We start from the raw sequence: 71,185 nt of genomic DNA, 5'->3' as shown, positions 1-71,185 counted from the left end.
AGAGGACGAGGCCGAAAGATTAATGAACACCAAAGATTTTTTCTGTTATTTTTTACATACCCCGGTCAACCTCTTGGATTTTAAAGGAATTCACCTTTAAAGATGAGAAAATAGGCTGTACAACGTGTACACAGACCCGGACTAAAGGAGAATAGGATTGCAACCCCTTTCATGGCCGAATTTGACAATTTTCATCTACAAATTCAGTTCAGCTTGAGTATTGTTTTCCTGAATTGTGTAAATGGCGGCGTCAGGGCAAGAAATGAATAAATTTTCACTGAACTATCCTCCTGCCCTTGGAAAGGTTTAATGAAAATGATAGAAAAAATGGCGGCACCCTCTTAATTAACAGTTTACTTTATGAAATTCATTATAAACACAGCTTTCTAACAATACCAAATTTGATCATATGGCTTTTTCTAGATTCGGGTTTATAACAGACACTCTCTGTACATAAATAACCAGCACATGGCAGTTGTTTAAACATGTACAATTATTAAAAAAAGTATTACCTGTATGCGCCAAAAAAAACCGTAGATAGCCCAGATGTACTTGATAGCGATAATATTTGGAATTCCGTCATAAAGCTTTAGAAATAAAAGGATCTCACTCGAAATTAGCTCATCTCCATCGTTATAAATGAAAAGGTCATCTAAAATAGAATTAATTAAACGTAATCTTAACTTTTCAATAAGATAAGAAGAATTGCGGATACCGAGGGGATAGTTGCTTTAGACTGCAAAGTTAATTGGTACCAAACATATTTTATTACGAATTATTTTGATATTGACTGTTGCAGAGCAAAAAATCTTAGTCTGTCTGTCTGTTCGTCAAACTTATTAGCAACCTAGATATGTTGGCTTACACAGATTACGGCGTTATTAGTAAACTTGATTGTTAAGAAAAGTGATTGATTTTTTACATCATTATAATTACTATTATTTTATCAATTTACTTTATTCTTTATTTCAACTTATTTTTCTGGACGCTAGTGTGAAATTTAAAAAAATTTCTAGACCCGATTTTGAATTCTTTTACTAAAAACTTTAGGAAAACCCAAACATTTTAGAGTCTAAATCATTAGAGAAAATCATTTTAATAAATAAGCCATTAAGTAGGAAGAAGAATTCTAAGTTTCAAATATTTTGATTCACATATTTCCAACGTTGCTACATAGATAGTTTAAAATGAGTTAAATATCGTTTTAGTAAAAAGAAGGGAGGAAATTTGACGAGAAAATGTTTTATTAAACCTTAATTTGACTTAACAACTGCCTAGTTTTATTTCATGAACTAAACATAAAATCTTTTTGTTAGAGGAATAGAAACAAACCTTTTTCAATGCCTGGAACGAGATTAAGACCTTCTCTGCTAATGAAGCGTCTCATATCAGCATCTGCTAAAACCCCGTTTCTTCACACATATTAATTATTATTGTTCTTGCTACTCTGTAAATTGCCAATCAGCCAAGCATGATTTTTATTCTACATAATCCTTAAGATATTGATTCTTTTTAACTTTAATAATAATTTATTTTTGGATAAGGATTGTGGGCACAAGCTCACGCATACAAATAAAAACGAAATATCAATAAATCTATTTCCAGTTTGTTATCAAAGTCTTTCTATTATTTTGTTCTGCTCAAGATTAGTTAAAAGTCATACACCCCAACGTTTTGTGTTGCGCCATTGTCTTAAAAACTTGACTATGGGTAACCCTGTAAACCATAGTGAACACTTATTTTGCGCGGGCTGATCTTGCTTCCTTAGATATTGATTCTTAATTTAACAAAAGAATTTGACTTTTATTTTCAAAACTTAGGATATGGATTATGAAACTAGAAATTCCTTGCTTTATTTTTTATTTTTTATTCTATAAACTTACTCAAATCCCTCTGTTGGTGTATCGTTTCTGAAGATGTAGATGAGCTTGTCCTGTATTTGCAACCATATATCGAATAATTAAGTGAAATTAAAACCAACAAAAAAGGACATTCAAAACTTACTGGTTCACTTTTTTCATAATAGTCATTTGTTTACACTACATAATACATAAATATAAATTTATATTTTAATTTTAATTCCAACTCAAATGATTTCTGTTGTCCATGCTGTGGTGCGAAATAATTAGCAAAAATATTAGAAATAAAGTTTTCCTGAAACTGGTTCAGCCAGCCGCACTGTAGTTTCTCCAACAATAGAAGAGGCTTGTTACCTAGGATTTCAAATTAATATTATTCTTTCATGTGCTAACTTTAAATTTTGAATCTGAATCTAATAGAAAAACATATATGCTAATCAAAACTTCTGAAACAATATTCATTCTTAATGAATTATTCTATTTTTGAATAAAAAATTCAATAATTTTGATTTGCATGCATTCCTAGCTATTAAAAAATGTTTTCGACAAAGCAGTTTAAAAACCCCTGGCATTGTGAATACAATGTTGGATTCCAAATTTTTGATTAAAATGTAATTTAAATCGAAATATTTCTAGTTGCTTAGTTAGGAACAAAATAATTCAAATTTTTATGTAATTAATCAAATAAAAGTGGTGAAATTGCCGTTTTGCGCGATTTGGAATATTATCTTTAAAGGAGTTGAGTCTTTGCAACAAACTCGAATTTTCTAATCCCTATATCTGTCCAACCTGATGACGAAAACCTTAGACATTTCAAACTTAGATTATTTGATCTAACAGAATTTATAGTTTGAAATATATAAGGTCTACGACACTGGATGGCAAAGATATTAGGATTAGAACATCAGAGTTTGTGGCAAAAAAATCAATTCCTTTCCAGTATTTCCTAATAAATTTTTAAATACAAATTTGCTAATACTTACGAAAAATTAAGATAGAAAACTCACCTCCAGAGTTTGAAAAACTTGATTCTTGAACAAAAAATATGTCGACGATGTGATAATGCATATTCAATCGGGTCTCAAAAAGATCAAATTCATGATTGATTGGAAAGGCAGAGATAAGGCGTCGAGGACTATATTTACAGGAAGAAATGGCCAGGGTTAGGTTTTCTTAATTTAAACAACATTTAAGAAGAAAAACGTAATTTAACCTTTTCTAACTAACTAAATATAACAAACTATACCTCAGTAAGTCTAAATAGATATTAAGAAGAAGTTTTAAAAAATGTTTAAATTTCTGTCCCATGCAAAAAAAACGATAAACAGAGCTGAAGTGGAAAGATGGAAAGAGTTTTTTTTAGTTCAACAAAAACCAGTATGAAGAAGAAAATGATAATAGCTGCTCAGATGAATAAAGATCTGGTTCAGCCACAAAGTATATTTCAGGATGAGACTATGAAAACTAAATTTCGTTCAATTTAACTAAAGTATCATGGCTGCTGTTGGGTCATTACTAAACATAAAAACATCATTATACTTGATCTAAAGTAGGAAAGGGTATAAGTTTGTCCTTATAAATCTTAATACTTACAGGAGAAACAGAAAATGAGGCTAAAAAGAGGAAAAGGGGCCACAAAGGAACCATTATTCAGCTGAGACAAGAAAGTATTCAAGGTGTTCACGTTCACAACCAGTGACAGCATGGTTAGGAGCCAGACTACATCCAGAAATTCAATACGGTCAGATCCGGACTCAACAAGACAACCATTTTGCAAATTGAAATTTTTTTTGTTTTGAATTGTATGTTTAAGTTTTTTTTATGGCGGCCCTCCAAAAAACTGCTGTTTTTCTTCTTATCAGTTCTACATAAAACTAAGCAAAATCTGAATTATTTTAAATTTAGAACCAATAAACAATGTTTAATCATTAATAGATTGTTAACCATGGAGGTCGGAACGTTTGTATAATTAATCCTTCCATGAAGTACTAATCAATATATCATGCAGTCCTACGGATAAAAATAGGTTTACCAAAGGAATTGAGTCTTTGCCACATACTCTGATTTTCTAATCACTGTAAAGGAATTGAGTCTTTGCCACAAACTCTGATTTTCTAATCCCTGTAAAGGAATTGAGTCGTTGCCACATACTCTGATTTTCTAATCACTGTAAAGGAATTGAGTCGTTGCCACATACTCTGATTTTCTTTTCACTGTAAAGGAATTGAGTCGTTGCCACATACTCTGATTTTCTAATCACTGTAAAGGAATTGAGTCTTTGCCACAAACTCTGATTTTCTAATCACTGTAAAGGAGTTGAGTCTTTGCCACATACTCTGATTTTCTAATCACTGTAAAGGATTTGAGTCTTTGCCACAAACTCTGATTTTCTAATCACTGTAAACTTTGCCACAAACTCTGATTTTCTAATCACTGTAAAGGAGTTGAGTCTTTGCCACATACTCTGATTTTCTAATCACTGTAAAGGATTTGAGTCTTTGCCACAAACTCTGATTTTCTAATCACTGTAAAGGAATTGAGTCTTTGCCACATACTCTGATTTTCTAATCACTGTAAAGGAGTTGAGTCTTTGCCACAAACTCTGATTTTCTAATCACTGTAAAGAAGTTGAGTCGTTGCCACATACTCTGATTTTCTAATCACTGTAAAAAAGTTGAGTCGTTGCCACATACTCTGATTTTCTAATCACTGTAAAGGATTTGAGTCTTTGCCAAAAACTCTGATTTGCTAATCCCTATATCTTTTAAATACAATGTCATAGACCTTAGATATTTCAAACTATGAATTATGTTGATTCAAATAATAAAAGTTTGAAATGTCTGGTCGCAGAGATAAAGGGATTAGAAAATTTGTGTTTGTGGCAAAAACTCAATTCCTTTGCAACCCAATGTCACATACCTTAGATATTTCAAACTATAAATCATTTTATGTAAAATAATTCAAGTTTGAAATATCAAAGGTTTACAAGCTCCGGTTGCTAAGATATATAGGGATTAGAAAACTTGAGTTTATGGCAGAGACTCAATTCCTTTGCTCTTGGCCAATGAGAGATCGCGAAGCTACGATAATTTTTGATGATTTTTACACAAATTATCAAACACTGAATCAATAAAAAAATATTTCAAAAGTTTTATAAACTAGAAAACAATTCATTCTTTCACAAGCCTCATGTAAATCAGTCCTCAAAAAGGGTTTTGAGAGAATCCAACCAATTGTCGTATTTCAAACAGAGGATAAAACTTGAATTTGTTAAAAGTTTGGTTTTTGCAAAAAAAAATCAAAACGACCATATCTTAGCCATTGAACAACTTATTTTTTTCTAAAACAGTATGCTTAGGATTATCTATATTAAAATAATTTTTTTATTGAAGGTGTTTTTTTTTCACCCAGGTGAGTAAAAGTAAAAAACGACGATTTTTGCAGGAAACCTCTCAATACATTTTTTAGATTTTATTTTTTTGGGTTTAATGCACTTTTACACGTAGACATTGTTCTCTAGTTTCCAAAATATAATTACAAAAATTAAAAATCGAAGAATATTTGACAAAACAAAAACATTTTCCGAGAATCGTCCAAAATCACCGAACAATCCCGTTTTCAATTGTGTTAGTTGTGAATAAGTATAACTTCTCAAAAGAAAAGTAGCATCTGTGAGCAATTACTGGAGGCCTGGCCTAATGTTTATGTATTATACACACAGGGGCGTACGAGAGCATTTGTGTAGAGGGGAGGGGGCACTTTAGTCCCCCCCTTAAAAAATCTTTTTTGAAAAAATATTGATACCTTTTTAACTATGTAAACTCTTCGGTCATATAAACACTTCCATATAACAAGTGTTAATAAATTGTTAACCTTATTTTTTTAAGTGGACTCAGCAGACACTTCTTAATATTGTGATGTATGCTTCAATGGTTGAAAAATAGAGATGGAAACGTTTCCTTAAAAATGTCTATATTATTTTCATAGAAACAATACATATTGTATAATTATAAATAATGATATCAAAGATATATTTACACTGAAGGCAGTATTGATTAAAGCTTTTTAATGAAACTTTTTTAGTTAAGGGCAAAAGTAAGATTTTTAAGTTTTTTATATGGATTCCCCGCCTCAGGGGAGGCACGCGAGGAGGGGAGGGGGGCGGAGGCCCTCCTCGTGCCCCCCTGCATACATATATAGGAGACAACGCAACACCCTGCACGGCATCCAAACAACGTAAAATTAAATCTCTCTATATTCTACAGTAATACTATAAATACTATGATTATAAATAGTTCTTTTTACTCCAGTTGTAAACAAACCACCCTGCGAGTGAATATTTATCTTTGCAGTACCAATTGTTTTCAGATGTACACAAAAGCATGCATGACATTAAGCAAATTCAAGAAATTTAATGATTTTCATCATTTCTTAAATAGTTTTTTTGTTCATTAAAAACACTAAATAGCAGTCCAATGCGCTGTAAGATGAAGGACTAGGCTGTTTTCTTCATGATAATAACTTTTTATTAAAAAAGTTTGTTTTTAGAAAGAGGTTAGGAAATAAAATGGCATTTACTGAAAGGCTGTTTCTTATTTTTCTCATAAACAAGTTTGAAGCAGGAAACATAGCTATTGGTTTTGATTTGCTTGAGGGATTGTGAAATCAAATTTTCAATGATTTTTTCAATTTTTACTGCACCTTAATTTTAAATAAAATACAGGGTAAAAAATTCTGAACCATAATAAGCATCATGAAGTGACCCAAAACTAGATTATAATGTTTTAAAGTACATTTAAACAAAATCTAAATATACAATGTAGTAATATAATTTCTGGCCATTTTCCTTTTTCGTTGGGAGTATTTGATTCGATCAATTGCCGTAGTAGAGTTGTAAATCAATTCTGGAATCCCGCAATCTCTAAATAATGTGTCACTTAAATATTGACTAGTTGAATTTAGTAAAGGAAATGGATCTGTTTACACACTGCACAATTTTTGTGTCTCATGTTCATTGGGGTCATTATAACTTGAGTCTACAAGTCGTCTTCAGGTTCTTACTGTAGCTATCATTAGTAGGGTTCAGGGAACATTTTAAAACCAAGGGGAGAAAACCTGACCCCTAATGTTACCGTGTTAAAGTATATACAGCTGTATACAGCAGTTCTAGAGAGTCTAACCGAATCTCGGTGTTTGTGTCTTACAGTCTAGGAAGATACCGACAAAAACGACTTTTATTTCCCCCCAACTTTTTATGACTGTACTGTACACAAGGTTGTGATATATCTAAATATGTGCATCTTCAACGTAAGTCCACACTTTTAATATATTCTTATAAGTGCGTTCTTTTAAAAGAAAGTAGCGTTAATTATTTAGTTTTGTAGTAAAACTTACTTGCCAAAAAAATTAGGTTTGCAACAACAGCGCTGCTGCTTTTTTGACATCTGCACAGACGTTCCTTGTCTAAAGCAACTGTAATTACCAACTCTTGTAAAGTAGCTGCTCATAGACGCCTTTACCTATAAAAAAGTATTGGGAAACTTTTGGTCAAAGACTGTTGAATATAACGTTCAGTGCGGACTTTTCGTTTTTTTATTTTCCGTTTCTATCACATAAAAAATAAATTTCAAAATAAATTGCTTCTAGAAATTAAAGCCAAATAAAATTTTAGGTAATAACATGATTGGAATTTTAAATTGGCGTAGATTCCTCTAAATTAACATTGAAGCCAAGAAGGCAAAATTCGAACGTTTTGCTCATCCCTGGAAATGTTATTATTTCTAAAAAACGTCCAAAATATGTAATTTAAAAATATGTTGTACCTTGAGCTTGAAAACTTTGGATTTGTCTACGTTGTTGACAAACATGTGTCTAGGGTTCTCTAGATTAAATTGGTAGGTGCCAAACAGTAGATGTGTAATCAAAACTAAAAAAGTAATAGGTTTTGGGATATTTAATGGAAAGACATTTCACGGCTGAACAATTCATAAATTATTTAAATAAATAAAATGAAAATTAATAATTATAAAACGTGATAAACAGTTATCTGAAATGTTTTCAAATGTCCTATCCATGTGAAATGTCTCTTCGAAACTAATGAGCCACAAAAACAAGAATACTCCTCTGCATGGGTAAACTTGAGATAAATCGTGTATCAAAATTGTTAGCAAAGTAGAACACAATTTTGGATTTAAATAAAAGTGTGTAAGATCGATGCATTTTGGCATGAAGCGCATCGCAATCTTTTTTCTTGCTCTCCATACATTCTAAATGCTCCCCCTAGAGATGAATATAAATTGATTTGGGGAGAACATTGTAGGACTAGGGAGTACTACGGGGAGTATATTGTAGGACTAGGCAGTACTACGGGAAGAATATTGTAGGACTAGGGAGTACTACGGGGAGAATATTGTAGGACTAGGGAGTACTACGGGGAGAATATTGTAGGACTAGGGAGTACTACGGGGAGAAAATTGTAGGACTAGGGAGTACTACGGGGAGAATATTGTAGGACTAGGGAGTACTACGGGGAGAACATTGTAGGACTAGGGAGTACTACGGGGAGAACATTGTAGGACTAGGAAGTACTACGGGGAGAATATTGTAGGACTAGGAAGTACTAAGGGGAGAATATTGTAGGACTAGGGAGTACTACGTGGAGAATATTGTAGGACTAGGGAGTACTACGGGGAGAATATTGTAGGACTAGGGAGTACTACAGGGAGAATATTGTAGGACTAGGGAATACTACGGGGAGAATATTGTAGGACTAGGGAGTACTACGGGGAGAATATTGTAGGACTAGGGAGTACTACGAGGAGAATATTGTAGGACTAGGGAGTACTACGTGTTTTTTCAACAAGTTTTTCTTCTTTCTTTTAGTAATTCAGCCCAAAGAAATCTAGTTAATTAATTAAATTGAATTAAACTGGATTTCTCTAAATGTGCGCATTGAAAAGGATGTTGGAAGAACAAGAGAAACCGCTAGACACTATTAAAACGTGTTTTGGGGTACAGACTGTAGGAGTAAAAGTAATTTAACACATCACATATCATCTCATATAAGCAAATTAAAAGCTAAAAGCTAATATTAAAATGATCATACTCCATCATGAATAATTTGATAATAAAATCTATAATTGGTACAATGTGAGTTAAAAAGGGGGAATTAGTTTCGTCTCCTTCAAAACATTTTTTTTGTGAAATTCTCATATATTATATTGTTCTGTTTGTTTAAAAAATGTATATATATATTTGTAACTCACATGGCCCAAAATAACACGAAATAGATTATTTGTTATATACCACGTACCTGAGCATATTGCCATAATAAATAGAGTAGTGAAAAGAATCCATAACAGTTTAGCAGAATAATTATTGATCTCGGATGAAACCATTATATAAAAAATTACATTTGTGGCGTCAAGAAACCAAGAAACATGACACACTTTTATTACTTTTAAATTCTATCCCAAAAGTCCATTGGATACATTAAAAGGTGTTCAAGGGCTCTCGATCCGTAAAATCTGTAAAAAAAATACTTTATTATTTTAAATATCTAAGGGAAAAATTTTTACTTGCTTTTTAATTTAAAATTTCTCAAAAGTTTCACATTTTTTGTAATTTTTAAAATATTCTTTTGTAATTTTTGGTATTCAACAGAATAACTGTCCGTTTTTGGTACCATGGATATTATAACCACCTTTTCAAGAATTTTACAATCGTAGCTGACCATTCTTGATCGTCTCAAACTAGTTAAACTAGGATTTAAGTTCAAACATTACCCAAAATGTAAGACGAAAATAAATTGTGTGTACCAAGAAATACACATTGACTAGGAACCGCCGCCAATCACCAGCTGACTGAACAATATGTTTATTTTGAGAATAGAAAAAAAAACTTGAATTACAACCAAACATACTTTAAGATGCCGATGAATTAAAAAGGATATCTATGATGCTGTGAGATTATTTAAATGCATTCAACAAAAGTTCACCAGCCAGGTCAGGTGATGTTATTTAAAGCATGCATGTCTTTGCCACAAACTCTAAATTTCAAATTCCTATATCTGAAACCTAATGTCGTAGACCGTAGATATTTCAATCTAAGAATTCTGTTAAATCAAATAATCAAAGGTTTTAATAAATTAGGTTACAAAGATATAGGGATTAGAACATTTGAGTTCGAGCAAAGACTCAATTCCTTTGATAATATATATATAGGAAAGCGATTTGAAAATTAAACGGTTTGAAAATTGATAATATATAGAGTGATAACCATATAACCCAGGAATAGGAAGACGACATTTAGACTCAAGTTATGACTTTAAATAGTCCATTGAATACAAGGATGATTAAATATATGGATATGGGATAAACGTATAATTTTGAGGTCTTGTGAATAATTGAAAGCATGACATTTCATTTTCTGGAGGGCTGCTTATTTATCACTTTGTTTATGCGTGATAACACCAAAGGGCAGTAGGGGGAGGAAGGAAAATAGAAAGTAATTAATATGCTATAGATGTCTCTTGTTTTAATTATTCGTAGAGGTACAAATATAAATTTTCTACTACAAGCAAGTTAGTCACGAGGTTTCTACCTGGCCGCATATCTAGAGTATATGTATTATCTTTAATTGAATATCACAGCAGTTTTGCAGTGTAAACAGGCCCATTTTAAATAATAAGTGATAAGATACTATAGTAAAACTATTTGCTTTGTAAAGCCATAAATTACACTTAATTATTGCTTAAATGTCGTCTTCCTATTCCACAGTTTTCTGGTTCTAACTGTATGTAATATATATGTAGTGGAGCGGTTTAAAATATTGTTGTTTCTCACAGACTACTCAATGATTGACTACGGATGAAAGGTTTTGAAGCAGGTTAGGTGTACTCTTGGATTACGGAAACTTGGACTGAGAAAGACGAATCAACAGCGTTTAATCCTGTCTGCTATGTTGTCTTCATTTCAGCACTCAGAAGAACAGACACAAAGGGGAAGTAATATGCAAGGCAGATAAATTATAAATTAACTTGTTTAGCAGTTCTCTTTTGTGTAAAAGTAAATTTTTTAATTCCAATATTTTATTATTTATTATTTTTACATTTCAATCTCAAGATAATGAACGACTGCAGTGCAATATCAGTGTATTACTTTATTCAGTTGGAGATTGGAGGGCATCTTAGAAAACATTAAATCGGAAACTTCTATAATAATGTTATTTTGATGCTTTATATATATCAAAAACTTCTTTCTACTTTACAATAAAAAGAAGAGTAAAGGTAGAATATTAATAACCAGAGACCGGAGAAAATAAGTAGAGCGTGAATATCTATCCAGTGTTTTACGTGTAGTAGACTATCTAACAGCTAATTCTAGGATATCGGAATTTGAAAAAATGTTATGATTAATACTAGCAAAGGCTTAGTATACAATAAATCACTGATAGCCATCGCATAAAACAACATGGAAACGGTCCCATTAAAACTTTTGCTTCATTGTTTATCTATTCAAAGCTTTAGCATTCTTATCACTGAAACCCAATTTTCTAATTCGAAGCATCAGACCTCTGCTAGCAATCAGATTCAAAATGAAAGTGATAATTTAATTCAAAGAAACTTGTCCAACATAAGTGATTCCAGCTATCCTTTTCCTTCAAATGTAATGAACCATAAAATCAAACCAATTGCAGACTTCCATCCTTGGTGGAGTATATACAAGGTTCATAAAGAGCAAGTTACTAACCAAAATGTAGAAACAAAAATTGTCAATCCCCTGCTTGTTGAAAGAAGGCAAGGGCGGTTTATTGATTTAAATGAAGAGAGTATTCGAAAAGATGTATCTGCAGGGATCAACTATGAAGATTTCATGGCACAAAATAAGAGAGCTGAACCCAGAATAATTAGTATTTTTTCCGTTATATCATTCTCCGACTTTGCCTGTCAAGGTATTGTCCCATTTATTAAATTTCACTGTTATTGTTAATATAATCAAAATTTCAGTACTTAATTTAACATGGTTTTTACACATTAATTCATACAGGCTGATTATCTACAAATGTTATTTTTTAATTTCTCGAATTTCAGTGATAACAATCAAATATGCTTGTAATCAATATACTTTCACTTAGATTGTGGAACATTTACGTGTTATGCATAATCTTCATACTAACAAGTCTTTTGAAAGTTTTTAAAAAGGGCCCATATTTAGATGGGCAGGTTCTGGCAAGCTATAAAATGTAATTAACGTATTTCCTAATCAGTAAAAACAGAAAAGTCGTCATTCTATTTCATTATTTTCTTAAGAGGGGGGCACAATGTTGCCAAGAGAGGGGGGGGGGGCACACAATCAGGCAATCCCTCTTAATACTGTGGTGTAAGCTTCAAGGGATGAAAAATATAGATGGAAACGTTTCTAAAAAAATATCCATATTTTCATAGGATTGATACATATTGTATTATAAATTATGATATCAAATACATATTTACACTGAAGGCAGTACTGATTAAAGCTTTTTTAGTTACGGGCAAAAGTGAGATTTTAAAGTATTTTTTTATACGATGTAATTATACTTAAATGGAATACATGCGTAATTTCAAGTGACCCTCCATTTATAGAGTGGCATGTCCGATGTAACTTTGAAACCTTAATTTCTCCATCGTTTCTGAAGCAAGAAATACGCGAGTCACTTTTGTAGAGAAACCACAAATAAAAATATTCAGTTTTCAAAATGAGAAACATGAATGTTTAATGCAATACTTGATCAGAAAAAGCTTTGAAGGGCATTGTTGTGAATCCTATTATATTTAATTTCTTTTGTTAATCTTATAGTTTGGGTGATCTAGTGCAATGCAATGCAATGTAGAATGTAGATTGCCTGAGGAAGGGAAATGCAAGCAGATGTAATATTAAAAGAGCCTCCCCCATGAGTTCCCTCCTCCGGGGAGGCCCCCCTCGTACGCCCCTGTAAACCATTTACCATTAACCATTTACCATTAACCATTTACCATAAACCATTTACCATTAACCATTTACCATTAACCATTTACCATTAACCATTTATACCATTACCATCAGACCATAAAAAGTACTGCTGCAGTGTGCAGTAGCCAATTACTAAATGTATATATCCTCTTCTCTTTTTATTAGATAAATATACTTTATCTGTAGATTATAAAAATCCTAATTGCTGAGAAATATTCTTGACTAAAAGAGGCTTTTGATGATTTCATCTTTTTTAATGTACATAATATTTAGAATTAATATATCGCGTTTGTTGGGAAAATTACGCTTAAAGTATACTTTACTTGTAAATGGAGCATTTATAAATGAATATATTAAATACATTCCAGAACAGAGTCCAAATTTAATGAATTTGAGCCATGTCGTATATTCGCCAAAAACCGGTTTCAATTGAGCGCCGGCTTAAATCTTGAAACATTGAATACAATTTTAAGTTGAACCCACCGTATTTGAGCCGCGGCGCGGCTCAAATTCTTTAAATTCGGCCACTGTTCTACTCCTATAAAAATTGGACCCAATACTTACAGCGGACAAATACAAACTTATAGATATCATGTTTTCAACAAATTGCATATGAATAGAAGTTTTAAAAAACCGTTGATATGCGTTTATCGATTTATGCCATTTTTTTTGGCGGATGTTCTTTAGAAACAATTCCGCATGTATGACTATGTTTTGAAATTATTATTTCATTAAATTGCTATTGATAATCGCAATTAGGATATAGTACAAGCAGATGGGGACAGTGTAGAGCGTACGCAAAGTGTTATCTAGATGGAGGATATGGAGACGGACCATGTGCTGACGGATATGGAGTATGTTGTCTTTTCCAGACAGGTATTTTCTACAGTGAGAACCAGAAAACTGTGGAGAAGGAAGACGATGTTAAAGCAATATTTGAAGTGTTCATGGTTGATTTACTACACAGTGAGAACAAGAAAAAAACTCCGAAATAGAAATACGATTTTTAATAATAATAATAATAATAGTAATAATTTGATGTTGTTACAAAGCAAATTTGTATGCTAGTAATTTATTATTACACAATTGCTGTGTCTCATGTTCATGGGACTATTTAAACTAACAACTTAATTCTAAAAAGTCGTCTTCCTAATTTTATAAAGTGAAATGTAAATTCATGTAAATTTGACTATTTAAAGTGACAGCTTCAGTCTAAGAGTCGTCTTCTTAAAGGGACTGTAAAGGAAAAATGAAAGGGGGTATAGGCTGAAAGCTAATCACTTTAGCTCTTGATCGTGACCCATGAAAGTTTTATCTGATGTTCCTGTCTCGAGAAATTTATATAAAACTGTGTTAAAGTTATACGAAAGTTCATATATGTAAAATTTAGAAAATCTCAAACTTAAATCACATGACCAGAACTATCACCAATGGCAGAGCAGTATACTGGTCACGTGTCCACTTTACTGCACTGCCATTAGTGGAATTTCTGGTCAAGCAATACGGACATATAAATAATATTATGAATTAAATCTATAAAAAATAGAAATAACAAATATAAAATTAGAATTGGAGTAAACCTAAGTTACAATTAGCTTTCTCTGGGATATCATCGTTTTCAGATTGGTTGCATATTTGCTGAATTTGATCTTTTTAAACCCACTACTTTTATACACAATTGTATATATTGTGGAAGACGATGCCTGGCCGCGTTAAACTAGTTCCACAAGATTCAACAGAATGAGATAGAACGGATACGGGCATAGTACTGATAAATCATCTACAGTCTACATGTGCTATATCGATATTGACTCTAGTTCTGAACCCTCTAGTAATAAGTTATAAGAAATATATATACTGGAAGTTATTTATGCGTTTTTATTAGAGTCTGACTCACGTCCTCTATAATTTATTAATTTTCGTATAAATTTGACAAAGTTGTAAATCAATTTCTCGAGATAGGAACATCAGATATAACTTTCATGGGTCACGATCTAGAGCTAAAGTGATTAGCTTTCAGCCTGTACCCCCTTTCATTTTTCCTTTACAGTCCCTTCAATACAAAGTTTTCTGGGTCTCACAATATTTCGTAGATCGGTTAACTGTCAAAAACAAATCTTTAATTGTTGGTCCGTTTGAACATCCAGAAAAAATAAACAACAGACAAGAATTGAGTACGTGAAACAACGGTGATGATAGTGACATTTTTTAAACCTATTGTACACAGAATGCACAAGTTATAAACACAATGCGCTGTACTATAACATGCCAAAGGGATAATTACATATAACATCAGAATATATCGACATTTTTTACGATTCATTTTTTGTTCTATTTGTTGAATTTTTTCTTTCAACGTAAAGGAAAAAGAAAAAGATAGGATTTTTAGTAAAATGTTTTTATTTTATTTTTATTTTTCATTCTTTAGGTCTAGATTTAGTTTTTTAATGAAATCAATAGTAAATATTTAGATACGTGTGGTTCCGAACTGAAACAGAACATTTCTTATGTGTTGAATCCTGGTAACTATTGTTTTCAAAATTATAAAGTTTAACCATCTAATTATTGGATCATTAAGGGATTGGATAAGAAAGTTATCTGAACCCTGACATTGAGTATAGAGCCATTAATTCTTTAAGAGTAGCAAACTGTACATTTTTGTAGATTGTTATTTTACACAATGCGAGTTATCTTTAAAAAATAATATTTGTAAAAAAGTCTTTGTAACAAGTTTGACTGACCCCATCATTCCCGTAAAACTCATTATCATTATCATTTTTTAATTATTATTATTACTAGGCTTTTAGGGCGCTTCGCCCCATCTTCTAATTCAACTTTTAATTTTGGCTCTATCTGTGAGCATCTTCTCTTTGTACACTATAAAACAATAACAAAAATAAATTCGCGGATTTACTAATAGTTTTCTTCGCGAGTTTTCAAACTTTCACAAAAAGAAAAAAACTTTTGGACCACATTTTTGTAATTTTAAGCCTCCATAAACCTTCTCTTGGATCATGTGAGCCCCACACAAAATTTGGCCCGTTCAATCGTTTTGACGTTTATTGGACACAAACAGACAAACAAACAAAGAGACAGACAAGCAAAGTATATAGATAGATTATCGTTATCATTATTATTAATATTATTAATGATATTATTTGTATTGCCGCTGTATCAGCAACAGAATTGGTGCTTTCATTTAAAGTAGCCTTTTTGATGCTTTTATCAAGCTGAATTGTATATTTAAGATATTTCTAAATGTTGGGTTATATTAGGCTAGACATAGCATCAAAAATAAAAATTTGATTTACTGGAGTCACGAAAAATTCGAATTCGAATTCGATCACTACTAATTTTACTTCTAACTGTTGCGTCTTTAAGGAGATTGATTCGGTTCATTCGAATGTATAATTTTATACTATTTTTTATTTTATATGATACGACTCCAATTAAAATTGTTGCACATAAATCTGCATGGCACTGTATCCAAGCGTAATGTCATCTTTCTACCATTCACCTTTGTATCGGGTCTCTGACAGAGATCAGCATTGATTGTGATTTTTTATGATACAAAGTCAATTTAAATGGGCTCTACGCCTTTTGGCATTAAGCATGTTCAACCATTTTCTCAGAAGGTAATGATTGTCCAGAAGAGCAAAAATGTCTTAAGCATTATCTTTAATTCTTTACTTTATTTGTAATCTGATATTAAATTAACCAAACTAAAGATGTGAATGCAAAGATAAATTTATCTTTTACTTTTTACAATTTGTTTTTTTAATTTTAAAAATGCTAAATTTGAAATTGTTTTAATTCAATTCATTTTATTAATGGTATCCAATTCATCGATGGGAAATGTTTAACAGATTTTTATTATAATGAAATTCCCACAGCAAACCTTTCAGGTTATCCATCTGGATATTCTACAACAAACACTAACTGTGAATACACAATAAAGAAATGTGATGATTCTGTTTGTCAAATAAGGTAAGAAAAACATTTCTAAATGGTTTCCGTAGTTCTCAAACAAGATCCTAAACATATTTATGTATCCTAAGTATTTTTATGTAATAATCATATATTTTGTAAATCTCCAAACGCCCCTTCCTGCCCCCAGCATATAAAGGGTTAAGTAATTAGGTTGGATTTTGAAACATTGACCCTGATTGATCCAGTGAGATCCTCAATAGCAGCACCTGCTGCTGGAACTTGTGTCACAGGTATAAATTAAGCTTCCCCAGAGGCATTCTCAGTTAATATATTCACAATTGTAAACTTATGGGTTCCTCTCTTCGAGTGCTACGAAGTAGTACAGATTTTTTCTTATTATTTAATTGTTGCTGCAATTTATGAAAATAAAAGTTGCAAGAGTGCAAATGTAAAAATTACATAGACTAACAACTGATACATTTTTAAAGGTTCAATTTTAATTCGCTCTTTGCATTAATTTAAAAGGTCCATTCTAAACTTTCTTTGAGAATGCAATGTATAAAAAGGGCTGAGAATAAACTATAAAGCTCGTAAGAATGTATTGGTGTAAACTGCTCAAAATGAAAATGAGGGTTATGTCACGTTTCAACCCCGTTTCTCTGGGACTTGCAAGGTTGAACTGCATTAAAAAAAGACCAAACCATATAATTTAAGTCTTTTTTTGCGTCTTTTCCCCTTTTTTAAAACTTTACAAACCTTTACCTTAAACCTTTCCTAGTTATTAACCATCAGCAACAGGCTCACAGTGATCCAAAAGTTGTTGGATCATACGAAAAAATTTACGAAAATTCAGCAGATTGATTCTTAAATTTCTATAAACAAGTGGTTTTTATTTCTAAAACGTACATGTCTAGAGCTACAAAAAAATTAAGTGAGACGGTGATACTAATTTTCATCATCCTTTTCTCTAAACCTTTTCTTATATTTTACTCCTAATTCTTTCCGTAATCTCTACTCTTAATTTTTCATCTTCGTTTTCTATCTCCTTTACTCCTGGCCACCCTTTCCTATCCTGCACCTTTTACTTTACTTTAAACCTATCAATATCCTTTAACCTAAACAAATCCAACCCATCTAAACCCGGTAAAGGTTAAGTAAAGGTTAAGATTAAAACGAATTAAAACGTCTAGAGTAAAGATAGGGAAAGATCTTCTTGGCCTTTAAGCAAATCTAGGAAATACAACATCACAATAACTGAAAATCTGTAAAACTGTATATACAAACATTGAAATTAAAAGTAATTGAGTTTTTTGAAACAAACGCAAGTATTATAATTCTTGTATATTTACAACCTGATGGTGTGAACCTTTCATATATTTAGAATTTCAACTATTTAATCTAACAAAATTTTTAGTTCAAATACCAAATGTATACACCATTGGGTTGCAAAGATATAGCCAAAAGATCAGAATTTGTCGCATAAACACAATTCCTTTGGCATTAGTAATAGATGTAAAAAGTAAAAAAATCAAATTATATCATCAACTGATCAAACTCATTTTACAACTAAATACTAATATTTTTCCATTGCTTTTCAAAGTAAGTTTCTCTATTAAAGAGCTGAAAAAGTAAATGAAACATTACTTTGCAAATATGCAAATTGCAGAAAAAGTCGTCACAGGAAAATGAGCTAACTTATCGCAAAATGGTTGTCTTGATGGGATCTATTAAAATATCAAAAAAAAACGTTTCATGGGATTTTCTTACAGGGTGTTGCTAAAAACCACACAAAATGAAATTTTTTATTTATCTGGGCTAAAAATGGTAAATTCAAAGATTGACCAATCTAATGGTTTGCATATGACTTTGATGTGTTTATATCACTCATTAGTCTCCTTTGTCGATCTGACTCCCATTTTTATCTAAAACGAACTGTATACAGTTTACTGGTTTCTATTCTAACTACATGTAGTTAGAATAGAAACCAGTAAACACCTCATAAACAATTTATCTTGGTAACTTTATCATTGAATACTTTCTCCAGGCAGACATGTCCTTAAGAATCATCAGAAAGCTCTGAAAGCCAAACATTTGCCATTCATGGTGGTTGGAAGACCGTGATTCAGCAAGGAGCATTTAAGGAGATTTCAGCTCCTTACAATGCAGCTTAATCATCCTAGGCCACTATATTCGATTTAATTTTGTCCATCTGTACCTTTTTGTTCCCATTACTTTAAAATCAAGAGTTGTTTGAAAAAAAGAAAAGTCGAAAAAAAGTCGTAATTTTTTTCGATGTGGTTCACGTCTACGACTAGCGCCCGCGCAGAAATAAATCAAAATGATTTGAAAATTTTCAAGAATTTTTTGAAAATGTTAAAAGTCGCTAAAAACAGATTTGAATCATATGGTCTATTTTTTCAATGTGGTTCAAGTCTGCAACTCTGATTGCCTGTCATGAATTCCGCAGTTCATTTCAGCATAAGCATTAATAAAAATCAATTTGATGTTTTATTTAGTAAAAAACATATTTTTACTTTGAGGTAATCAATCAGTAAAACCAATCTTTTTGAAATACAGAAGATCCCAAATTTTATAAAAAATGGGGAGGAGGAAGGTAAAATGTTATTACTCCCCCCCCCCTGGCTTAATCCTAGAATCCCCTTGCTAGAGTCGTCTTCTAATTGTTTTGATTTTTAGTACAGCCAGTATGTGTTCTGCATTGATCTACAAAAATCATCCAAAATTTAAGAAAATATTTATTGTCAAAATTAAAACCCTTAAATTACTTTTTGTTTGTTTTTGTTTTACAACGACATACAAAAAGCAAATGTTCACACTTAAAATGGGCGCAAAGTGCCCTAAAACTAAAAGCCTAAAAAATTTATTAAAAACAAAATATTAATTGCAGAATACAAAAGACTGAAGCAAAAAAGATCAACAATTCTGTAGGTATTCACTTTAAACAACGATTTTTACATTTTAATGATTTTAATTCACTTAGCAAATACACACATTTAAAGTTATTTAACTAATTTATAAAACAAAGAAATTGGAATGGATATGTCCAGGGATCATACTGTATAAGTGTAATGTACTGCGTATAATTTGTGAACATTTACACGAATTGTACACTTTGAACTCCCTTTCATGCATGAAGGGACTGACAAAATTCGTATCAAGGGATTAGCTAAATTCCCCTCTAATATAGTCTATCCTCTTTGGTTGAAACATGACATTATCCCCCTTTTTAATTCAGGGACAGTTTACATCTATAGCGTAGAAATGGATACGAAAGCATTAAAACAAAGCCTAATGATAAATTGGTCCTGTGCAATACGCTTTCATGAAATATCCCTTAACTTTCACTAGAGAATCACTTTTTTTTGGTCGAGTTTCGACCAAAAAAGGATGACGACTGGGTATCAGTTTTAAAGCTTTTTTTTGCAATTAGAAGTCAATCTGAGACTCATTGTATGATGTCAATTTATGAATGGGGTCCTTTTTCACATTACTATCTAAAGCCTAAATTCTCTTTTGAAGAGGGTCAAAATATCAGAATTATGATTGTTCTCAATTTGACATAATCAGTCCATGATTGGTGCATAAAATCAAGATTAAAAATTCCTATCATTAAGCTTAAAAAGGCTTCGACTCCTCTAATCACTCCATTTTGAGACACCCTGGATAACATATTTGTTTAACGTGATTTTGTTTTAGACCAACTCAGTTTTTCCACAACAAGCGGAGACAAGTTTGGTAGCATTTGTGGGACCGAATCTTATAGCCAACATTTATACTTGGATACAGGGGTGGAATCAGGAGATAGTTTAACAATATCTTTCAGCATAAATAATGCTCCAACTTCAGCTTCGAACAGATACTGGAGTATAAGAGTTATTCAGGTGACGAATTTTGTATCATGGTAATCCCCTCATCCTTTATAGAACTAGGAGTCTATGACAAACGTAGGACAAAATCAGTAAGACATGGGACAATCCAATACAACTATGGGACAAACCAATACAACTATGGTACAATCCAATACAACTATGGGACAATCCAATACAACTATGGGACAATCCAATACAACTATGGGACAATCCAATACAACTATGGGACAATCCAATACAACTATGGGACAATCCAATCCAACTATGGGACAATCCAATACAACTATGGGGCAATCCAATACAACTATGGAAAAGTGTACAACCTCAAAAGTCACGCGAATAAAAAGATACTAGGCAACCAGTCAGGCAAGAATTCAGGAATTTGTCCAGGGCGAGTTTGATTTTTTTCTTTCCAGGGGACTGCAACTTTTATGAGGCTCCAAAAAGATCTAAGTTGTAAAAGCTCTTTTAAATTTGTATTTAAGCTAGGTTTGCTTTTATTTCAATAAACACAATTTTTACTCTGGAAAAAGATATTAATTAAAAAGATTGGTAAAATCGTTTTGGTAAATATGCTCGGTCAGAAAAAAAAATTGCTTAATTTAATAAAAGCAAACTTCTAGAAAAATCGGATTTTGCAATGTGCTAAACATTTTAGATTCTTTTATGGCACCTCTAAAGCCAAAATAAAACTTGAATGTGTAAAAACGGACCTCTAAATGATTGCCCATCCCTAGCTAAAAAGCCCTTAGGAAACCACGGATTTCACTAATCCAGGGTGAGGCCCACCTTATTATAGAAAAGGTAGTACTGGGCACGTTCAGACATTTTTCAGACAGTTCTTAAACGGTTAGTAAAAATAACATAAAAGATCAAATATTCAGGCATCCGGCCGTTTGTTTTTAGTTAAGAACTGAACGTTCCGGTCAGTTAACGGGTTTTCCCGTTATTTCTTCTAATGCCGTGTATTTCCTCCAAAGAGAATAGAATATATATTAGAGTGGAATTTACTAGAAAAAAGTGTAAGACGGCCATTTTGTTGTACTGTTTCCATACTGCAGGTGTACTTCACATATTTGTGCTATATAACCTTTTGGGCACTGGAACATCATTTTACAGAAAATCTAAAATTAATAATAAAAGAAACCCAAATTATGAAGTAGGCTGGTTTCATTATTGACCGATGATCATTTCACATAGACTCTATGCCTTTCACTTTACAAACGATAATTTTCCGTTATAACAATAAATCAAATGATGTTTTTTATTCACCTAATTCATTTTATAAAGTTTATTTATCAGCTTTAAAAATTCGAAATTGAAATGGATAGTCAAGGGAACATACCGTATTAAAGTACTTTACTGCATATAATTTGTGAGCATTTACATGATTTGTACTCTTTGAACTCCTTTTTAGGCTGAAAGGGACTGAACAAATTCAAACCGAAGGATTGTCTAAATTCCATTCTAATATATATTCTATTCTCTATGATTTCCTCACAAATTCATTTCGTTATTTATTTTCATTCGTTAACGCAACTTCCGTTAATTTTTAAACTTCCCGTTCATTACACGAGAAGCATAAATATACAAGAATATAGATCGCAAATGTAGACTGTAAAGCTGAAAATTAGCTCAGATGTACACAACAGACCTCCCTATTAATTAATTAATAGAGTGGTCGGTTGTATACATCACGATATGTTTACGTAACTAACGCTGTACACTTGTATATTGAGTTATCGTATTTCTAGGGGATGGTTTTATGGATAGATATTTGAATATTAGTATTGATAATTAGATAGACACTCAATATGGATTGTAAACACAGGATTGTATACTGCAGTACATTCAAGTTCAGTTGTTTGTTTATTTTAATACAAGTATGACTAAATATTGCATCGTGAAAAAGTGCAAAAACAATTCTTCTTGTAAAAATGTAAGTTTTTTTCAAAATACCAAAACAATTGTGCATGGCTAGACCTTTTAAGGTTGGGAGACTTCAGAGAATATCCTTCAAAAGTTGCATTTGCTCAAACCATTTTAAAGAAGGAGATATAGTCAGGGAAAAAAACCAAGTTTGAAGAAAAATGCAACACCATTGCTCTGAACTTTAGGTGCGTATTGTTGTTTATAAAGGCTGGGGGTCTGAACTATGTATAGACTGGGGGTGTCTCACGCCCCCCCCCCCTTAGAAAAAGGCCTTAGCGAATAGGGTTTAAATGCATGTTCATAGCGAAATTTTTCAAGGCCAGCTCATTGAAATAAAATTAGATCGATAACTTTTATAGTGCTAGGGAGGGTCGGAAAAAAATGCAATAAAAAGGTCGAAAAAATGTAAAAAATATTTTTTGTTTGTTTAAAACAAATATCAAAGTTTGACACATGTTTCTAAATCCAGTTTTTCAGCGTTAAGAGCTCCAGATCGTCATCGTTGTTTTACCCATTGTGGGTAACCCTGCATACACTGTCATGTTTATGATAAAGAATTGAAGAGAAGAAACAATAAAAATGTTTGAAATAAGAATGTTTTAAGTTAAATTCATGCCCTAGAAACTTAATATTTTTGACATAACTTTTATAGCTAATAAATTTAAAAACCTACAAATTTGAAAATTGTCAAATGTTTGCAATGTCAACATCATCGAATTCTCTTTAAATAAAGAAGATCTAAAAATTGGTCAATTCCATAAAATCCCCCTTAGAAATACGATCACTTCATATACAAGTATACAGCGTTAGATACGTAAACATATCGTGAAGTACACAACCGACGCCGACCACTCTATTAATTAATTAATAGGGATCAAGGTCGGTTGTGTACATCTGAGCTAAGCTTCACCTCTTCGTTTTATTACTCTATGTGAAAATTGTACAACCCCTTGTACATCATGAACTCGACGTCATCTAAAAAGGTCATTGAATACGTTTTTCTTCTCGGGGTCAATCTGTAGAGTATTTTTTACTAATTTATTCAAAGAAATAATAAAACTAATAAAAACTAGGCCTCACCCATTAACTATTTTAGCTTTTAACCATGAACAGGCTGGGCAGGCCCTATAGTTTTTTTTTTGACCTACCACTTTCATTTTTGTCACTATCACCTTGAAATTTTGTGACTTTTTATGAATAGTAATTTAAAGGATTTTTTGTCAATTTTTTTCATGCATAGGGCGGTAGAAAGTCCGGTCTGTGTAAAAAAAAGTCTAAAATGGACTATAACTTTTTTGTGACTAAATCTAAAAAATTATATTTTTAAAAGACCTTGAAAAATGGATGTAGAAACATGGGTCACAAATTGATATCTGTTTTAAAAAAACAAAAAATTACATTTTTTTCAACCTTCCCAGCGCCAAAACTATTGAAGATATCGGTTTAATTTTTTTTCAATGATCTGGCCTTGAAAATTTGGTCTACGGATATGCATTTTAACCCTATTCCTATTCTCTAAGGGTTTTCTCTATACATAGATTCAGACCCCCCCAGTCATTACAGGGTTAACTGTTGCCTTGAAAGTCGCCACAAAAAATGGTTCTGAAATTTGTTTTTTTGTTCATTTTTAAAAGTAATAAATGTCGAGTTTTATTCATGACCCTTTTAAAAATTAAAATATCTAAAAGAGATTCTATAAGTGAAAATTTCAAGTCCAAACATACAAACACAGAGGTAGACAAAAGACAAATGTGTAAATGAAAGTATAGTTTAAAATATCTCGTTATTGATGAGCAAACAAAATTAATTTGGACAATTTTTTGCGAAGTTTGGTTGTTTTTTCTTCTCTTTTTCTTTCTCTTGCTGTAACAAAGACGACATTTAAATATATTGCGGGTTTACAGGATCCATTCAAGGATAAATATATGAACAGAGCTGAAAATGGTGGATATCAGGATTAATGCTTAATCCACTCTTTTTCTTAATCTCGAGATTAAATATTGCTTGTTCTCCTCTCATTTTTAATCTCCAGAGCTGAAAACTTTAGAATGGTGGATATCAGGATTAAGGCTTAAACCACTCTTTTTCTTAATATCCAGTTTAAATATTGCTTGTTCTCCACATGAATTTAAACTCCAGAGAAGCAACGTTATCTTCCAATTGGATATTTCATTCTAAAGTTTTCAGCTCCGAGCTGAAAACTTTAGAATGAAATATCCAGATATCCGATCGATTAGCTTCTCTGGAGTTTAAATTCATGTGGAGAACAAGCATTACTTAAACTGGATATTAAGAAAAAGAGTGGTTTAAGCCTTAATCCTGATATCCACCATTCTAAAGTTTTCAGCTCAGATTAATTATCCGATCAGGATTAAGGATATCCCATTCTAAAGTTTTCAGCTCTGGAAAAGTAATTATAAATTGAAATCATCATAAATCAATGCAAGCTAAAATTCATACAATATTTATAAATGAAAAGATTTTCAGATTATATTCATTTTGTCCATTCTCACCATGAAACACAACACAAATGCAGTTTAGAGGTGTACTGTGAAAAAAACCAGTCACCCCACCCCGTGACCCACTAAAATACCCCACCGTGTCCCCCCTCTTTCTCCCATTAAAAGATGGAGTTAAGACTAAACTATTTTTATTTGTCTACTTAGTAATAAATAACAACCACTATAAAGCAGTAGTTAATTGCATTAGATGTTATAATTAAGCAAATAGTTTTATTAGTAACTTACTAAGTCAATTAATAAGTCAAATTGGTCTGTTTACACAGAACAATTGCTGTGTTTTATGATCATGTGACTATTTAAGGTCATAACTGGAGTCTTAAAATTTTAACAATTAACTTACGTAAACTAAGCTGTATTATAGATCCCTAATGTTAAAACAATTGATTTTTACTGTCTGTCGCTCAGCAAAACTTGATTGATTCTCAAATATAAGAAATACTTTCACTTAATTTACTGTTTACATTCACAGAATTGTGCACGAATGCCGTGAAAAAAAATGCTGCGTAGAGTCTACTACCATTATTTAACGTTTACCCAGAAATAACGCCACACCTGTATGGTGAAGACGACACGAGCGATCTATATTCTTGTATCTACGACGAGAAAACATACTTCCTGGATTAATTAATTATCCCAAAATTGTGTAGGTTCCGTGCAATACAAATTGGACGGCTGATTTTAACTGTCGTCAGTGGTTGACTGGTGTCTCAGGAACAATTCAAAGCTTTAATTTTGCAAACTCTTTAACATCTCAGTTGATTCAAGGTAAGAGTATACAACATCAACAACACTTTCTCATCTCGGTATTTTCTATTTTAAATTGTCAAAGCGTAAAAAAAATATGTGAAAGTCGATTTTTTTGGCTTTTTACAATTGTACTTAATGTACTAAAAAAGATAAAATAAACTGCCGGAAAACGAAAAGGATTGTATACTGAATTGGTCTTTTGGTTGACATAATTATTCGGCACCCTGCGCTGGTGGAGCTGGTGTCGTGCATCAGTTTAACATTTCAGCACAATGTTAGACATCAAAAGTAATTGTCCTACACATGCCGATGTTTTTTTAATGTGTTTTGATTGAAAAAAAACACATAAGAAATTATCCATATCCAGTTCCTTTGCTGTAAAAAATTACGCCGTTGTCTTTAAAAACAAACAAATACACAGCTAAAGCTTTAAAGATATCAAATTCAGTCTGGAGACCCAAAAACAGAGGTTATAGAGACCTCCAGATTCCGGATGTTTTCATTTCTCTGAAATGTTTACAGATGCGCTAATTTTCTTTAAAATCTGAGAGGGTCACTTTAATAATTGCTCATTTTCGACTGACTTGTGAAGGATGACTTTTAAATGGCTTGAATTTTGCCATAAATCATGATATAATGTGATTAATTAATTTTAATATGACAGGAAGATATCCTATTTGTGTGAGACGGGAGACCGGGTATTGCCATATATGCTGGAAACAAACGACTGAGTCAAACTCGTTTAATCTGGACACAGGATCTGCTTTGGGTGCATCAACTACAAGTAGTTGTCCTGATACTATTTCCAGGTTTTTTTCATAAAAGAATTCATCAAACTCGATTAAAAAATGATTTCATATGGGTCCAAAATTTTTTAATTATTCAAATGGTATTTATTGAAAATAGGGGCGTAAATAAGGATTCTGTAGGGGGGGGGTAATTTTTTTTTTACCCCCCTAGAATTTTTTTTACCCCCCTCCCTAGAAAAATATCATGATGTAAATCAAATTATTGGGTTTAGTTGGGTTTGATTTGCATTTTCCACTCATTTCGGGCATTTACAAACTCCATCAAATAAAAGCTTCATTTCCTACCTTTCAGATTTCACCTTGTTTTATATCCTTCATTTGACATAAACACAAACATCTGTAAAAAAAACTTAATTTATTCTAAGTAACATAAAAAATAGTTTTATTCTAAGAAGAAAAAGATACGTTTTTATGTATGTTGGGGTTGTTTAGTAAAAAAAACTTTTGTTGTTTCAAAAGTTCTTTAAAAAATTGTTCATTCTGCAAAAAACTTAAGTTTTTTTCTCATTCGTTTGAAAGGAGGATTTAAAATATTGTTCATTAATGGTCTGACCGATTTTTAATGATTTTAAATCTTAAGTTTCTTGTTTGAAATTTTTAAAACATTTCTCTGAAAGATCTAATTTGGTCGTTAATCGTTAATTTTTCCAAATGACACTATAGTTCAAGAAAAATTGTACTACATGAAGAAGAAGAGATTTAATAACTTGATGATTGGCTACAACAACGAAAAATTTCGTCTGGTTTGGAATATTTTGTTCATTCACGCGTATTGAGTTTTGTGAGCTCCAATTTAATTTATATCCAAAGTTGGGATGGCAATAGCTTTATAGTTGAAAAAAATATCTAGGATTCCACATGCACGCTTTGTGAATATAAATAAACTTATTATAATATCGAGTCTAAATATTTTAGAGTGTTCATTCCTGGGAGTAACGTTGGCGGGGCAGTTGGTTTAACTCCAACAATAGATGTCTACTGTGGAAAAGCTCTTCTGCCCGAATATGTTTGTACTATTTCAGATAACAGGTAAACAGAAACTCACTAGATTTGTTAAAAACACAAAAAATAATTACCTGAAATTCTATTAACTACTACTCTTAATTAAATTAAACTTGGTTTTTAAACTTTTTCAGCGGAAAGCGTTTTAAATTTAAAGTTTAATAATTTCTTACTTTGACTGTAAATCCCCAAATTTGTCAAATTCTAGTCTTAAAGGTGCATTTTTTATGGAGATTTGACATGATCGAGAAAAGTTTGTCCTCTTTAAAGTCACTTTCGCACCATATAAATTTGAACTCACAGAGGGGAGGATGCGTCCGTATGCCCCCCTCCCAAAGTTACGGCCCTGCCCCCTAGGGCCCAGAGACAAGCTAGAAAGATCGATTAAGATATTATTTGTCAAAATTTTTATGAAATTAAAGACTATTTTATACATAAACACCCTTGGATTAAAACTGAATCAACTTTTTATTGAATTTTCAGGGTTATAGTTGATTTTACATCTCCCGCCACAGGTCCTTCAGGAGGTACTGGCGACACAATGAGGGGGTTTCAACTCCAGTACAGACAACTTCCTTGCAGTTCTTAACTCTTTAAGCACCTAATTAAATATATACATACAGAAGGAAACATACTTTCATTTCATTTCAAGAGGACGATAAAACCTGAAAAATGGCAAAAAAAATCATAGTGAATTCCCATTTAGACCAAAGAAATAAAAGTTAATGGTGTGAAAATAAAAATAGGTTTGAAAAATATATTAATTAATGTACATCATATGTATGTAGTATGACTGTCTTTTTCTGAAATCTGCATTATCATTGAAATCTGGTGATAATTTTTATGGAATTTAATAAAATTTGAAAAAGAAATCAAATTAAATTTTTTTTTAATTCATCGTCACCCCCAGGTTACCCACAATTTTGGTTCAGTGGTTTGGCCAGCTAAGGCTAACATTTATATGTATGCGCAGAGAGTTGTATTTTATAGATATTATTTTTATTGAAACCGAAGAACATCTCCAGTGAATGTATGTGTTCTTTGACTGTTGTTAATTTAAGAAATGATTAACACTATCAAGAAATCTTTACAATAGAGGCTGATAAAGTAGCGAATGGACTGTCTTCCACAAACCACACTTTCTTCGTGCACTGATAGCTTCAAAAAGACACCATGACATAATTAAGAAGCTTAAAAGCTTCAAAATCCAGAAATTGACAAGTTGTCCGAGCACTCGCAAGTTCTCAACAGTTAAGTCCGTCTAAATTCCTTGATAAAGATATATGCAGGGCTATATATTCTAATAAAGTACACCCCCCCCCCCCACAAGCCAATATATTATAGTTGAATCTTGTATGCAAAGAATGTTTGTGTCTATAGTTTAACCCATAACTTTTGAAACATCGAAAGAATAACTAAAATGTCGTTTTCTTAACCTACTGATAATGGAATGCTGCAGATATTTAGTTATTAAATGTAATAGTTATATGGAGCTCTTTTGAACTGTTCCCGCATATTTCATTACTATCTATTTCTTTTACAATTACTGAGATTTAAGTATAATAGTAAAAACTCCATTTAAAAATTGTCAAGACGACATTATATAATTCAAAATCCAAAATTCTGGGTTAATTTTAAATTCTTTCATCATCAAAAAAAACCTTATATTCAAATTTGCTTACAACAACCTGGTAAATATTAGGAAAATCATTGCATTTTTTCTCAGAATTTTTTTCAGTAAGAAGTACTCCTGAAAATGTAGAATGAAATTTTCCCATTTTTCCATTAATCAAAAATAAGAAATCATTACTTGCCGCCCTACTACAAAATACAATGGCATCAAAAACTTGGGAGTATACATTAAAAAAAATATATGTCCATTGTCCAACAAGGCGGGATATAGAGATCGGAGCCGACGGAGGTCTCTAAATAGGGATATCAGTAATCTATCAGTACTTAATATCCTCCGCCTGGTCCTAAGTAGTTATTTAAGTAACAGCTAGCAATACCATTAATATTCACAAAGTTAAAACAAAATGTCTAACTTACAATAGGGTCATAAAAAATCATTAAAATTAAGATTTAGTTATGGAAATTAACATTTATTGGAATACATGAATAAAAATTGAGAGCATTTCTAGTGATGTTTGGTGTCTCCATTGGTGAGTTGCTGAACAGGTGTAAGGAACTTCTCTAACACATGCGCATCTGCCGGTTCTATTCTCTATAAAATAAGATAAGATTATAGCACAGGCCCATTAAAAGGAGAAAAAATGTTCTTTATAAAATGTAAGTATGATAAGAATATTTTAAAAATTCCTCCACTGTGACAACAGATCTAAAAAATTTCCATGAGAAGGGTGATCAAATATTAGATCTGATGAATACACTCTATTTTGAGAAATCGGTACCAGTACAAACGTCTGACCAGGATAAACGTCGGACTGGTACAAACGTCGGACTGGTACAAACGTCGGACCAGTAAAAACGTCAGACCAGTAAAAACGGCGGACAAAGGAATTTTTTTTTTTAAATTAAGATATTTCCATTTATCGACTGGTCTAATTAAAATCTATCCAAAGGAACTGAGTTCTTGCCACCAACTCAAATATTCCCATCCTTTGCAACCTGGTAATGGTATTAACATTTAATACTTTCAAACTTCTGTATGATCTTATAGATTTCATACGCTGAAATATTAAAGGTTATATGACGTCGGGTTGCTAAGATATAGGCATAGTGAAGCATCAGAGTTTTATGACAATTGAACCCAAATCCTTTTTTGTCTGTCGGTTTATACAGCGCTACCTTCAAAGGATGAGATTTGTCTTTGATTTTTATCACAATAAGTGAGTGATTTTTAATTTATTTCTTTTAGCAGTGGTCTTTTCTTTCAAACTCAACCAAAGTCAGACGTTTTTTTCTTATAAATGTACCCACCCTACGTTTGTAACAGTCCGTCAATTGAACCAGTCCCGACGTTTTTCCGATTGTGGGTCCGACGTTTGTACTGGTACTGAGAAATCAGCTGGGATAAATATAGTGATCTTTAAAAAAAAAATACATAGCTGAGACGTCTTAAAGTATCTCTAAAAAATCAAGCAAAACTTAATAAACACGTATAAGCAAAATAATTTGTACTTAATTATAAACAAACTAAGCACTTTACCTTGTAATATTGTTCTTTTGTTTCCACTATGCTAAACCCAAACTTTTTGTAGAACTCGATTGCGCTATCGTTATTAACCTAGAAAAAAAAAATCAACCATGGTAAATTATGACCCAGTTTATATATGTATATATATTATCCAATTATTCCTATCAACATTTTTAGCTTTGAACTCTGAAATTCGCCATTTTTGATATTTCTCAAATAGAATACGAGTAGGACAGGTTGTTTCCTATTATTGCAATTGTTCAAAGAAAGTCAAAATAAATAGATAGCTAAATAGCTTACTCGCTAAATTCTAGTTGTACCGATATATTGACAGGTTTTAACTAATTATGTGTAAACTTCAAGGGTCCAAGGATAATGTATGCTAATCTTTTAACAATGTATAGGCCGATAGCTATACCACCCGGACCCATTTCGTTGTTTTTTAGCCGTTTTCAGAATTGTCGTTCATTATCCATCTATTTCGTTCGTTTTCTAACTGAACAATCGTTTGATTAAATTGTTTTTTCGAAACAATCGTTTGTTAAGTAAAAATAGTATGTTTTCTTTGAAAAATTGTTGGTTCCTGAAATAACAATAGTTTTATTAATGAGTTGAATCTGATATATGTAATAAATGTAGTAACACCCTGAATATATATTTATGATTCTTTCTAGTTCCCTGACCGTGTTATCGGTCAGTTTAATTTTTACCTGTACCTTTAGACCAAAATATAAAGAGTTTAATATAGACTCTGATTAATGACGGTAAGATAAACCGTTGATCGGTAGAGAGGATAGAGTCAGAGAGCTTTATATGATGGTTAGATAAATACTTAGAAAGATTTTTTGGAGTAGGCATTTGTTACAAAAGTGGTGGCTGCAATAAAACCTATGAATCTAATCTAAACGCCACAAACTCCAAAGAAGAGTAAAGTGAGAACCCGGTTTATGGGAATAGCAAGAAAAACCTTGGAAGAAAAAACAGTGGAGAGATTTAGAGGGTACCCGAGTTTACCTAGTGACAAATCAGAAAATAAACCGGATATGACAGAAACCGGAGCACTAGGAGGAAACCCTCAATTCACACCACTACCGGTAATAATGCAGAAAATGGAGCATATGGAGTTACAGGCTTGGGCAGAGAGAGATGCAGAAAGGGAAGCATTGCATAAAGAATTTCAAGCAGTGCTATGCTCAAATGTGGGAAACTCATGACCCCATTGCAAGAGTTACAGCGATGCTGGAGCAGGGTAAGCAAACAGATGGGACGCAAGGATACATGGATATGCTGCATGGAGAGATTACAGCTGGGAGAGCTAACCTGAATACATATGCCAAGCTAAACAAGGCCAAGGGTGGTTACAAGAAGAGAATGCTAGAATTTGTCAAGACCGCTCCAAAATATGATGGAAACCCAGAAAAAGTGTTTGAATGGTGTGAACATTTGGAAACACATTTGTAAAACCATGAATGGGAAACTATCCCAAATGAGACAGTGAAAAGGATGTCCTGTATCACGGGAGCAGCCAGGCAAAAGATAGTGCTGTTGCATCCTACAGGGTTAGCATATGATAATTATGGGACTGACGGTTAGATTTACCATTGATGGTAGAGAGGATAGAGTGAAAGAGCTTTAAGTGTTTAATATGTTTTAGAATCTCACTATATATATATATATATTATGTATTGTATAGCAGACCAAATATTTTAGTGGTCTAAAACCAAAAACGAAAAAAGTAAAAATCCCGGCCAAAAAAACATATTATTCCGCATGATTATGGCTGGACACGTTCCGAATTTTCAAAAATCGTTCCGTTCTAGAGCGAGGACCTTCAGCTAGATCGTTCCGTTCTCGTTCCTTTTTTTCAAATCGTTCCATTCTCACTGTTCCGATCTGGTGTCCAAGACAAAAGTTTTGTAGAAAAGAGGTTGTTAAAAAATAAAAAATGACGATTTTATAATAAAAAGTTCCTCACAGCCTAGAATATACTTTAAATTATTTGTTTTAAATTCAGGGTTAAATGGATAATAATCAGGAAAATTACCCAAAATATTCTTTTGATATTTGAATTTGGGAAGTTATTAGTTAACAGTATCAAAGTTAATAATGGAAGAAGACAAAAAATTTTTTAAATATTTTCTTTAAATTTGAATTTATTCAAGAGTACTATATTTTGTATTTTGTGCAGTTTTCAGGTATTTTTGCATTATTTTTGTGTTTATATGACAAGGTTTTCAGAATCTATATCAGCAAACCTAATAATGGGAATAAAAGACAAAAGGGAACAGATACGATTTCAATAAAACATGATTTGAGAAAGCCTAACATGGAACAATTGTCCGTTTTTTCATTGATATTTTTCTAACCTCTAACCCCATTTGAGAACACTGTGAACATGTTAACAATGGTTTAGTGGAGAGAAAACCTTCGATTTTTTTTTAAATCTCTGACTAGTAAGTTTTAGGAAAAAATAAAGATTTTTTGAAAAAGTATAAAAAGTAAAAAGTTTGTTTTTGATCTTTGTGAAGAAACAATCTCAAGAACTGACGAGGGTCAACCCAGACCGAAAAATATTTTCAATAAATGTGGAACTAACATCTACTTTTTTACTCTACAGAGGTTTGGTCCATCACCATCACCGAATTTTAAATATAAAAAGTATTGCAAGTGTCCCATTCTTCAAAAATATACAGTTCACACCCCTGTAGTCTTCTTTACCACACCATTTACAAATATACGTAAATTACCTGTACGTGTAGAAAGATTGATGTAAAATTTCCCTCTTTTTGAACGATGTTGAGGACGTGCTCTAACATATGCGTTCCAATACCAAGTCGACGATATGGAGCCAGACAACCAAGTGTCATGATGTACAACTACAATAAATATAAGTAAAAAATAGCAGCCTTTTCTGGTGAAATAACTTTTCAATATATCATTAATTAAAATACTGATTGATTTAAGTAATGGGTAAATATTTGTATTTAATGTACTGCTGCTACTTTACGGTGGTGATGAATCGTAATCTACTAATTATTGTTTTAAACAGTACCTAGGATTCATTTAATTTTGATGCGGATCCGGATCCTGGATCCGCACTCAAAAAAATGGATCCAAATTATTTCCATTTTACTGAATTTTTTTTTAAAAGCAGAATTTTAAAATTTGTTGTGTCATTTTTTCGGCTTATTTTTATTTTAAAACTTTATGAACCATTAAGAAATCAGGAAATTCTTATAATCTCTCTTATTTCAATATTTCGGATTTAGGGTTTGAGAGGAAAATAGATTTTTGCAGTTTTTGTTGATATTTTGCCCCTTGGATCCGGATCCCTGGATCCGCATATTTTTGCGGATCCGGATCCAGATCCAGGAAGCCAAAATCTTGCGGATCCAATGGATCCGGATCCTAAGCACTGGTTTTAAACATACCTTTTTTGTACCAGCTGACATGTCGACCCTACAACAAACAGCTCCAACAACAATATCATTAAAATAAACCATTTTAGCCAACTCTCCAGCCTCTAAAACATCCTAAATTAATTAATAAGGTTAAAAGAAATTAGTTAGCCAAAGAGAGGGGCGCCCCAGTCGCTATGTTCCTCCACAATACAGTACCGAGCCTCCTGGATTTGCCAGACAATACCATACGAGACTCTGCTTTGAATATTTCATACGGGTCATTCTTTAATCTTTATGAGCTCAGCCAGTTTTTGGAAATCATGGAAGTCATAGATTACCGGGGTATAGCCTCCTGAAGTTCCGTCCTCAAGGCAATTTTCGGCACAACTTCGCATGCTTTAAAGTTTAATTGGCCACAACTTTTATGATAATTAAGATATCAAGCTAATTTTAATTCCATTTTTTTAATTAGTTATTACAAGATTAAAATTTATATTTTTCAAAATTACATATGCTTCAAAATTTTGGTTTATTTTGTAGAGATTTCCCATGGTTTGATAAAACTTTAAATGATTATGCAAATTTTCATCTTGGGAGTTTTCTTTTTGTTGTAGCTACAGCTTTTAAACCTTGTTTTTATTTTGAATATTTGCTTTAGCAAAGATGACTTCTTTAACAAAAAAGACGACTGTAGTAAAATATTAAAATGTTAATAAAATGTACTAAAATTATGGTTAATAAGTATTAGCTTCAAGTAGAGTTTCAACAAAATAAAACTTTGCATAATCATTAAAAAGGAAATCTCTTCAAAAAATTGCGAAAATGGGAGGATGGATTTATTGAAAAAAATCGAATAAATAAATTAGATGGCTGTGGCTGACTTGTTAATGAATAACCCATACAGAGTACCGAGTCTTTACCTTACAGCACCACGTACCGTATACCGTATGGCAAATCTGTAAACCATAGCAACACACAAATAAAATATATATACATCTTTATTATTTCTGCCGCTCTGCTACTATGTATAAATATTCAGCAACCAAAAAATACATAAGAAACCCATCAAGTAAACACAAAATTTTGACTTGTACACTTCGAGCACTTCGAACTGGGTTTCCATTCGCAAAACTTTTGCGCAAAACAAAAAAAATAGCACTTTGCGTAATTATTCGCAAACTTTTAGCGTTACTCTATTTGCACAATTTTTCAGAACAAATTGTCATGAAAAGGTGTAAACTGTAGTATATAAAGTAATCGAGTTTTTGCCACAAACTCTGATTTTCTAATCCTTTCATCTTTATGTCGTAGACCTTTGACATTTCAAACTATGAATTAAATTAGATTAAATCAATTTAAGTTTAAAATATTATACTTAAAACAGCCATTCCGGAATACCATTTGGAAAAAATAGAGAGATATTTCTGATGGCCTTCGGTTTAAGGATTGATATTTTTGAAAAAATCTGTACTCTTTAATGTGCGGTATAAACTCATAGTCTTTGTATTTATCTTGTAGAAAAAATATGTTATGAAAAAGAATTGTTTATAAAACCAATTAAAATACCTTGTAGAACTTGTCGTGGTATGAAACAGGAAAAACTACTGTATTCACTTTTCTAAATATATATATACTGAACACGGAACAGCAAGGTCTACAGTAATTTGCGAATATTTCCCTTACTGTTAAAATTAGATTAAGATCTTGTCTAGGCCGAGTGCTGTGGTTTTTAAATATTTTCAATAATCATGAGGAAAATGTTGTGACGGGTTCGAGGATGCATTGTTGAAATAATACTAGACAAATAAGACAAAAAGACATGTTAAGAAATTTGAGGAATGGGTCCACGGCATCTTTCCTCATAATACCAAAATTTTCCAAATTAAGATTTATAACATTCGATTGTAAAAAAATCAGAACAGTAAAAGTATGATATTTTTTTCAAATAGGACGTTTAATTTCTTTAAGTAAATGTAAAAATTTAGAACTTTGTTGGGCCAATGAATTAAATTGTCAGATATACGAGTACATAAAAACATTTTAGGTATCTATGTAGACAGTAAATATTTATATTCCTTAGCAGCTTAATGTTGTGAGGAGTTACATCCCCTAAGTCAATTCTTCCGAAATCAGCACTGGGCATTTTTTTCTGGAAAAGATGTATTTGTAATATTTATTTTAAACTTTGTTAAGTGATAAACTTTTAAATGGAAAGCGCTCACAATTGAATAGAAGATTATGAATTTAGGTTTATCTTAATGCTTGAGTGTGTAAATAAAAATATGAATATCAAACGATCTAAAATTGGTATGCTGATTGTGTAGTGGAACTTCTGAACTGTTGAAATGATGATTCATTAAACTTGAGAATTTATTCTGCAACTCAATTTTGGCAGTGGAATCACGGTCTTCATAGCTCACTAACAACTGAAAAATAAACAAATACAAATGATATCAAGTTAGGGCCTGTTCATGATGTAACAAAAACTTATCTAAACCAATACATAAGGTTTTAAGTTGAAAAAATTGTCCCCTTCACAAGTACCGAACTGGACTTAAAGTATATTTTTGTCGGATCCTAAAGTAAAAAAAACGAACAGCATCCCAGGAACATTTTTTGGTGGACACATCTAGCGTCCCATTAAAACAGAAGAAGAAATCCGGATAAAACCTGGCGTTTCTATCAGAACAACCCCCCCCCCCCCTTAATAGCTAAGTCAGAATATCTAGAGTGCGTTTAAAAGTTTGTTGCGATAGAACAAGGAAAAACAGTCTCTTTATTATTATCAGGTGTGAGTATTTTAGTACTAGACTTTTAGGGCCCTTCAGCTTTTTACTGTTGCTCTGAAATTGCCATTTTTATCCTCAAATTTTCGCATTTTTTTAGTTTAAAATTTTTAAAATACTAAATGTGAACATTTTTTCCGGTAAAATTCTTTATTTTTACGTCCAAAAATGTGATTTGCCACAAAAATTTGGGCTTGATACGTTTAGCTATTTTTACGTTTATTGAAGACAGACAAACAAAATATTAGGCTTTCTAGTAACTATTTAAGCTGTTAACTGTTGCTCTTCAAACTCTCATCTTCCTTTGAAAATCATAAGTCATACCAATTTTTAAGTGTCCTGCTATAGTTTCTGTCAAATGTTATTGTTTTAAAAGCGGATTTTTATAAACTTAATCTAAAAAATATGTTTGTTGTGTGTGTACTTATTGTTTATTTACTTACTAGAAATTCAAGGCGCTTCGCGCCCTTCTTTCTAGCCTTAGAGGGCGCTTCGCGCCCATCTCCTAAATTAATTGTGAACATGTTCTCTTTGTGTACATCGTAAAACAAAACAAAAATAATTCGCGGATTTTCACAAAAAATTTCGCGGATTTTCAAAATTTTGAAAAATTTAATGACGATCGAATTTTGATGGAGACAAATATTTGAAATTTTGATGATTCATAAACCTTCCCTGGAGTCCCTAGATGTCCACCAAAAAATTTGGGCCCGATCGGTTCAGCCGTTTTGACGTTTATTGGATACAAACACACAGACAAACAGACAGACAAACAAGCCAAATTTATAAATAGATTATTACTTGTATTATGTGGAATTTTGAATTAAAATACGAAGGACATTAATAATTATGAAGGTTCTGTCAAGAAAAGAGAACTTTTAGTTTAAATGGTTGGGCATGATCCCTCTAAAGCATTGTTAATGCTTCCCCCCCTCCCCCCTATGAAAAGTTGAGAAAAGGAAAAATATAAAAATTCCAAATTAATTAAATTAAGAAAATTAAGGGCCAGGAGAATGCTTCCTTTTAATAAATTTCTGTTTCGCTTAATATTTAATATAAATTAGGCCAACCTGGGTTGTTGAATTACTCAGTTCTAACAAAGTATTCACCAAGTCTTCTAAAAACAAATTGCAAATTTTTTTCTCTGTAACATAAAATAGAAACCTCTATTACGGAGTAAGAAAGGTAAGAAAGAAATAAGAAAAACTAGAAACCTTCATTAAATACCAAAACGTTAAAATAAATCTAAAAATATGAATGAAAAGAGATAAATGCATATTGCATACACAGTGGCGGCTCAAAGGGGGGGAGGGGGGACGTCCCCCCAGGAAAAATTTAAGGGCTCAACTAGGGGGGGGGGGGTCCCTTTCTTGACCCTTTATTGCGATTTTTATTAATGATTGAATCAATTCAATTGGATTCATTTTAATGGATTTATTTATAAATAATTTGTTCCTCCAGGGAAAATTCGAAAACGGGGCAGGTCATATCCCATCCAAGACTTATTTCTGGGGGATGAAAACTAGGGTGGATTTTTTACAGTGTACATTGTTAACGGAGAACGAGTGCTTAATTTCCCGCTCCTGAGGCGGCTTACAAATTTAAGATTTCTTCATACACATTTCTTTATTTTAAAAACTTTTGTTCATAAATTACAAATTAAACTTGAGAAAACATTTAATAAATTTTTAAATTGTTAAGATTTACACTAAAGCAGTTCTTTACATAAGTATTACAAAAAAAGACCAAGAAATTGTGCATTTCCTATGGATTCCGTGTAGTAAACACAGTCTGCAACAAGTAAAAAGTCAACTTTTATTCCCTGCAATATTTCCTAAAAAAACATGATTTATTGTAAAACATAATTAACTTTTACAATTTTCCTATAAACAAAAGCAAGAATTTTAAATGTATATCAAAGTCCAGAAATAATGACAGTTTAAACTTTCACTGGAAATTTTTTTCCCCAACATTTGGATTCACATTTTACTGAATAATTTTCAGAGTTCCTTCAAAAATAATACTGCCCAAGCATTCCTTAATATATTTGCAGAGAAAAATATTTTTGATTAAGAGGTAGGACAGGAATGATTTATAAATACAAACAAGCTAAAGAGCCCGGCGTTGACCATGGAGAAAAAAATAGATTTTTTTAAGCCCAAGTTTTTTTATTTTTTGTTAGCATATGTTACCCCTGGGTTCCCTCAAAAAAAATGTCAGCCCATTCAGATGGATCGAATTAGCTGACATTTTTTAAGAAAACCCTTGGAGCAACATAACTTTAAAAAATTTAAAATTCGAAAGAAGAAGGAAAAGTGAACGGAAGGTGAATGGAAAATTGGTGGAGTAAAGTAGATAAGATAGGAAATTTGCAATGCAGTTCCACTTCAGCACTATTGCACACATGACTTAATAGGTTCCAGAGAGGGTGGTTTTTTTTTGCCAGGGACAATTTTGAGGCGCTTTGCTAGTGCTATCTCAATTATCCCAAGACTGAAAAACAAATCCAAAATATGGGAGGGAGGCGACGAGGGTAGGGAGAATACAAATGGAATTGATTGCAACCCCAAAATATTAACACTTTTTTATCAAGTTTATCATTAGTAATTATCATTACCTGTACTGCTTTTCTGTCACCCCATTTTAAAACCTTTGCCTTTATTTTCTCACAAACTGCCTGCACAAGCACATATGTTTTACACTATTCATTCATAGACTTTTAACTTGATTTAATCATTAATACAGCACAGATACAGTGGAAAACTTATTTATATATTACACTTACAGAGAAAAAGAAATAATAATAAAAAAATAACCCAGGGACACTTCTCGTTATTCACCAAAAAACGAGGTTTTTTTATGATATTAAACATCAACTTTCGATTTTTACATTTTCTTTCTATTATAATATTTTGAGCCACATTCTCTTCAGATTTACTATACAGCCAAATTATCAATGATTCATGATATTGTACTGCTGATTATCGATCAGATCAGATCAGATCAAATCAAATCAGATCAGATCAGATCAGATCAGATCAGATCAGATCAGATCAGATCAGATTAAATCGAGCTGTTAGGGACATCTTACTCCTACACGCCAATCTTGATGTGACTATACAAAATTAAGAATGAGGTGACCTGAAGATTGAATTTAAATATTAGGCTATTTCCAGGCTTACCAACATTGATCGTGTTAATTTGGCAACTAATTAAACAGAACCGTTGAATATTTTTTAAAAAACATTTTATTTCCTAGTGAGATTTTTGATGCTTTGGGTGGAAAAATTTAAAATTTAACATCATAAGGCAAGTTTGATACTATTTATCCAAAAATTCATGAAATCCCTAAAATTCATTCATTTTCCCCAACTCCGCAAATAAACCTTTAAAAAATTTAGAGCTCTGTGGAAACATGCCTTACATCTGGAGGAAATTATTTTCAGAACTATGAGGAATGATATTTGGCATTAAAGCTTATTTTGCAACATATGTGTTCCTTGTTTTTGTTTATATTATGGTTTAAGAGATCCAGATTTTCCTCTAAATCTGATAAAATCACACTTCCTCCTAATTTATTTCTAAGTATACAATAAACATATTTCAATCACCTTTGGAATAATTGTATACCTAATAAACGGGGGTGTATAAAATCCAGAAATCAAAGACCCAAGAAGAGGGGATGGAAAGAAGTAAAGGAAGAGGAAAGAAAAAGGGAGAGGGAAAATGGGAAGGGTAGGGAAAGTTAGAGGTATGGAAGAGGAAAGGAAGGAAAGAGGATTGGTAGGAAAGAGGAAAGGTAGGAAAGAGGAAAGGCAGGGAAGGAAGGAGAAGGTTTGGAGGGAAAGAGGAAGGTATGGTCGGCTAGAGGAAGGCAGGGATGGGAATGGGAATGTAGGAAAGGGAGAATTAGAGAAGGGAAGGTGAATTTCATTACACATTTAGTGCTCTATGAACTAAACAGATATGATATCAAACAATTTTCTGTAAACATATGAGATTGATTAATTGTATAAATTGCATATACTTTTTTATTCCTAACGCTGCTGCTGCTAAACCAACGAATCCCGTCCCACTACCCAACTCCACAACAGTCTTACCAGAAACATCACACAACTCTAAAAAGATATCACGGGTATACACGGGTATACACGGGTATACAGTATACACGGGTATACAGTATACACGGGTATACAGTATACACGGGTATACCCGGGTATCGAAGTTGAAAAATGTTGCCGGGAAAAAATGTAAGATACCTAGTTCTTGAAGATAACAGGGGAGTATACAGGATTTTTTCAAAAGGGGACTTCAAACACTTTTTTTCTAGGGGGATGGGGCTCAGAACCCTTTGGGGTTTGAAACCCCTTAAGATTTCACTTATCCAGGGGAGGGGGGCTGAGTAATGTTATGAAGGGGGAAGGGGGATGGGGGGTAATTGCGCCCCCCCCTCTTTTAGGCCTTCGTGTGTCAAGATATTTAAACTACAAACAAAATGTTTTCAACGTTTAACTATAGAAATCTTTACTTTTAATAGAAAATTATAAACTTTGCTAAGTTCCGGAGCGGTCGATATCGGACATTTTAAAATCCCGTGTTGACGAAGCGGTCGATATCGACCGCTGTCCCTATCTCTAAAACTATGCATTGAATGAAAAAAAAATAAAAATATTTCTGCTCCTCAGGAAAAATTTCTATAAAAAAATTGAAAATTTGAAAAAAATATTTTGAAAAATATGAAGTTCGGACATAGACGGTTAATAATCATTCCTACGCTTTCTCCAGGAGAAGTAGGTAATACTGAGGCCGAATTAAAAAAATTTGAATTGCGGCTTAAATTTAAGCCGGCGCTCAATTGAAACCGGTTTTTGGGGGATTTGAGACGCGGTTTGAATTCATTAAATTGAATTCATTAAATTGCGTATAAAGAGGGGGAAGGCTTATTTTTTTCTACGGGGCAGGGATAGCTCAGCTCCCGGTTTGGCCTCAAACCCCCTAGCAACAATAGATTTAATGGATCCAGGAGATGGCCTTGTTTATTTATTCTTAGTCTGATTCATTTATCAATCTTCCGGTTTAAAATTACGTGTATTTTAGCAGTAATGGGTGTGTATATAAAAAAACGAACAATTTATGTCTAACGAGGCTTGAGATATAAGATTTTTTCTTACGATATTTTTTTCATGTGAAAAAAAAAACAACACAAGAAAGCTATATTTTATCGCTCCGTTTTGACGTTAACGTGTATTGGAGTCATTATGAGTGTTATTAAAAAGAGCTATTAATGTTGAATAATGCCAGAGATTTTAAAATATCGGTGCTCCAGGAAGAGATATCGCCAATCTAACTTTATTTCCTGCTTCTAGTTACAGGTACTAGGTAGTTGTATATAAAATTATTTTAAATATAAGAACCAGCTATCAACTATATTTAAATGGAAATGAATTCATCTAAACATTTTTTAACCACCCTGCAGCCCATAAAAAAAATATTTTCTAGTTTTTACTTTTTTACGTCGTGTTTTGACATTTTAAAATTTTATTAACCAATTTTTTATTTTTACGTATTTTCATTGAAAGTGTATATTTAAAAAATGGACTATTTATGTCTTACGCCTGAGGCCAGAGATTAAAAAAATCGGAGCCAATGGAGATTACTTTTCACTTCTCAGAGACATATTGGTAATCTGACTTCAAATCCTATGACAATGAGTCCCAGGTTTTTAATCTTTGTGAAGAAACAATCTCAAGAACTGACGAGGGTCAACCCAGACCGAAATATATTTTCAATAAATGTGGAACTAACATCTACTTTTTTACTCTACAGAGGTTTGGTCCATCACCATCACCGAATTTTAAATCCCAGGTTATTTTTAGCATCAAAAGCTCAAATTGTCTTAGAATTTTTAATTGTGGTCTATCGTTTCGGTTAAACCTAATTATTTAAATGCTACAATGCGGTTTCTGCTACATGCGATTTTCTTCTGCACATTACTGAATTACATGAATTTAAAATATTTACATGCGATATACAAATTACAATGTCCTATAGTGTGTTTCTTAGTATTCTCCAAAAATATCGTCCTAAATATTAAGTATAGAAATTTCGAAATGTTTTTTATTATAAGCATTTTCGATATTCTTACTCATAGTAGAAAATTAGCATGTCTTAAAAAATATCAACATGCGATACTCTTCCTCATATTATAAATTATCATGTCTCTAAATATGTTACTATAACATGCAATTTGTTTTTTATAATATGTTTCTTAGTTTTCTCCAAAAATGTCGTCCTAAATATTAAGTATAGAATTTTCGGAATGTTTTTTATTATAAGCATTTTTGATATTCTTAATCATAGTAGAAAATTAGCGTGTCTTAAAAAATATCAACATGCGATACTCTTCCTCATATTACAAATTATCATGTCTCTAAATATGTTTCTATAACATGCAATTTGCTTTTTTATAATATGTTTCTTAGTATTCTCCAAAAATGTCGTCCTAAATATAAAGTATAGAATTATCGGAATGTCTTTTATTATAAGCTATTCTTACTCATAGTGAATATTAGCGTGTTTTAAAAAAATATCCAAATATTACAAATTATCATGTCTCTAAATATCTTTCTGTAACATGCAATTTGTTTTTTTAAGTATTCCTAAGAAATGTCGTCCTAAACATAATTTGTAGATTTTTCCAAACGTTTTTTTATATAAGTTCTTTTCTACCCGAACTTAATATTAAATTGTTATCTTCTATATAATAAAATAAGACATTCGTATATATATATGTTGCGAATAGCGGGCCAAACGGCTGGACCGATTGGGCTGAATTTTTTTTGTGGACACTCACGGGTGGCCGGGGGTGTCATATTTTTTTAATTTAAAAAAAAAATGTTTCCATTTTTTCCCTGGGCAACGCCGGGCCCTTCAGCTAGTTTCACATAAAATATTAAAAACCCATTTCCGTAACTCACCGAAGTGATATATGCAATATATATTATGTAACACAATTGTTAACATGTAAAAGAAACGGAAAAATAAATATTTAGTTTTAAGAAGTTTATGAATCCTTTAGTTAAACAAAATAACAATGAAACCAAGAATGACTAGATATTGAGTTTGAATACAAGTTAAAACTTCAAACCTAAATATTTAGCAAGAACAAGAGCTGCATCCCAGACTACTACACCAGTATCTCCCTCAAGTTTCTAAAAATAAAACTTAATTTAATCAAGTAATCACGTTAACAATAATAAAATGGAATGGATTGAAATTTTTCCCTCAAGAGCAATTCCAAAATGCAGATCTTTAAAGTTTGTGTCCTTAGTTTTTTGTGTGAAATGATTCTGCATGGCAACGTTTTATTTTGGGAATTCAAGTCAGAGCCTTTATGGTGATTTTTTGTGATCAATGCACAGAGGTTCTAGAAGCCAATTTCGCGGACATTTTACATGACAGACTATAACTTGTTATTTTTTTTAAATTCTCAAATATGAAGAGGAGGCGTTTCATTTTTCAATTTCTCAATAAATAATGGTGTTAACCGGTTCTATTTTTGCATGTATACTCATCTGATGCCCTAAGAACAGGATATGACGTCAAATCTTCAATCGGAGACACTGGAGATATTGGATAAGATACCTCCGTCGTCGGCTACGATTTTTTATCTCCGGCCCCAATGAACGTACAGAGCCCAAATTCAAAACACTTGAGCCAAAAGACCTATATAATTTAATAATTTTTTTTTCTGATCTATCATGTGAAGACAGGGTGTCAAAAAACTGAATTTTTTTCATTGTTTTAAGAATGTTTCTAAATCTTTAATGAATCTTTTTTAGAAAAGGTGGTTTTAAAAAAGTGCACATCACCCTCTTACAGGGTGCCCCAAAAATATTTTCCACTCATTTTAAAACTTCTAAGAGTTTTACCGTCAATAATGGTGTTAGCCGGTTCTAGTTTAATATGTATACTAATCTGATATTCTAGGAACAGGAAAATCAGTAATATCTGATGGCTCCCATTTTTCGACTCCGACCCAATGGACATACAGAGCCCAAAATCAAAACACAAACACCTAAGGACCTAAATGATTTAACAAAACATAAATAATTTATATTCTATCCTTGCACCCAACTGTCTCTGTAAATAACTTTTTTCATTCATTCATTCCATCAATCAATCAATCAATCATTCTATCAATCATTCATTTATTCCATCAATCAAGCATCAATCAATCTAGCATTTTGTTAATCCATCCTCCCTTACAAAAATAATCAAAATTAGCAATACAGGTGTCTTTACTTTTTAACATAAATAAATGAAAAAATTGTATGAAAATGATCTTCGATTTTATAATAATGATCCTTTATTTAATACCAAACAATTAGAGTTACATCTGTTACCAGGAAAATACTGCAAGGACTTAAGTCACAATGACAAGATATCTCTCATTGCAGCCTTACATCTAACGAAAACAGCAATAGAATACGATTTCTTTAAAGGGTATTCCTTAACTCAAAAACTGTCTACTGGTGTCAAGTACAAGAAGGTTGCTGACTGCTGTGCAAAAAAATTTTAAAACATCAACTGGCTAGATCCATTGAGGTAAGTTTTTAAATTTTCATTTATATCTTTTATCTTTTTTGGTACATGATTTTTGCTTTCATTTACTTCAGTTTCCCCAAAATTATATTTATAACTATTAGGCATGGAGCTGATGGCCCATTCCTACTACCAACCTGTTTCGTACCCCGTCTCTCCAGGAACAGGCAGCACTTGTAGGTGGGTTTATGTTTTCCTCAAATAAACTTGCCTCCAGGGGCGGATACAGGGGGGGGGGTGCGGGAGGACATTCGCCCCCCCCCCCTGAGTCTCGAGCTATTTTCAGAATAGCTTCTCAATAGCATGCTTAAGGGAAAGAAACCCTAGTGCAAAACAGGAAAAATATCTGTCTTAATAAACTATAATGTGTGAATAGTTAAAAATCTAGTTTTTTAGTCTTTAGTCATTAATTTTGACTCTTTTTAAGTCTTTTAAGTCAAAAAAAAATTTCGTCGCGATTTCTTGTTCCTAATTATGAATTTTTTTGTTCCTAAAAAATCTTGCCCCCCCCCCTCACTTAAATCCTGTATCCGCCCCTGCTTGCCTGAACATGATGCATTCTAATACATCATTTACTAATACTACATTTTACTACTTATACTTCGTATATCTATTAGAAGAGGGGGTGGGGGATAATTTTTAATAAAATGCAAGAACTTGCATCTATTTCAGACTACTTCCATAAATTATCAGAGCCGTCGGAAAAACCGTTATTTTTGACACCCTCTGTAAGTATTAAATAATTGAAAATTGACTTTTTATATTATTTTTTATCTACAAACAAATCCCTTTAAACCAGTAAATCATTAATATTTCAGGAATTGTCTGATTTATGTAAGGGAGGATGGATTAACAAAATGCAAGATTGATTGATGCTTGATTAATGGAATAAATGAATGATTGATAGAATGATTGATGGAATGAATGAATGAAAAAATGAGACAGTTAGGTGCAAGGACAGAACATTTATTATTTATATTTTTTTTTAATCATTTAGGTTCAAAGGCGTTTGTGTTTTGAATTTGGGCTCTGTATGTCCATTGAAGCCGGAGTCGAAAAATAGGAGCCATCAGAGGTACCTTATCTTCTGAACGTAGATAATTTATTTGACCTTTTATCCTATTCATAGAATATAAGATTAGTATACATGCAAAACTAGAACCGGCTAACATAATTATTGACGGTAAAACTCATTCAATTTAATAAACGAGTGGAAAATATTTTTGGGACACCCTGTTACTATTATTATTACCAATCGACCCACAGTCAAAGTATCATGGATGATGTGCACTATTTTTTTAAACCACCTTTTAAAATGATTCATAATTTTCAGTACCCTTTTTCTTTCGTTATTTTTGATCGGAAGTGCCAAAGAAAACATTCAAAAAAATGAAAAATTTTATTTTTTAACACGTACCCTGTCTTCGCATGATAGAATCGTTTTTTTAATCAAAAATTATAACGGTCATGTATAATTATAGGTGTATATGTTTTGAATTAGGGCTCTGTAAGATCATTGTAGCAAGAGATAAAAAAAATCGAAGCCGACGGAGGTATCTTATCCTTTATCTTCGGTTTCCGAACGGAGATATTGAAGATTTGGCGTCATATCCTGTTCCTAGAGCATCAGATGAGTATACATGCAAAAGTAGAAATCAAATTTTGATGAGATGTCTTTTCAAACATAGTAGAATTCAAAGAATTTTTTGACTATTTAACTTTCCCTAGGTAATTTACTTTTAACCCACAATACATTAAAAAATTAAAGTTTTCTGTGAAAAAAGCTTTTATTTATAGATTAAAAAGGGGTCAACCTGATCTATAAGAATAATTTTATTCTGAGCTCCAACTTCAAACTCTCGAGTAAACATTTCTGTCTATAACATATACGTTAAACTCTAGTTTACCGTAGAAATTTGTATAAAAAGGTTTTTCATGAAATCTCTTTAGCAAACTTAAACGAAGAGCTTCAATGACAAAAAGTTTGTACTTTAAAACTGCAACGCACGCCGGTTTCAAACTGTTAACACATTTCAGTACACCTACCCTTATAATCTTTTTCTCCCCCCCCCCCCTGCACTCAAAAAAAAATATACCTTTTTCAGCCAGCAAAGTTGTAATCTAACCAATATATGTTCTGTATTCGGTAATTTAACTGATAACAGAGAGAAAACAAGAGCTTGAGTGTCGAGTAAGTTTACCACCATATGCGCATTGCTTAGAAGTTGAAAACTGTCGTACCGTCACGCTCTTCTTGTCGTCTTTGATTTATCAAATAATCAATAAATCTGAGACGGAGGAGTACGGTGAGGTGGATTCTCATTTGAACTACTCCCGTTTGAACTATTGTTCATTTGAACTATTGTTCATTTGAACTACTGACATAACGTCATATCCTGTAGTTCAAATCAACACATTACTTGCTCATTTGAACTATTTTTCCACTATAATTAACAGTTTTTAAATTTTTTATGAAAATGTATAGGGACCATATGATAACATACACAGAAATGTTTCAAATGAACATAAATATAGTTCAAATTAACAAAAAAATAGTTCATGTGAACATAAAAATAGTTCAAATGAACATAAAAATAGTTCAAATGAACAATTTCTGGGGGATGAAAACTAGNTCTAATCCGAGCATGCCTCAAGAATATGTATCATCAAGCAAAGCTTCTGTAAAATCCATGGCTGATAAACTTCAAGGACCTTCTAATCAAGTAGAAAAAACAGAGGTTAGCGAAGTCAGAATAGAGAATATTGAAAAGTGTTCCTTAGCTTCACCTCCTCAGAGTAGAAAGCCCTATGTGATTCAAAATGCAGACAAAATAGTAATTATCGAACATTTTCATGGGAACAACTTTACAATGTAATTATGTAAACCCGAAAAGAATGATGTAATATAATATATTTGATGACAGCTCAGTAAAGCTGTATGTACATGTTTTGATCTTTCCTAGATCAAATATTAAACTAGGTGTAGTTTACTATTTTATTCAAAATTGATTGAGAGAGCGATAAATGTAAAAATAAAATTAAATTAGAGAACTATTTATTTGATAAATCTGTATGGATCACAGGGAGGATAATTACTTATCCTCCCTGTAAAGAGGGAGGATAAGTAATTATCCTCCCTGTAAAGAGGGAGGATAAGTAATTATCCTCCCTGGAAATAGGGAGGATAAGTAATTATCCTCCCTGGAAATAAAAAAGGAGGGAATTTAAGGTTGGTTATTTCGTTGAACAAGAGATTAAAGATTTAAATCCCTCTTAAAATGGAGGTTTACTTGAAATAACAACGACTTTGTATTTATATAAATAACTAGCTGAAGGGCGGCCGTGAAATTAAAAAAAAATGTTATAAAAAATCTATTTTTGAAAGATACAAATTTTAAAATTTTTTAGCCTATGTTACCCCAGGGTATCCATGGGTTCCCTAAAAAATGTCAGCCCATTCGGTCCAGCCGTTTGGCCAGCGTTAGCTGACGTATATAATATGAGCGAAGAGCTTTATTATATAGATGAAATACAATTAGAAGTTATCTAAAAGGAAAATGTTGATATTCACGCTTATTCATGATCTATAAACAACAAAAAATTAATTTCATACAATGTAAACAGAAAATTTGTCAGTAAAAAAACGTATGTATTCCATAGTTTTTCAAAATAATGATACAAATAATAGTTTTTGAATTTTATGCTAATTTCCACAATCTAAAATTTTCTAATCCTTAATTATATCTTTGCCCCTGATGGTGCAAATATTTATTATATCATATACTTAGACTATTTGATCTATTAGAGTTCAAAATATCAAAGACCTAAGACATCAGGAATTGCAAAAATATAGATTTGTAGCAAAATCTCAATTCCTTGATATCTTCCTTTGTTTAAGAGATCTAAATATGATTTTACACTCCTCCCCTTTCCATTAGCTCATACCCCCCCCCCCCCCCTAAATTATACTTCCTAAATGTGTCACAATGATAAATTCAGCGTTGAATGAGTCTTTAGTGTTGCAGTGTTTGTAATTTTAGGTTTTGAACATACCTATTTTTACCTATTATAATACGTAAATTTCATATCAAGCAATTTTTCTCCACAAGGTGAATTTTTTAATAGTATTGATATGGGAGAAATAAAACACAAAATTTTATATAATACAGTCGTAGTTGCATATATCAATACAACGAAGACGACTTTCGATTTCAATTTTGATTTATATAAAGCTTTAAAACAGCATGGATATCACATCAACTAAATGAAGCTGTCAATTAAAAAATCAATTATAATCGCCGACCACTGTAAATGCTTAAAAAATCTTATCATTCAGGAATAAATTGACGTTTTTGTTAAATTCAATGTCAGTACTCAGTATATAGTAATTTTTTCTTTAAATAGAAGTTCTGTACTGCAGCTTATGAAATAAAGGTATATAGGTAGGTATATTATAAATTGATGAAAAAACATCAACGTATAAATAACCCCGCAACAATATTTGTACACAAAAACCTTTACCATCTCTGGGTTGATATTAAACAGAGACTATAAACCAATTTATCCAAATCAGCTTGCATGAGCAATCTGTAATATTCGAATGTATCTAGCTAGATTCTAGAGGGGTACTTGACAAAACTGATTCTTTGGGTATGTTATAGTTTGAACTGGTCCTATCTATAAATCACGTTAACTAAAGTAATTTCATGTAAGATTGAAAACTTGCAGAGGTGCTACTAGGCCACAAAGTGCATTAGCAGTAACAACGCATAAATTAGTTTGCAGTGAAATGATCATGCTTATCCGACCTTAAAAATCGTTTTATGCAAACACTTACTCGTAAATTAGTGTTTTTAATTGCCCCGATATTGAACTTACTAATAGTCAATATTGATGATTTAAGTCTAAAAATCTGTATTTTTAGTTTTCACTTAAAGGCAGACAAAACCATATTGTTATACTGTTAAATCATTTCGACATTTTGCATATTTTTACATATCTTTAATCTCTTAATAGCTTTTAAATCAGAGTGTGTACAAAACGTAGATTATCAAAACGTTGAATAACAAAACGTCTAAATATCAAAACGTCGACTACTACGACTATTACCTAACCAAACTCAAAATAAAATAATGTGAGAGACAGCACAGTTATCAAAATTAAAGAGGTCGCAGCGCTCGGCCCCCTAGCCCATCCTAGCCTCAGCACTCGGCCCCCTAGCCCATCCTAGCCTCAGCACTCGACCCAGAAATTGTAACTGTCAACATTTTGTATTAGTCGACATATTGTAGCAGTTGACGTTTTGAAGTATTCGACATTTTTTAACTGTTGACCTTTTGTAGCAGTCGACGTTTTGTTAATCGACGTTTTGATAATCGACGTTTAGAAAATCGACGTTCAAAAAATCGACGTTTTGTATCCATATTTTATGGTCTGTGTGTTGAAATTCGAGTTAATGGCTTACAAAGATTTCAGAATAAAAAGATTAAGTTCTAAACAAAATGGCAACAATTATTTAATAACACATGTCTAAAAAAAATCTTATTTAAAAAATAAAACACTTATTTTGTAAATTTTCTAATACTTTAAAACATTTTCTTTGCAGTCTCATACCCTAACTTAATTAAACTTATTATTATTTGCAAAAGTAATTTTATTTTTATTATTAAAAGTAACGCTTCAATGGACAAGCTAAGCAGCCTAAAATCCGATATTTGAAATAAATAACATTAAAATATGCACCAATATACAGATTGGTAAAGTTTCATACATTTGTCCAGCTTTTGTTGATGTAATGCATTTAACATTAGCAGACAGCTCAAGTGTGGTACGGGTTTGAGAGGTCCGATGAACATCTGAAAAATATTTGTTGTAAAACTATAAATTGACAAATAAAATTACCTTTCCATTTCAGAATGCCATCAACGGTTCAAAGCTAGAAAAGATAACAAAGAACCAAGAAACATTAAAGAAGTGTTTCAGACTAAACATATATGTACGATTACTCCAGAAATTATTTAGAACTAACGAACGCTATTAGAAATTTGAATTTTGTTCTCTATTTTCATGTAGAATTCATCGTGTGACTATCCTAAAACTCATCAAGCACGTTATCAATTTTAGCCCAATAAAGGTTTAAAGGGCGCCTTAATAAATAGACGATAGCACTCTGAGATTTAAAACGCTTATATATTACTGTTTGTTTATTTTAATGGAACCCCTTTTTCGGTTAGGCGTGATACAAAAACACATAGTTCTAGTGCTGTAGCTTTCATAGTTTTAAAAATATTGCTGACAATGCTATTATAATTGTTTCATAGTTTTTAACTTTCTGTGAACTTATTTTGATATATCAGTTATATCTAGATATGTTTACTCATGAAAACAACAATTTTCATTTGCTTTTTATTTATTCAAAAAGGTTTTAAATTTATTGGTTATGCATATGATCTAAAATAGCTTTATATTTTATTATGATATACATAATACAAGGTGTCCCAATAAACATGGGAATTAAGTATCGTCTTTGGTCCGTGCGGCATTATACCGTTAACAAAATTTGAGAAGTATCTCAGTAAAAACAATTAACATTTAAAACTGCTAGACTTGGAAATTCCAAAATGTGGTCTACAAACTTAATTTTTAATTGTTTAAATGTTTGATGTGCCCGTCAATTGTAAATATATAAAGAAAGCAGACCACATTTTGAAGAGCTCAGAAGACATACAATCTTCTTGTGATACTCTTTTTGTCATTTTATGAACTATCGAAATTAAAGACGACTTCTAAGCCTACTCTCAATTTCCATGTTTATTCTTATGTATTATTCCTACATCAGAGTATTTTTACTCCGAGAACACAACTTTCATTTAAAAGGCTTTCAATTAAATGGGACTGTAAGCCTAATTTCAATTAAATGGGACTGTAAGCCTAATTTCAATTAAATGGGACTGTAAGCCTAATTTCAAAAACCAATATGCCAATTACTGATTCACAACGGTATCATCAAATCCCTTATCTGATCAATAATAAGATATTGTCATTTTCCTAGGTTTAAAAGTGTATATTTATATTCCTATGTTTTCCTGCAGTAGAAATGCACAAGTCACTGACATAGAGAAACCACAATTGAAAATAATAATTTATTAAAATTTTAAACTTTAATATCCTATTAATACTTGGTCAGAAAAAGCTTTTAAGGGTACCGATGTGAATTAGGCATTGCCATATTTACATGAAGGTTCACTTGAAATTACGCATATGCAGTAAGTTCTTAAATATGAAGTAAGGAGGACGCCGTAAACCCAAGGAAGATGGGCTTCTCCCGAAAGAAGGAACCATTTTGAAATAACTGGACCTACTCCAACCTGGATGGTATAGTTGATATTGTCCTATACGAAACAACCAACCCCGAGTTTGCAAGATTGACAAGATAGAACAAGAAATCGATCCTAAACCAGTGAACACCCTTTCTCCACCCACTATGATCATTCCAATGTTCATTTTCTGTCAGAATAAAAACTGTATAGTGTTTCCCACTGTATAGTGTAAACTGCCCCAAAATCAAATGGGTGTTATGTATCTGTTCAACATTTGTAATTTTAAGTAATAAAAAACCATTAAAGACCAGATGTATAACCATTTTTGACCAATAGTAACCAAAAAGAATATAAATATTTGTCACCAAAAATATAACCATTCTCGTAAATTCTATTGAGTTTTTGGTTAGTTATTTCAATTGGTTATATTGTTCTAAATTGTTAAAAATTTAAGTTATTTAGACGTAAAAATGTAAAATGCTTACGCTATAAGTGGCTGAATTAGAACAATTCTCTACTCATCATCTGAAAATATATCTACCTGAAATAAAGAAACTGAGTCTTTGCCACAAATTCAGATCTTTGCAACGTCTGATAGTGTAAACCCTCGATATTCTAAACTTAGATCATTTGATCTAACAGAACTTATGAATTGAAATATCTAAGGTCTACAAGATTACAAGATGATATGGATTAGAATATCAGAGTTTGTTACAAAGACTCAATTCCTTTGGTTACAATAAAACTGATTATATATCAAAACATTATAATATTAACAACAATCTCCAGTGCATTTACTTTTTTCTTGTTCCGAGTACCATGAAGTTTATCATATACTAAATCGATGAAAGGAATGAGTCTTTGCCAGAAACTCTGATTTTCCTATTCCTATGTAACTATTTCAGCCCAATGTCGTAGATATTTCAAACTATGAATTTAGTTAGATCAATTAATTTAAGTTTGGAATAACAAATGTCTACACCATCAGGTTGCCAAGATATAGGGATGACAAATATTTAAGTTTGTGGAAAAGACTCAATTACGACTATTTAATTTGTAAATGTAATGTTAAGTATACATAAAACATTTACAATATTATTTTTTAAATCATGTAGAGCTAGAAAATGAGGAATAAAGATAATCTTAATTTTCTCCGAGAGCTTTTATTTACTTTCTCAAACTTTTTAAATTCAACATTAGATAATATAATAAAAAAATGTAAAATAAAAATTCAGCCAATTTATTATATATTGAATTTAAGAATGAATTTATAGAAAACATTTCTACTTTATGGTTAATTTTTTACATAAATATGAATACCTTCAGGTCTAATTTGTCGAGATGCGCCGTATGGGGTCATCCCAGCTTGGCTAGCCCCCTTATTGCTTCCGTACTGTAATCCTATAACACTCTGACCAGCCTGATAGATAATAATAGGGTAGTGTAGAATATAAAATACACAATATATAACAAGATTATACATTTTTAGGTGGAAAACAAAATGTCTTAATAATACTTAGGATCTTTAGATACATGTTTAAAGGGTACTCAAGAAGAAAACATTGTAAAGAATCCCAAAGTTTCCCTTAAATGTACGTCAGGTATAAATGGCAGATAAACCAGCAGAATACCTTTACCCCTATAGTGGAAAACTTTGAAAGCGGGTCGTAAGTTTGTCCAATACCTTCAGAACATCGTCATCGAAGTTCCTTTTGTTCTCACTGGCAACTTTTACTCCTAGAACAGGTCCAGTCCAACCATTTTTCTGAGTCTACAATAAAAAAATTGCACTGTTTTATTTAATGATTTTTGGTCTATCAAGCCACAAAAGTCAATTAAGAAGTAAAAATAAATTTATAGTACAATCAAATTCTACAAAAGTTTAAGTTACTTATTTTCCAAGTAGTAGTAGTAGTAGTAGTCGCTTTATTGTAATTTGTAAAAATATAGAAAAAATAAGAAATTTCCAATTTGTTAAAAATATTTTCTCAGAAAAAAAGCATTCATACTGCAATTCTTTAAAAAAAAAGTTTTTTTGTGATTTTAATTTCCTTGTTTGCTTACCATGCCTCCCAAATTGTAAAGGTTGTCAACTACCATGTACAGGTTCTTGTTCTCGTACAAATCATTAACCTTAAAAATAATAATAATAGGAAAAATTTCAACCAAATTATTAAAATAATCAATCTCTCATAGTTTTGATTTTAGAGGGATAACTGATTTATAATTCTAGTCATGCTTAATGCTTATTAATATGTTGGAAATAGTTTCTTTATTTGAAATTTGTCCTTGACACAAGAAGAGCTTCTAAAATGTTGATTAAAAGTTTATAATATTTTTGCACAAATCTGATGCTGTAAAGTTTAGAACAACGTCCCGTGAACTGACAATAGTCTAGAACACAAAATAATGAACTTTTTAAAAGTTGGGATTTGCTTAAGAATTATTACGCATTGGAGTAGCTTTTGGGATTATTACCTGGAAGAGGTCTTGTTCCTTTAACCCGTACGCAACACACGCCTTCAGGTACATTTCAATATTCTCCCTCTGATTTATAAAGTTAAGTATTTATTGATTTAGTGTTTTCTTTATTCTGCAAAATAGTTTTTTTAACCTATTAAGTTAAGTTATGACGCCACTTTCTTATTAAAGATGATAAAACAACAGTGAATAAAACATATCGTTGAATTTAATATAGTTGCAAGGGACGTAAAAAGAAAATTAAAACAAAAGAAATTATTTTGAAAAATATTTTATCATATTATATAATATTTGTGAAAGCAACATAAATTCTAAATAAAGGAATTGAGTTTTTGCCACAAACTCAAATTTTCTAATCCTTATATCTTGGAAACCTAATGGTGGAAACCATTGATATTTCAAACTAAAGCTATTTGATCTAACAGAATTCATAGTTTGAAATATCTAACGTCTACGAAATTGGATTGCAAAGATACAAGTATTATAAAATCGGAGTTTGTGACAAAGACTCAATTCCTTTAACTGAACAGTTAAAATTAATCAAATTTGATCGTTATCCTTTTACAATTACAGTAGATACAGCCTAGTGGAAAACTTTCGATTAGATACTACTTTCTTATTGGAAAACTTTTGTTTCTTCTGTTCAATAGAAAAAGTAATATAAACAGGGATTAAAAAATAGATGATGAGTTCAAAGTCAAATTCAAAAGAATAGATTTAAATATAAAAAGCGACCCTTAATCATTTTTAAATTTATCGAATTTTTCAGATAAAAACCACTGAATCCAATAAAGTTATGTAATGAAAAATAAGAAGCAGAATTTAGATATTTAAGTTTATGACAATAATTTTTTACAAAGCAAAATTGTTAAATCGAATAAAAGTTGTATAACCTGTTTAAATGGTGCATTCATGGTATTGATCTTTTTTACAGATCCTGGTTCTATAGCATTGATAAGCCTGAAGAACTTTAAATTAGACAATAGACATTTCTTTTTGAACTATAGGTATTTTCTGAGAATGAGTGATTTGGAACCCCCCCCCCCCCTCCTAAAAATTTGTATGTAACCTCGAGAGACTTTATAAAAAATCTGTGCTAAGCGCTTGGCACTAAAATTGTCTAGACCCGACCTAAACCTCAAATAATATATAAAATCTTCAGTCAGAGGAACATTTTAAATCTTAAATTGGAAGTATTGGAAAACTTTCGATGAAAAGTCATTTATTAATTAATCTTTTATGCAAAATCTTTATATTATGCTAAGCAAAAAATGTCAAAATTTTAAAACGTTTAGTAATGAAATTTAAAAATTTTCTTTTAAAGGAATTGAGTTTTTGCGCCAAACTAAAATCTTTTGATCCCAATATCTTTGCAACCTGATGGTGCAAACCTTTGATATTTCAAACTTAGATTAATTTATCTATAAGTAATAATAGTTTGAAATATCTAAGGTCTACGACATTGGGTTACAAAGATATAGAGATTAGAAAATCAGAGTTTGTGACAAAAACTGAACTCCTTTACTTACTCGCATAGAACAGATCCGTCTTTCAGTATGTTTGCAAACTGGGTTTGGTCCTTCATATCTCCATCCTCTCCCAGTTTTTTACCAAGTATTTCCTGTACCCAAATCATGCACTCTCGAGCACGCTCAACGCTAAACTTGGCCTGGGACTGAAATTAGATTCATAAATGGTAAAAAATTTCTTGAAGAAAGATTTTTGATCAAAGCAATCCAAATGTTTAGCCGCTAAAGCATTAAAAAAGTAGATTAAAGCAACCCATCTAAAACCATAAGTGAAATAGTGGTCAATATTCATAACGAAAATTTATGTTCAAAGTATTATGGGTTCCTAGGTAATTGGGGCTTGAAATCCTTAAAAGGAATTGAGTCTTTGCCCCAAACTCTGATTTTGTAATCCATATATCTTTTCAGTCCAATTTCTTAGACCTAGGATATTTCAAACTATTAATTCTGTTTAATTAAATAATCTAAGTTTGAAATATCAAAGATCTACACCATTAGATGGCAAAGATATGAGGATTCGAAAATTTGAGTTTGTGGCATAGACTCAATGTGCTTTATATTAACCTCGAGGACCTTAGAAATAGATTGATTTTTACATGGCAGGAAAAGTTCAACTTCGAACATTGAATTGTTAATTGTCAGTTTAAGAATAAACAAATAAGAAAATGGATATAATGGCTACAATGTTTTAATAAACAAAAACATATCATTCACGCAGAGAGTGCTCCCAGAGCTGAGGAATGAATATAGCTTAGGTAAATGAAACTTTAATGGAGATGATATTTTACTGCTGGGGTTCTGGTATGAATATTGATCAGTTTTGACTTACCAATCTCAGATTTTTTTATTGGAAAAAATTAATGGTTTCTGTAACTTGTTTATTTTTCAAGTACCTTTTTTCAGGTTTTTTTCAAACAAACACACATTATAGTTTTATAAAGTTAGATTTAAATTGCATCAGAAATAGTAACAACATGCTTTATACATTAATCTTGAAAATAAATGAAAATATATAGACAAATATAGATAGACAAAATTGACAATAAATAAGTTTGCTTTTTGTAAAATTTTACTCAAATGCATGCTTTCAAGGTAGATCCAACGAATCTCAATATATAAAGAGCTATAGTTATCATGTGGAGACAAAGGCTCCTTCTGATGATTTTACTTTTAAATTGACTTTTGTGGCTTTATAAACCAAAAATCATCAAATAACTTTTCACAGTGCAAACCAGAACTTCAAATTTTAATTGGATTTAAGACTGTCAATTTTTGTTTATCCAAATCTTACCAATTTCTATAACTTTCAAGAATTATTCCAATCTTGTACAAAAAAGAGAAATGTTTTATTAAATTTTGAAGTTCTCTGTTTTATCTTTTTATCTATATCAGCACTGATTCACAAAACCAAAAAATTTTAATGAAATCCTTGAATTTCTGTGTTTGTTTGACATTCCAGAAAACATTGCTAAACTATTCAAATATAAAATACTTTCTTTATAAAATGTTATATACTAGACTTATAGGGCGCTTCGCGCCCATCTTCTAAATTAATTGTGACTATGTTCTCTTTGTGTACATCGTAAAACAAAACAAAAATAATTCACGGATTTTCACAAAAAAATTTCGTGGATTTTCAAAATTTTCAAAAATTTAATGAAGATCGAATTTTGATGGAGACAAATATTTGAAATTTTGATCATTCATAAACCTTCCCTGGGGTCCCCAGATGTCCCACAAAAAAATTTGGCCCGATCGGTTCAGCCGTTTTGACGTTTATTGGATACAAACAGACAGACAGACAGACAGACAAACAGACAGACAAGCCAAATTTATATATAGATTATATCCATGATATGACTGTTTTCTAAAGGATAGCAAAAGTCATTTTCTAAAGGTAGCAAAAAGTCATTTTAAAAGACACATTTTTTTCGGGTAACCAGTTGTAAAATTAATTATATTTCATGGGAAAACAAGCTATGATGAATTGAATACATAAATAAACTTGACAGGAACTAGCCTTAGAGGGCGCTTCGCGCCCATCTTCTAAATTAATTGTGAACATGTTCTCTTTGTGTACATCGTAAAACAAAACAAAAATAATTCGCGGATTTTCACAAAAAAATTTCGTGGATTTTCAAAATTTTCAAAAATTTAATGAAGATCGAATTTTGATGGAGACAAATATTTGAAATTTTGATCATTCATAAACCTTCCCTGGGGTCCCCAGATGTCCCACAAAAAAATTTGGCCCGATCGGTTCAGCCGTTTTGACGTTTATTGGGTACAAACAGACAGACAGACAGACAGACAAACAGACAGACAAGCCAAATTTATGACAGGAATATAGTCTTGGGCAGAAACTTTTGGTATTCTAATCCTTATCTTTATCGTAGACCTTAATTTCAAACTATGAATTCTGTTAGATATTGTTAAGATATTGACATTAGAAAATTTGGGGTTTCTATTAAATTTCAAACCATTATTGTTTGCACTGTGAAGAGAGCCAGAATGCGGTGCTAGGTGGCTTGGAGACTATTTCGCGGGCCGGGTTCATGTGTAGTTACTAACGTTTGTGAATAAGGTTTAAAACAAAGTCTAATATAATAATACAACTTTTGACGTGGCATCCCTCCAAATATCAAACATTATATGTAGTACTACAGGATATTTTCAGAAACCGATCAGCGAGAAAGTATTGAGAAATGTGATTAGGTTAAAGAACTTTACAATAGATGTTAACAGGTGCGCAACTAGGACTTTTCTGAAGGATCGATTTCAAAATAGATGTCTGCCAAATATATTTTTAAAAAGAAAATTTTCAACTACTTTTTATTGGGGAAAACACCCCTTTAAAGATGAGGGAAAGCTCGTTTTTTACCCACCACACCTGAATTTAACCTTTGCCCATAAATCCCAGGGTGGGGCAGGCCCCCCCTGGTATGCCCGGAAGGCAAGATTGTAAAGGAACATTTAAAAAATGTAATTGATACGTAAGTATCACTAAACTTAAATCAGATTCTCAATTTGTAATGTTTAGGGTAAGCTTTGTTAACATTTTTATATTACTATTATGAGACAGACGACTGTGTAATGTGGGGGGGGGGACCTTGAAACCTGTGAGGTTGTATACTCTATAGGATTGTCAGACTGAAACCTGCTCAAGGAAGCTTAAGAGAAGAACCGGTACCATGACTCATTCTCGTCACTTCCAATAGATGTATCTATCTAGCAGGCATTCCTCAATACAGTACGTAAATCGGACCATAAAAATGTTTTTATTTTGGTTTTTCAAGAGTTTTCTAATAATTTCTTTTCCCTGTGAAGGCGTGTACTCAGAAAAAAATTAGGATCCTGATAAAACTTTCGTTCTTTTATTGCTAAAAAAGTGCGATGTTTGCTGTTTGAACGACTTAACTAACAATTAAGAACTGCATTACAATTGTAGTGATATTTACTGGATCTGGCAGGGGGCCGTATTTATGTTATGTATATATTCTTTCTCTAACAGGAAACAAGAAAGATCCTCAGTCACTTTATAAACCAAAACTGTCAGATAAATGCAAATATAAAGTGGAGTTGTGTATGTCTCATATTATTTTACAACAAACATATACTACCAATGCTTACAAAATATGATAGTTAATACTGATTCGTAAAGCGAATAAAATTTTAGGGTAAACAATTCAAATACATACCTTCATGTGGCACTCTCTAGAGAGTCCGTAAGATGGACCGTGGTAGGCCATGTTTTATATTTATTGTGTGAGCTGTTGTGGCTGGTATGCAAGAGCACTGTATACTGATAAAGCTTTTAGTTGAACTCAGTCTGGATACAGGGTACAGGTGGCCCTCTTAGTTCATACACACTGACATACATATACATATATATATTTGTATATATATTTCAGGACTTGATCCTGGTTTACGCTCTCAAACCAAACTAATGGGTACCTGCCTATAAAATCCAAGACTATAATTTGACGACATCTTTTGTCGATTACTGATTAGCCAGCCAAGTTTCGCAAATTATCAATTTCTTTTTTAGTTTCTTACAAATTAATTAATTAATCACAATTAATCATTAAGCCACTGTCAAAAATATATCAATCAGGAACCGCCATATCTCATGCGTCAAATCTGTGTGCTGTAGTGGAGATCAAAAAAAGAATTCAGGGGCAACGCATCATTTTTGAGGGAAAAGGGCCCAATAGGTGCAATAAGAATATATTGCTATTGTATTTTCCATATTGGCTAGAAATCCAAAAATCATAAGTATTCGCTATAACTTAATATATATTAACTTGTTTTTGTTGGACTGTAATATCACATCAGAGCTTTAGTCCTTTCCCTTCAACTTCTTAGGGGGTTTGTTGTTTACATTCCTCCCACTGTGTGCTGTACATAATATGCGTATATCTGAGTTGGGCGTTCCTGTATATAGTTCCTTGGCCACTGTAAACTCGCCAGGACTCAGAAGGCAAAAGATCAAATAAATGCAACATTACTATGATCTTTGTGACCTTGCACTTCCTCTAATTTTTGTTTTAAGCAAAAAAAATTTGAGAAAATCAAATTATCCGAGCTGGAAATTTTTGTGTTTTTGTTTTTTACTTTAAATTCTTGAAGTGTTACAATCTTTTTCATGGCTTAATTTCATATCGTTGAACTGTCATCAACACAGCATTTTAAATGAACAATAATATCTGGAAACGAATTATCTTTTATTTATATAATATAATACATATATGTATCAGCTCTGTGTTGGATACCCTTAATCCTGATATCCACTGCAGACAATTTTGATTTCTACTTAATCCTCTCTTTTTGGATATCTGACCAATGAGAGGGCGGGAAAGTTAGTAAATTTTATTTCCCGGCTTTATGATTGGCTGTTCGGTTTCTGCAAACGGCATTCATGATTGGTTGAATTTTATACACTTTTCTGGATTTCTAACAAAGATTAAATTAATATGAAGATTAAAAAAAAGAGGAGATCAAGCATTGATCTTGATATCCACAATACAAGAGTTGCCAGTCCCAGTTACATAATAGAAATAAAGAACAGTTTTGTTCTTCTCAAAAGCTCTTCAAAAAGAGAAAATAGGATTGAAACATTAAAACCTTATGTCCAAAAAGTTCAGAAATGGTAAGGAGTAACGGGTCATATAAAGTCAGCCACCCCTCAGTAGACACCATCTCCGTTTTTTAAACACGTAAATAGACAACCTACATCGATTTTTCCCCTATATGACTGGTTGTGGCGGAGTTGCAGCTTCGCTCGCCATGAAACAAACAATAAACATTTTTATTTTAAAAATAGATCGGCTTGAGTTAACTTAAAAAAACAGATAATAGACAGGTCAAAAATGCGTTTCAGCAGTAATTTGTTAGAGTTAGGATTGTTATGGTTGTAGTAAATGCCATACTCTTAAAACTTCGTCCAGAAATGTATCAATTCAGGTACAACTTGTCATCTATAAATGTCAACCGGGACACAAATTCTTAAGCTATCAATGTCAAGCCAATGGACACAATCTTATCATCTCTGAATGTCAATACGGACACAAGCGTAGCTATCAACCAAGCTCTTTAACAATCAATGCCAAACCAATGAGCACAATCTCATCAGCTCTGAATGTCACACAGGGACACAAGCATAGGATTAAATTAGTTCTATCACTGTAATCAAAGCGGAGTCTATATCAACTAATGTTTATTTACAAATATATCTTACATGTAAGTTCTTATATGTATTTCCAATATATGCGCAGATATATATCATTGTATTTAAGCTAATCACAATACTTAGCTGCATTACAAGTTTTGAATATTTGAGGATTAGTGCAGTTAGATTTATGGACAATGAACAACGCAATTTATCTAGGGGCGTTCAAACTGTATTTATTACATGGCGGCTTCAGCTTAGGTAAAAATACCTTTAAAACAATTGTTCCAACTAAGTTTTAGAATGAAATAGAGTAGAGGAGGCTCATGTGTGGATCGACAGAACAGAATGGTCTAAAACGCATTTTTTGACTTAAACCAAATAAATTCTAGAGTAAAATCATACTGTAGATGTATCATATTGTTGAGCTAAAGGCCTCTATGGAAGATCAAATGGGCGAATTCCTGGGGGTTGATCCCTGGGCGTCTAAGAATATCAAGAGAATTTCCCAAAAGAGGGCGGGGCATCTATAAGTTCATCAAAGTTCGATTTCCCCACTCTCTCTACTGACGTAATCGACAATAATCCAAAATAGGTTTATTTCCAACCTAAAATAATTACATTTTAACAGTGAAATATTTTTATAAATCGTTTACATATATGGTTATGAATGGGTTTTAAAATATCCTACTAGTAGGTGAAAGTAGTTTAAATGGGGGTTAATCAGGAATAAAACATTTAAACTTCTGAAAATAAAAATCCGTTTGGTACACAATTTTGTTGTTTACTACAAAATCACGAATTTTAAGCTTTTGATGTATTTTTGTTCACTGCGCGAGTTGTTTTTATTTTGAAGGAGTCTAAGAAAGATTGGGTTTGGGTTTACCGGAGAATAATTTTAGTCAAATGACGACCTTACAGCGAATTAAGATATGGAGTAGAAACATACAGGGTGTCCCACGAAACATGACAATAGGAAGACGACTTGAAAGTCGTCTTTGGTATTTGAATTTATTTGTAACATTTAGTCTTCTATCTACTTTAACGTGCATGATTCTTGAAACAATTATCACATAATTCTCCTAGCCCTGGCATTTCCAAAAAGTGGTCTGCGTTTTTTGTGCTTTCAATATTACCGGAGATATAAAGAGTTTGGTTCAGATTTCAATTTTGTTAAATAAAAGCAAAATTGTAGAAATCTGAACGAAATTCTTCATATCTCGGGCAATATTGAAAGCACAAAAAAGGCAGACCACATTTTGGAAATGGCAGGACAAGGGAAATTTTGTGATTATTATTTCTAGAAATTTACTTCTAAAATTAGATTGACATATAAACACAGCAAATTATATCAAAAATCAAGACGACATTCAAGTCGTCCTGCATTCTGTCATGTTTCGTGGGACACTCTGTAAATGGTTTGAGATTTGTGATTTTATGACGCCGCTATAATATGCAGTCTTAAGCTCTCCAGAATGATCATAAAGGCTTTTTGACTTCAAATATGATTTTTAAAGCAAAGTATTCACATTTTTGACACATTGGTGTGTTGCTTGAAACATAAATATTCTGAGACATTTGAGATTTGAAGCCGCTACATTAGTCTTCAGCTCTTCTAAATGGTGAAAAAGCATTTTAGACGTATCTCAAAAACGGATTCCTAGATCCTAAAAAAAACATATTGTGTATTACAAATATCAAATGCATGAACAGAATAAAAAGTCAAAATTTGATGGCTTGGCAAATCATACATCTTTGTTAGGCTAATTTAAAATATGACAATTAAAATCAGAAATCCCTGTTGAGTCCTTTCCGAGAAAATCTATTTTTAAGAAATCGTAAAAATGAAATGCATTTTAAGGTCTTCTCGTTTTTTGTGATATTTTTTCACCGTAAAAGGCAGGGGCCACACATTTTATGATTTTTCTTAACATGTCATAAGACATATGTTGTAACAAAAAAGTTAACTGCCTGACTGCCTAAGTACTACATAAAAAAGTCCTTTTTTGTAGAGAAATCTGATAAAATCAAGCAAATTAGACTTTTTCGGACAGTATCTAGCCAGTCATAAATTTAACTTTGTGGCCTTACATTTTTACGGCTCAAAAAAAAACACAGAATAAACTAAATAAATCCTTGACAGTACAGTTATATTTAACTTTAGACCTATAAATGCACTTGATTTTTACAATTTCTTAAAAAGGATCTTTGTTTAAAATTTATGTGAATATTTTATAAAAGAGAAACAAAACCGTTTAGAAATAAGTTTTTTTTTTAAATTTACTTTGGTCTTATAAACCTATAAAATGTTTTTTTTTAAAGGAATTGAGTCTTTGCCGTAAACTCAAATTTACTAATCCCTTTATCTATGCAACCTGATGGTGTTACCCTTAGATATTTCAAACTCAGATTATTTGATTTAACATTATTCATAGTTTGAAATATTAAGGACTACGACATTAGGTTGCAAAGATATAGGGATTCAAATATCAGAGTTTGTGAAAAAACAAAAACTCAATTCCTTTAGATTTCAGAACCGTGGTCAGCATATATATCAATAGAAACTTGTTTACTGAAATGGTGATATCATACATTATGCTCTACACTTGAAACCTGCCCTAAAAATCACTTCAATATCCACCCTGTTCAAAACAACTATGACGCAAGCTTTCACTATGATAAGAATACTGGGTGATGAAACAGTTAACTTTGCCTTACTGCAATTTAAATTAGACAGGGAAAAAAATTGGCTCTGAAAGAATTCCATCACAAATGTTTTAATTGGTCATCCTTCGCCTTTTACCACAACACCCTTCTTTGCACCCCCTTGGGATATTCCTGACTACGGGCCTGATTGTGCCCATTATGCAATTTTGAAAAATGACAATTTCAGAAATCATTTTTTTACACTTTTTAATATGTCCTATAGTTTTCGAAAATTGAATTGAAAATAGAAGCCGACATTGTCTTAGAATGAATGGTTTGATACTAAACAGCTAAACCAATTTGTAGTCCCCACACAAATTTGCTTTGCAGCAATACTTTTGGTAAAAAACAGTCAGGGGAAAAACTAATTAATAATTTAATTATTGTAATCTGGAAAAAAAATATTAATTTTAATTTGCAAGTCACCCTGTACTCTGAACCCTGTACTCTGTACCCTGTACTTTGTACTCTGTACCCTTTACTCTGTACACTGTACTCTGTACTCTGTACTCTGTTTTTCTGTACCCTGTACTCTGTACCCTGCACTCTGTACCCTGTACTCTGTACCCTGTACTCTGTACCCTGTACCCTGTACTCTGTACCCTGAACTCTGTACCCTGTACTCTGTACTATGTACCCTTTACTCTGTACCCTGTACTCTGTACCCTGTTCTCTGTACCCTGTACTCTGTACCCTGTACCTTGTACTCCGTACCCTGTACTCTGTACCCTGCACCATATACTCTGTACCCTGTAAACTGTACCCTGTACTTTGTACCCTTACGCTGTACCCTGTACTCTGTGCCATGAACTCTGTACCCTGAACTCTGTACCCTGTGCTCTGTACCCTGTACTCTGTACCCTGTCCTCTGCACCATGTTCTCTGTACTCTGTACCTTGTGAAAGGGTTAATTAACAGATAATATAACAGTGTACTTAAAAATGAAAAGTGAAGAAAGTGCACCTAATAAAACTAGCAAATTTTGGGTAGAAACCGAAAAAACCCCAGCTTGATATAACAGAGATAGATCAAATAAGTGTACAACAGAATATGAAAGAATAGAATTAAAAAGAAAAATAAGGAAGAAGATGTATCCTCCACTGCAACAGGAACCCCTGCTTAGAGATTAATTGAGCGGGTCTGAGAAATATTATCATTTGTTCAATGATTCTTTAAGAAAGAGATTGAGTGCATCATTTCTTAGAAATAGATTTGGCAATACAAATTTGATCAATCTTTAAAAGAACTACCTTCACCGAAAAACTGTCTGAAATTGTACTATAATAGCTCCAAGGCGACCTTCTTATTAATTATTACAGTCGTGTTTTTGTTCATGAACTTATTGGTAAAAACATTACAATGTTGTTGACAGAAAAGTCAGCTAAATAAAAGAAATAACGGCCATTGGATAACTTTATTGAATTATTTTCAATATAAAATTTTTAAAATAGTTTCCTGTAGGAAGATTATCTTAAGTGGTTGGAAAATAAAAAGAAGGTACTATTGATGGATATGGTGATCATGATCATAGGGAACAGTTCATGTTGGTGGTAAGCAGGTCACCAATATCTTGACAGCAGGTTCACTACATCTAGGCTTCAGTCCCGGGGGGGGGGGGGAGATCGCAGTTTTACTATTGATGCTGGGGTTGAGGACTATGTCAGCTCAGGGCACGATAAGCATGGTATCGTTGTTGCTAGCATAAGGACTTCGTCAGCTCTTAGGTTGCACGATAAGTTTTGGAACATTGTTGGCTTAGATGTTGATATTCGCTGCAAGGCTAGATATCTGTAGCTCCATGAAGGAGTCAGGCGGGCCGGAGATGTTAAAGTAACGCTAATTCCACATTGATGGAACCGGAAAAGGATTTCTGTATCGAGAATATTACACGGTCGGTTGTAATACACAGGGTTCACCAAGGATCGTCTTCCTTAGTTTGAATTTGTTTAAAAAAATGTGTAAATAAATTTTTCTGTTAAAAATAAGAATATTATAAAGAAGACTGTTGAATTCAGGACTTTTGTAAGATCCCAATTTTCTAGATTCAGTCAAAACTTGTTATTTCCTAAATTGTGTGATGGATACAAATATAATACATATCTGGTATATACATGTTCTATTGTCTGATGGATACAAATATAATACATATCTGGTATATACATGTTCTATTGTCTGATGCATACAAATATAATACATATCTGGTATATACAAGTTCTATTGTCTGATGGATACCAATATAATACATATCTGGTATATACAAGTTTTATTTGCAGTCCAAGTGGTGAAGTTTCACGGCTCATTGAGTAACCCAAGAAGCAGTGTGAAGGGGAATATGAAAAACAATAAAGTTTATAATAAACTTTTATTATAATAAATAAAACTTAACAATTGTATTGGCGTCTATAGTTGGTTGCCACTTAATGATAAAATATCTCACTTAAGGTCGCTGAAAAATATGCTCAATATTTGTTTAAGTTTCTGCTCAAAATTGAATTATTTGGTTATTATGTTCCATCCATATAATGATATTTAATCTTTTTTGTTTGTTTATCTTCTTGTGATTTTTTACATTTTTTTAATTTTTTTAATCAATTTTGATGGTTATTATATCGTTAGAACTGACGAGGGTCTACCCAGACCGAAATATATTTTCAATAAATGTGGAACTAACATCTACTTTTTTACTCTACAGAGGTTTGGTCCATCACCATCACCGAGTTTTTAAATAACTTATAACTTCTTATTTTATTTCTTGATCAACTTAAAAGTAATTGAGTCTTCGCTACAAACTCTGATCTTTGCAACCCAATGTTGTAGACATTATGTGACATTTACTTTAGTTTGATACGAGGCATCAGCAACAGGACCTTGTCTGCACACCATGTCTACTCAGACCTGTACCATAGTTCTCTTCTTCTTACCCGTATTCACTCCGAGTAAACACCCCTATACCTTCATGTTTGTGATCCCTGGAAGTGAACAAATGAACGTCTGTGTTTGCCCTGTTGATAATCGTTTTGGATCATTTTTAACAAAATTTGATAAAACTGTATATTATGTTTCTTTTATTACACTTTGCAATATATTTATTCTAAAAAAACGGAAACCCGATCCAATAACATTTTTGCATCATTTTCAAATCGTTTTTGGATCGTTTTTGGATCGTTTTTTTGCATATATTTTCTGCAAGGGTAAAAAAGTGCATAAGATAAGCTAATGTTTAGAATAATTTTTTTTGAATTTGCTCTTCTTACACTATGCCAAATTTTGACTCTTAAAGAAGATATAGGCTTAAAAACGGCCCAACTGAAGGCACATCACTAATTTAAACCTCTGCAAATACTGCTCCACAGAATTCTCATCCCAGCTTTAAAAATCAAATATTTTGACATGTAATTTGTCGAAATTTTTTCTAATAATTCAATATTTCAAATTTTATTTTTTAATCAACATTAAATATAATCTAAATACAAACTAAAACAAATGAATCATTGAAAGATTTACTAAAAATAAAGAAAGGGAAATTTTATACAAGTTTGCAAAATTGCACTCGTTTCTTTTACAGCATACGTTACAAGTATAAGAGTCGTTATACTTTTCTCGTTCACATTCGTCTTTTTCATCATCGTTTCCATGTATCTCAGGCATTGAACAAGGACTTAAAGCGCAACCTTTCGTCACCGTTATCTTTCCATATGCTAAAAAATAAAAATATTGAGTCTTTGTCACAAACTCTGATTTTCTATTCCATATATTTTTGCAACCTTATATATTTCAAACTATGAATTATGTTAGATCAAATAATCTAAGATTGAAATATTATAGGCTTACACTATCCGATTGCAAAGATATAAAGATTTGAAAATTTGAGTCTGTGGCAATTTAAAATTGTTTTGCTACATGAAATGTTTTCTTATCTGTAGTAAAATACAGTTTCACTACGGTGGTCTCAAAAGCGCTGAGATTTAAACGTAATGGTATGTACGTATGAGGGGAAAACTTGTTTCTTTATTAATTATTAAAAAAACTTATTCTTATAATCATTTACAGCTGCATGCGCACTTACTCATTGCGATTTTGTAAAACAAGCCAAACAATTAACCACAATCAACACAAAACAAAAGTAAGTAATTTCCCTTAAAACAGTTACGTAGCAGGCCTTCTGGCCAGGAGTTTTTCAAGATAGGTGGAGGACAGAAAGTTTCTAAACTGAAGACCTTCAACAAGGTCAAAATTAATAAATCTATAAAAACTGTATTTTTAACATTATAGTTTATTATTGATAGATCTATTTACCCTGTTTTCAATACATTTTCTTTCTCTTACGTGATATTAATCGAAGTTAATTGCTTAAAAAAATTGCTTTTCAATAATTCCTTTTTTAGAGAAAAAATTGTCATATAATTCTGTTCAGAATATATGTTATGTTGAGATCTAAGTTAAACCATAGATGAATGTATTAAGAAGTTTTGGCTTGCATGAATAGCAAAAATTTGTTTTTCTACAGAGAAAATGGCTTCAAAAGAATGCTTAAATGCATGTAAAAGCTCAGGAAAAGCTGAAGCATGAAAACTTTAGTTTTCCAAAAACCTCCTTAAAAATTCCTTGCAAGCTGTAGGATATGTACAAGCAGCTTTTCTTCAACCTAGCAATATTTTTTTTTAATTTCAATTTGTCTTTAAGAGAGTTAATTAAAATCATTAAAAGGATAAGTTTCTCAAAATAAAGACTGCCAATTAATTTATTTAAAAACCTCTCAAAATTTTAATTTGAAGAAGGAATTATTCTTAACGCATAATATGATTTTTATTTGCCTATCCCCCCCCCCTTCTTTTCTTTCTCTCTCTCAGTTTTCGTTTTCTTCTTTTTATTTGTCCATTCTCTTTTGTTTAAGAAAATTTGCCCCCCCCCCCCTCAGCTACGGGCCTGTTACGTTGTAGTGTCAAATGAAAATGATGAAGATGTGCTCTGTGTAAATAGCATTTACTACATCAGGAATGAAGTTAGGATGTGTAATCAAATTAGTTTCATGGTATAGAATATATCTTTATTAGATTGTAATGTGAGGATAATATAGTATAGTTCAGTATGAGCTATAGAACAAAGTCGTTTTTCCTCCCATAAGACCGCTGTGCAGTGCACAGCGGTCAGCCACATGAAACATACTTTTTTTTCTGTCAAATGTATTATGTAGGGTTTCCAGAAAAAAAATTCTGCTACAGATTAGAATATTCCAATAATGTGCTTTAAAGATGGTTTAATTCCCATAAAAGAACAACATGCAGGAACATCTCCATATAAAGGGTTACACTCAAAGGTATGCATGAAGAGAACTCCAGGGCTATAGCTATGTAAGTTTAATGCAAACCAAGAAAAACATAGTTTCTAAATGAAAAAAAGTTTTAATTTAGGTGAAAATGCTAAATCTTATTTGAGAAAATTTAAATTAATTTTGTAGTGTATGGCTTCAGCATTCTCACTAATTCACTATTCACGCAAACAATGCAAAACTCAATTAATTTTTTCTCCTTTTTAATCTAGATACCTTTAACATTTACGCTGGTTTGACAGCTGTCATATGCTTGATCTTTAGGACACTCAGCAATAAGTCTTTCATTCCTAAAAATTTCTAAGCGTAAAAGTAAAAAAATCTTTAAAACATTGATTATTATGATAATTTAGATAGTACAAAATAACAAATAACATTATCTCCTTTGCCCATGTAAGTCCTTTTTTAATAATACCTACAGTCTTCAAAGGCAGTGTTCCCTTCACATGTGCCGATGTAGCATCTAATAGGTTCCAGTATGCTTTCTCGTCCCTTAGCAATTCCAAAACCTAAAAAGTAAGTAAGA

General features: G+C 32.0%; 7 protein-coding genes across 11 annotated transcripts in view; 1 reads left to right on the top strand and 6 right to left on the bottom strand.

The window, feature by feature from the left end:
* LOC111694722 (beta-1,4-mannosyl-glycoprotein 4-beta-N-acetylglucosaminyltransferase) overlaps positions 1–3,950 on the bottom strand; it is a 7,841-nt gene extending 3,891 nt beyond the window's left edge. The window contains exons 1-5 of the mRNA XM_023463712.1: positions 2,867–3,950; positions 2,155–2,213; positions 1,884–1,933; positions 1,333–1,412; positions 513–652 (exon numbers count right to left, since the gene is read on the bottom strand). Of these exons, the coding sequence (XP_023319480.1) occupies positions 513–652; positions 1,333–1,412; positions 1,884–1,933; positions 2,155–2,213; positions 2,867–2,927 (390 nt within the window). The 5' untranslated portion in view covers positions 2,928–3,950. The remainder of the gene's footprint in view (positions 1–512; positions 653–1,332; positions 1,413–1,883; positions 1,934–2,154; positions 2,214–2,866) is intronic.
* A 1,978-nt stretch (positions 3,951–5,928) lies between these two features.
* On the bottom strand, positions 5,929–9,381 carry LOC111694738 (uncharacterized). Its single transcript, XM_023463734.1, has 4 exons — positions 9,172–9,381; positions 7,682–7,785; positions 7,254–7,378; positions 5,929–6,780 (listed from the first exon to the last, which is right to left on the bottom strand). The coding sequence occupies exons 1-4, from the start codon at positions 9,254–9,256 to the stop codon at positions 6,666–6,668; spliced, it is 429 nt and encodes a 142-aa protein (XP_023319502.1). The 5' UTR covers positions 9,257–9,381; the 3' UTR covers positions 5,929–6,665.
* Positions 9,382–11,031: 1,650 nt separating this feature from the next.
* On the top strand, positions 11,032–28,507 carry LOC111694723 (uncharacterized). The gene is made up of 10 exons (XM_023463714.1): positions 11,032–11,810; positions 13,607–13,723; positions 15,319–15,369; positions 16,753–16,834; positions 16,988–17,067; positions 20,495–20,679; positions 25,769–25,886; positions 26,533–26,677; positions 27,593–27,706; positions 28,163–28,507. The coding sequence occupies exons 1-10, from the start codon at positions 11,330–11,332 to the stop codon at positions 28,266–28,268; spliced, it is 1,479 nt and encodes a 492-aa protein (XP_023319482.1). The 5' UTR covers positions 11,032–11,329; the 3' UTR covers positions 28,269–28,507.
* Positions 28,508–29,760: 1,253 nt separating this feature from the next.
* LOC111694732 (N-alpha-acetyltransferase 50) lies at positions 29,761–36,401 on the bottom strand. The gene is made up of 6 exons (XM_023463727.1): positions 36,313–36,401; positions 35,804–35,855; positions 34,268–34,369; positions 33,584–33,712; positions 30,849–30,926; positions 29,761–29,903 (listed from the first exon to the last, which is right to left on the bottom strand). The coding sequence occupies exons 1-6, from the start codon at positions 36,378–36,380 to the stop codon at positions 29,817–29,819; spliced, it is 516 nt and encodes a 171-aa protein (XP_023319495.1). The 5' UTR covers positions 36,381–36,401; the 3' UTR covers positions 29,761–29,816.
* LOC111694731 (protein-lysine methyltransferase METTL21D) lies at positions 36,380–47,867 on the bottom strand. 4 transcript variants are annotated; one of them, XM_023463722.1, is made up of 9 exons: positions 47,724–47,867; positions 47,442–47,504; positions 44,171–44,234; positions 41,051–41,141; positions 40,523–40,604; positions 39,641–39,700; positions 38,788–38,857; positions 38,094–38,140; positions 36,380–36,663 (listed from the first exon to the last, which is right to left on the bottom strand). In XM_023463722.1, the coding sequence occupies exons 1-9, from the start codon at positions 47,832–47,834 to the stop codon at positions 36,493–36,495; spliced, it is 759 nt and encodes a 252-aa protein (XP_023319490.1). In that variant the 5' UTR covers positions 47,835–47,867; the 3' UTR covers positions 36,380–36,492. The 4 variants fall into 4 exon arrangements, with proteins under 4 accessions (XP_023319490.1, XP_023319491.1, XP_023319493.1 ...); XM_023463723.1 differs by having other exon boundaries at positions 38,094–38,145; positions 38,793–38,857; XM_023463725.1 differs by having other exon boundaries at positions 40,523–40,593; positions 41,061–41,141.
* Positions 47,868–51,259: 3,392 nt separating this feature from the next.
* Positions 51,260–60,833, bottom strand: LOC111694745 (calponin-3). Of its 2 annotated transcripts, none has more exons than XM_023463748.1 (9): positions 60,655–60,833; positions 56,957–57,102; positions 56,321–56,387; positions 55,425–55,493; positions 55,011–55,079; positions 54,631–54,717; positions 54,267–54,366; positions 53,432–53,487; positions 51,260–51,482 (listed from the first exon to the last, which is right to left on the bottom strand). In XM_023463748.1, the coding sequence occupies exons 1-8, from the start codon at positions 60,703–60,705 to the stop codon at positions 53,468–53,470; spliced, it is 609 nt and encodes a 202-aa protein (XP_023319516.1). In that variant the 5' UTR covers positions 60,706–60,833; the 3' UTR covers positions 51,260–51,482; positions 53,432–53,467. The 2 variants fall into 2 exon arrangements, with proteins under 2 accessions (XP_023319516.1, XP_023319517.1); XM_023463749.1 differs by having other exon boundaries at positions 53,432–53,471; positions 60,655–60,829.
* A 7,916-nt stretch (positions 60,834–68,749) lies between these two features.
* The window catches only part of LOC111694737 (uncharacterized), a 3,392-nt gene continuing 956 nt past the window's right edge, over positions 68,750–71,185 (bottom strand). Inside the window, exons 2-4 of the mRNA XM_023463733.1 lie at positions 71,075–71,168; positions 70,876–70,949; positions 68,750–69,028 (exon numbers count right to left, since the gene is read on the bottom strand). Coding sequence (XP_023319501.1) covers positions 68,805–69,028; positions 70,876–70,949; positions 71,075–71,168 — 392 coding nt within the window. The 3' untranslated portion in view covers positions 68,750–68,804. The remainder of the gene's footprint in view (positions 69,029–70,875; positions 70,950–71,074; positions 71,169–71,185) is intronic.

This window comes from Eurytemora carolleeae, unplaced genomic scaffold (assembly GCF_000591075.1).
Source record: "Eurytemora carolleeae unplaced genomic scaffold, Eaff_2.0 scaffold195, whole genome shotgun sequence".
Lineage (NCBI taxonomy): Eukaryota > Metazoa > Arthropoda > Copepoda > Calanoida > Temoridae > Eurytemora > Eurytemora carolleeae.
Note: the sequence above shows the minus strand (reverse complement) of the source record. Positions and strands in the feature narration are given on the sequence as shown.

Excerpts from the sequence above, each read along its gene's own strand:
- LOC111694732 (XM_023463727.1), bottom strand. The coding sequence starts at position 36,380 with ATGCCCAGTGCTGATTTCGGAAGAATTGACTTAGGGGATGTAACTCCT. Across the intron at positions 33,713-34,267 it reads TGTCAGCTGGTACAAAAAAG|TTGTACATCATGACACTTGG; the intron begins GTATGTTTAAAA and ends TATTTATTGTAG. Across the intron at positions 30,927-33,583 it reads CAATCTTTCTACACGTACAG|GTTAATAACGATAGCGCAAT; the intron begins GTAATTTACGTA and ends TTTTTTTTCTAG.
- LOC111694723 (XM_023463714.1), top strand. The coding sequence starts at position 11,330 with ATGGAAACGGTCCCATTAAAACTTTTGCTTCATTGTTTATCTATTCAA. Across the intron at positions 16,835-16,987 it reads GATTCTGTTTGTCAAATAAG|GTTGGATTTTGAAACATTGA; the intron begins GTAAGAAAAACA and ends TTAAGTAATTAG. Across the intron at positions 27,707-28,162 it reads TGTACTATTTCAGATAACAG|GGTTATAGTTGATTTTACAT; the intron begins GTAAACAGAAAC and ends TTGAATTTTCAG.
- LOC111694731 (XM_023463722.1), bottom strand. The coding sequence starts at position 47,834 with ATGGTGGTAAACTTACTCGACACTCAAGCTCTTGTTTTCTCTCTGTTA. Across the intron at positions 47,505-47,723 it reads AACTTTGCTGGCTGAAAAAG|ACAGAAATGTTTACTCGAGA; the intron begins GTATATTTTTTT and ends TATATGTTATAG. Across the intron at positions 44,235-47,441 it reads AAATTATTCTTATAGATCAG|AAACTTGAGGGAGATACTGG; the intron begins GTTGACCCCTTT and ends TTTTATTTTTAG.
- LOC111694738 (XM_023463734.1), bottom strand. The coding sequence starts at position 9,256 with ATGGTTTCATCCGAGATCAATAATTATTCTGCTAAACTGTTATGGATT. Across the intron at positions 7,786-9,171 it reads TATTATGGCAATATGCTCAG|TTTTGATTACACATCTACTG; the intron begins GTACGTGGTATA and ends TTACTTTTTTAG. Across the intron at positions 6,781-7,253 it reads AAACCTAATTTTTTTGGCAA|AGATTGCGGGATTCCAGAAT; the intron begins GTAAGTTTTACT and ends CACATTATTTAG.
- LOC111694745 (XM_023463748.1), bottom strand. The coding sequence starts at position 60,705 with ATGGCCTACCACGGTCCATCTTACGGACTCTCTAGAGAGTGCCACATG. Across the intron at positions 56,388-56,956 it reads GACGGATCTGTTCTATGCGA|GCTTATCAATGCTATAGAAC; the intron begins GTAAGTAAAGGA and ends AAAGTTCTTCAG. Across the intron at positions 54,367-54,630 it reads TCGATGACGATGTTCTGAAG|GCTGGTCAGAGTGTTATAGG; the intron begins GTATTGGACAAA and ends ATTATCTATCAG.